The following is a 58,968-nucleotide window of genomic DNA, read 5'->3' on the forward strand; positions in this document are numbered from 1 at the left end:
TAGCGATTATTCTAGTAAATTTGGTTTTATACTTATAAGCCAGTTTGTGGTGTTGTTGTTTTGTTGCATTATTATTACTGTCACCACATTTGATACTTTGTGTGTATACTACAGTATTGCCATTGGCCCAGTCACAGCCTCTTAGCCGAACCGACCTCACAGGTACAGATAGGTAGCCGTGTTGGTCTGCCATAGTCAAAACAAAAAAAATTCCTTCCAGTAGCACCTTAAAGACCAACTAAGTTAGTTCTTGGTATGAGCTTTCGTGTGCATGCACACTTTTTCAGATACACAGAAGAAGTGTGCATGCACACGAAAGCTCATACCAAGAACTAACTTAGTTGGTCTTTAAGGTGCTACTGGAAGGAATTTTTTTTGTTTCGACCTCACAGGGTTGTGGTGTGAGGAGGGTGAAACGGGTGAAAAGACTCTCCTGGAGCTCCTCGGAAGCAAAAGGCGGCACATAAGCGCCATAAATAAACAAGAGGCACGTGCCCTAACACAGAACCACACCAGCGGCCTTCGCGCCTCAGCCCGGGGCCTTGCCTTTGAGGCGGCCGCCCGTCGTCGCGTAAAGGCGGCGGCGAAAGCGCGCGGAAAGCGCCATGGCCTGTTAGGGAGGCCTGCGCGTGTATCTGTGGGCAGGTTCACGCTAGGCCCTTGACACGTGTGTGTGTGTGTTCGTGTGAGGGAACAAGGCCTTGCTTCGTTTATCTCCCCTCCCAGGCCTCGCGAGGGGAGGCCCGGCCTCTCCTCTCCCCTCAGCCGAGGCCACGGCGCTCGGCGGCCGAGGACAAAAGCGCGAGCCATGATCAAGCGAGGCGGGCCGCCTCTGATCATTAAGCGGGGAGCCTTTTGATGGCCGCCGGCCCCCGCCCGGGCTCACAAAGGGCCTATTCAGCGCGGCGGCCGCCTCCTCCTCCTCCTCCTCGGCGGCGCGCAGCGGGGCTGAACCAGGGCCCGGCCGGGCTCCCCTAATGAAGCCGCCGCGCTGGCCCTCGTGCGCCTCCCCTTCTCACCGCCCCAATGGCAGGACCCTCGCCTGGCACCGCTGCCGGCCCTAATGAATGAATTCTCTCGCGTTTATTTATTTATTATCATTTATTCTTTCGGTGTGTTCCCCCCCCCCAAAAAAAAACATGAGCGTCGTCTGTGCGGGTCCCCCCCCCACCCCCGAGGGCACCGCATATAGGCGCGCAAGGGCGGCCTCGGCGGCAGCCGCTCCGCTCGCCCCGAGGGGAAAGGGAGGCTCCTTCTCCCTCCTCTTCCCTCCTTCGCACCCCAGGCCACGCCGGAGGCGATGGGTCCCCTGGTGCTGCTGCTGCTGGTGGATCGGGCCCTGGCCGCCCCCCTGGGCAAGGAGCTCTGCCCGATGCCCCCCGGCGCCTTGCGAGGTAAGAGCAGCGTCCGCCTGGGAGAGGGACGACCTGGATTTAGTCATCATTTTTTAATTTCTAAATATAGACATAGCCATGTCAATATGTATCTTTATTTTAATGGCTCAATGAGCAACTGGTTTTTATTACACGTCCTGCTTGGGCAGGCAGTGTAGCGCAGTGGTTAGCGCGGCAGAGGTTTCAGGAGCACGTTTACTGAAGGGAAGGGCTGCAGCTCAAGGGTAGCAGCTTTGGCTGCTGTAGTCCCCAAATAGGTTTTGGGGTGTCCTCACCCCCATCTAAAAACCCCGGAGAGCTGCTGCCGGTCAGTGGAAGCAACACTGAGCCAGGTGGGCCAGTGATGTGATTCAGTGCAGGGCAGATTGTTTCCCTTGTTCCTGTAGACACCGTAGGGCTCAGGCAGAGCCCGTTTTCCAACTCCAGGCTCTTTTAACTGGTTGTTTCAGAGATTTGAACCTGGGGCCTTCTGCATGCAGAGCAGCTGCTTAGCCGTTGAACTGGACACTGTTGTTACCCCACATCCCCTATGACTTCTCTGGGGTTTTTTTAACAGAGGTACTGCAAGTTAAAGGGACGCGGGTGGCGCTGTGGGTTAAACCACAGAGCCTAGGACTTGCCGATCAGAAGGTCGGCGGTTCAAATCCCCGCGACGGGGCAAGCTCCAGTTGCTCGGTCCCAGCTCCTGCCAACCTAGCAGTTCGAAAGCACGTCAAAGTGCAAGTAGATAAATAGGTACCGCTCCGGGGGGAAGGTAAACGGTGTTTCCTTGCGCTGCTCTGGTTCTTAGTCATGCCAGCCACATGACCCGGAAGCTGTACACCGGCTCCCTCGGCCAATAAAGCAAGATGAGCACCGCAACCCCAGAGTTGGTCACGACTGGACCTAACGGTCGGGGGTCCCTTTACCTTTACCTTTTACTGCAGGTAAAAAATCAACAGGTGCTGTTCATTCTCGATACAGAGATGCAATAAGGCCGGTAACTTCCTCTTCCAGGTTCTTTTAACCCGGGACCTTCTGCATGCCAAACAGGTGGATCTACCACTGAGCTGTGGCCATATTTCATAGACTGCTATAGAGTGCTTCACGTTGGCTGTTTCCATAATCTGAATGACAACCTTGTAAAGCAGACTAGCAGTATTTCTCTCCCACCCACCCACCCCCGTGTTAGCAAATGGGGAGAGGAAGGCTGGGCTTGAATGCATAATGGCTTGCCCAAGGCTGCCTTGGGGAGTCCATGGCTGACTGAGGGGGGATTTGAACCTGGGACTCCCTGCCCCGACATCAGGTCTTTAAGTCACTAGCTCTCTGGCTTGATACCAGGCTAGTAAATTATCTCTTTCAGCTTCTGCCTTCTGGAAGAAGGTACAGGGTTATAAAGGCCAGGACTAGCCGCCTGAGAAACAGTTTCTACGCAAATGCAATTCTGGTTCTAAACGCAGCATAAGGGGTCTCTATAGTATAGTGCATTTTAAAATGGGGTTTCAGAGTTTTTAGGGTTTTTTGAATGTTTTATGTAGTTTTGTAGTAGTTTTTCAATTTCATTGTTCTACATGGGATAATGACAATAAAGTATATCCTATCGTATATCGTAAAAGCGGGGAGCGGAAGGAGAACGGACACTTCTGGCATACTGTAGCCTTGTTTGCATGCAGAAGGTCCCGAGTTTAGTCCCAGCGTCGTCAGGTAACCTGGGAAAGAGGAGACTGAGAGGAGATATGACAGCAATATTCAAACATCTTAAGGGGTTTCTCATGGAGGAGGGAGCAAGCTTGTTTTCTCCTGCTCCACAAGGTAGGACTCGAACCCATGGCTTCAAGTTACAAGAAAGGAGATTCTGACTAAACATTGGGGGGAAAACTTTCTGACAGTAAGAGCTGTATACATAGGGACAGACTCTCTCGGAAAGTGGTGGATTCTCCTTCCTTGGATGTTTATAAGCAGAGGTTGGATGGCCAACTGTCAGGGATGCTTTGGCTGAGATTCCTGCATTGCAGGGGGTTGGACTAGATGACTCTCGGGGTCCCTTCCAGCTGTACGATTCTGGGGAATGCCCTTGCCCGAAATCCTGGAGAGTTGCAGCCAGTCAGTGGGGACAACATTGTGCTAGGTGAAGCATTGGTTTGACTCCGAATGAGGCAGCTTCATGTGCTCCTATCCTGTCTGCACTCATGGCCTCTCTCCCTTTGGAGAAAGATCAGCAGCAGGGCATTGCTCAGTCCTTGGCATCTCCAGTTGGGCTGGGAGAGAGGCGTCTGCCTGAAACAGCTGTTGCCAGTCAGTACAGAGCTGGATTAATGTCCTGACTTTATATGGCAGCTTCCTATGTCTTCGTCTTTCTCCATGTTTTCAGTCCTCTTCTATGCATGGTAGATCCATGTGCCTACACACTTCTAGAGCATGGGAAGCTGCCTTCTCCTGAGTCAGACCAATGACCCATTTAGCTCAGTATTTCCTGCACTGACTGGAGCGGCTCTCCCTGGTTTCATACTGGACGTTTCCCCCCAGCTGCTAGGGATTGAACCTGGGACCTTCTGCATGGAGAGCAGGTGCTCAACCCCCCCCCCCCATGAACTATGGCCCAGCCACCTGCTGCCTTTAGTTCTAGGTTGACCTTCTCCATCTTCACCTGTTCCATGTATGTATGCTGGCATGCACCCTGCTCTCGGTTTTACGATCGTCACTGCAAAGTGAATGCAGACACAATTTGGCAGAGGGCGCTGGGATTATTTGATACCAGATGCCCTCAGCCAAACACTTCTGGGAAATCCTTCGCCTTTGTAACAGAGATCAAGCCAACTTGGGGGCGGGGGGGGGGGGGATAAGAAAAATTGAATGCAGCCAGGCCAAACGGGGAAGTTGGCTGGAGCCATTGGTATGCCTGTCCAACAACTGACTGCCCTAACCGCCACTTTCCCAACGCCTGTCGTTTTCGCTCCAAGGTATTGCCAGGGCCAGTTTGCTCTGTTTTTTTAAACCGTTGGCAATTCTTACTCCTACGCAACATCCATATATACTTTTGCCAGTGCCACATCAATGTTTGTTTTGCACTTGCAAGGAATCGGTCCTTCACAGTGGAACTCCCTGCCCATTGATATTAGGCAGGCACCTTCATGGTAGTGTTTTTAGTGCCTGCTAAAGACTTTTGGTGTTTAGGGAAGCCTACCCAGACACGTAATTTCATTTGATTATACATACATATATTTCTAATAACTGCTGATTTTGCTTACGTTTTGATACATTCTAAATAACTTATTTTGAACACCAAGTATTATTTTTTAACAAAACATTTTATATTTTATATAAACCACTTAGGAATGATTAAGCGGTATATAAATCCCATTAAATAATTAAAATATTTACAGTTTAGCACATAGTTAAACTATGGAACTCCTACAAGAGGCAGTTATGGCCACCAACATATATGGCTTCAGAAGAGGATTAGACAAATTCATAGAGCCATGATGACGGCTGTGATCTGCCTCCACAATCGGAGGCAGCAATGCTTCTGAATCCCAGTGGCTGGAAACCTCAGGAGGGGAGAGTTGCTCTTGCGCTCTAATCCTGCTTGAGGGATTTCCACAGGCATCTGGCTGGCCACTTTGAGAACAGGATGCTGGCCTATGTGGGCCATTGGCCTGTTCCAGCAAGGTTCTTCTTATGTCCTCAGTGATAGCAGACAGAGTGTTTTTAATGGTGACAAAAGGACTGCACACATGAGCCTGCGTAGAGTGGGATTGTGCCTGTTTTGCTCCCCTGCTTTCCAACTTCTGAAATAGCTTGCATGTGCACAGGTTAGTAAAACAGAGACCTCAATTGCACAGATAGAGACTACTATGTGGACTATTGTATTTACACCAGCTTTTTCAGAAGTTGTGCAGAAATTGTGGAGGCAGAGACAGCAGGCCCCAACCTCTTTCTCTTCACTTGTGCCGGTTCATAACACCTGCAGGTTCTTCTTTCCGTTTGGACCCTCCACGATCTGGAAAGACTCTGAGTACTTTTTTGAATTCCAATCTTACCAGTTCCGCAAAGCAGGGCTGCCGATTTCCCCACCGACTTTGTGGCCGTGCCTTTAAGCTGCAGCTTGATGTTTGCAGGTGGTAAAAGTGTGGGTCTCCTCCACGCCCCGCCAGGTGCCCCCTACTCATCCCCGCCACTCATACCTGCTCATCAAGCTGCTTGTAAAGACACAGCTGCAAACGCTGGCAGAGAAGTTGGCAACCCTGCCACAAAAAAGGTTGTGTTCCCTAAACAAGAGCCTGCCGGTTCCTGTGAGTGAGAGGGTACATTTGCAGTGGGTGGTGAGCAGGCTGGAGTAGGGGAGCTTCATCTTTCCCACACTTACTCCTTCTCTTCTATAAATGCAACCCATAAGACGTTTTTTCTTTGCAGCGGGCTGCCTCCCAGTCCCTGAAATGGCTGTGGTGGGCATTTGCAGGGGAGAAGCGGCTGGCAGGGGAAGGAGTAGGCACCCGCTTCCACTGCTGATCCCTCCCCCTCGCCAAAAAGCCCCCCCTTTCCACTGCTTGACATTAGCCTCTCTATGTCTTGCCCCTTTGCAGCTCTGTCCAACCGTGGGACGCTGGTGCTGGAAGCCGCCATGAAGAGTGCCCTGCTGTCCCTGGAAGGGGCGCTGTCGGAGCATGCGCGACGCCTGCAGGAATGTGAGGAGTGTGTGCTCTGCCTCTTTGGGAACTGTGGCAATCGGACCAGGGAATGTGTCCGTAAGTGTTTCCCCTGTTCCCCTCTTGGGGGGGGGCATTGCTGGGTCCCCACATGACTTTTACTAGAACCCCAACATCTATGAACCACAGAGCCAGGTGCAAAAGAATTATAGGCAGAATAGAAGGAGGAAAACCAGGGTGCCTCTGAGCATGCACTGAGCTTACAGCCCTGTTGCGCAAAAGTCCGTTCCTGCCTTGGCCAGCTTCCTTAATTTCAGCTGCCTATCTCGGCGGCTGGGCTAGGCAGGCCTTAGCCCCATCTACTGAAAATCAGCCTGAGATCTCTCAGTGCATCCTGAGCCTTCATCCAGAGAGCCTTTTTGTTTCCATCAGCTGTGCAGGGGCATGAGCACCAGAAAGGGGAGGAAGCAATGGAGGGATAGGGAAACTCAGGCCTCGGGGGCCAATGTGACTCTCCAGGACTCTGTATCTGGCCCTCGGAATGCTCCCTAAGCCATGTCCTCTCCTTAGGCTGCCCAGAGCGGGAATGCGGCCCTCATGTGGAAAAAGGTTCCCTGCTCCTGAAAAGCAAGTGTTGCATGGTGGTTAGAGCATTGGAATATGACCTAGGAGACCCGGGTTCAAATTCCCACACAGCCATGAAGCTCACTGATCTTGGAGTCAGTCACCATCTCCCAGTCTAAACTACTTCACAGGGTTGTTGTGAGGGTGAAATGGGGAGGAGGAGGAGGACCATTTACATGCCACTTTGATACCCTTGGAAGAAAAATGTGGCACATGAATGAAATAAATGAACGAACAAACAAACAAACAAACAAACAAACAAATAAATACATAGAGAAGGGGCAGATATGTCAAATGAAAAAGCAAGCCCCCAAGCCACCTTTTGATCATTGGTTGATGCTGTTCGACATCCAATAAGACGCGTGTGTTGGGGAGGGGAGGGAGAGGAGATTTTGGTTTTTCTCAGAGCATCCAAAGGACCTTGGGGTGACCTGGGAGTGGGCTTCTAGGTCTTCCTCTCTCCGCAGCCTCGGAGTTGCCCCTGGGCTCCCTGCCCAGCTGTGAAGCCGTCCTGCAAGCCCAGGCCATCCCAGAGCAGCCTGCCCAGAACTGGGCCCTCAGCAAAGCGTGTGCTCCATACCGACGCCTCTGCTCAGGCCAGGAAATGTCCCCCGACAGCTGCATACGCCTCATGGTCAGCCATTGCCAGCTCCGCCTGCAGGAATGCCGTGAGTGACATGCCGGGGGGAGGCCAAGGCAGGGAGGGGGGTGCTCCTTGTGCTTCTCTGGCCTTGCTCTGCACCTAGCGCTGTGTGATGGAGGCCTCACTGTGGCTGGTGATGGTGGATGGGCAATAATAAGTCAGGGGCCACCACCCAATTCAACCTCTCCTACTCTCCTGCCCACCCAGTGCTTTGGACCACAACCCCAACCAGCCCCAGCCAGCAATGGATGCCCTCCAGAGGTTTTGGACCACAACTCCCATCCGTGCCGGCTGGGACCGATGGGAATTGTAGTCCCAAGCATTCGGGGGCACCAGGTTGGGGGAAGGCTGGCGTTGTGCTCCGCACACCCTATTGCGCTCTTTAGAGCCCTGGTGGAAGAGAAGCCCTTGGTTTCCCAGTTGGGTTTCCTAATCGTCATTTGAGTCTCCGGCTTCCAAGAGAACCAGCCACCTACTTGAAGGGCTGCTGGAGAACAGGCCTCTGTTTGAAGGCCTGAGTTTGGTTTAAAGGAGACCTACAGCATAGGGGCCTTGACATCCACAGTAAACACCTCGGCAGCAGACTAAGCAGCCACATGTGGGCCGCTTGGTCCCACTGCAACAAGATCAGGTCCATTTCTGTCCAAGTTGCAGGAATTGTTTTGAAACTGTCATCCGTACGTGTAACTGGCGGATGTGATTCATATGCCACTCTGTGTCTTCTTTTGCAGTGATGTGTCCTTTGCCCCCTCCCTGCCCAGCCATCCCTGAGCCAAGATCCTAGCTATGGATCGATGGCCACCAAACCAGAGGACATTAAAAGAGGATTAGGCTAATTCATGGAGGAGAGCGTTATGGATGCCTACTTCCATAATGATTATGCTCTCCCTCTGCAGTCGGAGGAGGCAATGCTTCTGAGCACCAGTTGCTGGAAACCACAGGAGGGGAAGGTGCTCTCGTGCTTGAATCTTGCTTCTGGGTATCCTATAATGCATCCAGTTGGCCACTGTGAGAACAGGATGCTGGACTTTGATGGGCCATTGGCCTGTTCCAGCAACCTTTTCTTATGTTTTTATATAGACAACTAGGGACGCGGGTGGCACTGTGGGTTAAATCACAGAGCCTAGGTCTTGCTGATCAGAAGGTCGGCGGTTCGAATCCCCGCAACAGGGGGAGCTCCCGTTGCTTGGTCCCTGCTCCTGCCAACCTAGCAGTTTGAAAGCACATCAGAGTACAAGTAGATAAATAGGTACCACTCTGGCGGGAAGGTAAACGGTGTTTCCATGTGCTGCTCTGGTTTGCCAGAAGCAGCTTAGTCATGCTGGCCACATGACCCGGAAGCTGTACGCCGGCTCCCTAGGCCAATAAAGTGAGATGAGCGCCGCAACCCCAGAGTCGGCCACGACTGGACCTAATGGTCAGGGGTCCCCTTACCTTTACCTATATAGACAACTGAAGGCAGCCCTGTGTCAGGAAGTTTTTAATGTTTGATGTTTCGCTGTATTTTTATATTATGTTGGAAGCCACCCAACATAATATAATATATTGTTACGATGGCCCATCTAATCCCCTCTCCCTCGTCCCCCCTTGCAGGGCTGGAAAGCGACATGGACTATTTGAACACAGTAGCAGACCAGTCCGATCCAGGTGAGGATGCCACCACTGGTGCAGTCACAGAAAACGCCACCTTCCCAGAAGTGGGGTGGAGCAGGGCTCGAAAGTCACCCCTGGAGGCTCTGGCCCAGCTACTCCTCTCCCAGGCGGGTGCTCCTTCACGTGCATCACTGTTTCTCAATTCCCTTTGACAGCCTCAGCGCCACAGGGCTCCGGGGGCCCCATGCACCAGCATCTGTTTTCCAATGCTTCCTGCAAGGGGAAAGGTCAGCGTTGGGCGCTGACAGGGCCACTGGGCCGAGCACTGCTCTCCGGGGACAAAACACTCGCCTTGTTAATTGGGATGAAGCTTGACAGCTACATGAGCACACAGACCACTGCTTCCCCCTCCCAAAGCAGCCACTGCTGTGCTCTGTGTGTTTGCTGCCCATAGGTTTTGGGGGAAAGGAGAGGTTTCCACTGTCTGGGTCCTGGCAGTCAGGGGTGGGATCCAACCAAGTCATACTTTTAGGGTTGTTGATTTGGCAGGGGGATTTCATCCACTTCTCATTCAAAGGTGAACGTGCCAAATCCACACTTTCCTAAACAGTACATGAACGGATACGCAGTCCTTCAAAATTCACCCTTCTTCAGATTTGGCAGTCTGATATCTACAGGCAGGCAGTGTGTGCAGAAATGCACATGCCAGGGTAAAGTGTGCATAAAAATGCATATGTTTCTGTATGTAGCATACAGAAATACATTATGCTAGGGGAAAGCAAAGCAGAAAACTGCAATTGGTCTGCATTGCACAATGCAAATGGAGTTGCACAATTTTGTAGCATGCAATTGATGATGTGTTCCCCAGTTTATTCAGCATTTTCTAGATCATGAGTATGCAGGGAGAGCCATGTAGGGCACTATGCGGAAAATCTTATCTGCAGTGCAATGGCTTCTGAGATTTTCGTCAGACGCACAGTTCCAGGTACCATAATATCTCTTAGCTTTCTTTTTTAAAAAATAATAATAATTTGAAAGTAGAGATTACCAGGTAGCCAGAATTGGTGCCCAGTTACCCATTCTGTACTTTTTCAGTGCTTCTGTGAAATCTTAGAACCTGGCTTCCTATTCCCATTTCAGAGTTGGGGGTGTGGAGAGACGGCAGTTTGCCCCCAAATGAGTTCATTGTGGCAGAACTGAGACTTGGTCGTGAATCTTCCAGGCCCAGCTATTGGACTATGATCATGAGTCCTGACAGCTGCCCCACAATGTCCCCTAACTTCTCCTTTTTGTTTCAATTGCCAGGGCTGTGCGGGCACCGCGGGGTGCCAGCTCCCAACGCAACGATGGCAAAGGCAAAGATTGTGGGAGGCAGCAAAGCCTGGCCTGGCGCGTGGCCTTGGCTGGTGTCTGTTCGGCTCAACGGAGAGCTGATGTGCGGTGGGGTGCTAGTGGGGGATGCTTGGGTCCTCACGGCAGCCCACTGCTTCACGGGGTAAGGCTGCGCTCTGGGAAAAGGCTCCGTGTCTTGCATTCACACATGCATGTCTTCATTTCAGAAATGTACTGCTACTCAGTGAAATTCATGAAACAGTGTGCAGTTTTTTAAAAAAAGACTGCTGTGGCATTGGAACCAGTGTGAGGAATCTCAGGTCCTGGTGCCAAATGTGCCCCACCAGGCCGCTACCACTGACCCTCAGGGCTCTCCCAAGGCCACACCCTCACCAGCCAGACTTCATGCTATCATTGAGTGCATTGGCCTGGCAGGTAATGCCTCTTGATTGCTTGAATGGAGATTAGAGAGGAGTGTGTGAGCATGTGTAGAAACTAGCCTGTCTCAAGAAACAATGGCGTGTGCCTCCAGGGGTGGAGTCAAAACTGCTGCATTAGCAGCACCAAAGTGTGTGCAAGCCTGGGCAGTGTGTAGGAAGGTCTTGGGCTGCCCAGACGACAAGCCCTCCCCCCCCCCAGCCTTGCTGATAAGATCCAAAGGAAAGCAGAGCAATACCTTTGGCACCAGTTTCGCTGCAGGAGTTGCTGGAAGGAAGCATACAAGGCGCCCACCCAACTGTCTTAGGGTCTCTACTCCGGATTTGTGTAGGGTTTACTCCTCAGCCTTTTCTTCTCCCAAAGATATCCCACATGGCAGTGGAGGTTTAGGATCAAAAGGGAAAATTTGCATGAATTGCTCCACCCACATTTGTCTCTGTCCCCGCCCACCATGGCCCCTGTAAGGTTGTCCAGAAGGGAATGTGGCCCTCTGTCCGGAAAGGGTTACCCACCCCTGACTTAAACCAAGGATGGTGTGCCTGTGGCCCTTCAGATGCTGTTGGATTCCAATCATTCCTTGCCAATTGTGCCACTGGAAGCTATAATCCAGCATTGTCTGGCCTCTGAATAGCAGTTGCTATGTATCACATGGGGGGAGAGGGCTGTCCTACTGAGAACCTGCTTCAAGCCTCCAATAGTCATCTGGTTGGCTGCCATGAGAACAGGATGCTGGGCTAGACATTGACCTCATCCAGCAGGGTTCTTTTAATGTTCGTATTGAGCAGCTTCCTCCAGTCTTTGCTGCCCCCTGGCGTCGGGAAAACCAGTTGGCTCCAGTTAAAGTGAAAATTGGGTCTGGCCGACATCCATTGAGCACACTTAGTGGGCATGGAAGGCTCACAGCAACCAAAAACCAGGGGAGAAGGGAGGGCATGGCTGGCACCCTGAACAGAAGCACTCTGCACTGTGTTGTTGTTGTTATACTGTTTCCCCTTATGATAATAATTTGAAACTACAAGAGCCTTGACTGCTTTGTAGAAGCCAAAGAATAAGCGAGCTAACAGGTCAAAGTGGCTTATCTTGGTGCTGTGACCAAAAAGGCTCTGCTACTCCTGGCAACCTGCCAACCAGAAGGTGGGGAGACTTTGGGAAGATCCTCCTCCAAGGACCAGGTCACACAAGGAAATTTGAGTAGGAGAATGTGGTCTAAAGTCCTTCCCAGCTCCATAATTGATATAACCCTGCCCAAACTGTTTAAGCCAGCCGCCAAATCCAGCAGCTGATTGGCATCTGTTAGCCGGTGCAAATAATTGTAGATGCGACGCTTTGTTTGCTTCCTATGAGCACTTGAGTAAATCGCATGGCTTGGGTAGCTTTAAAAGAGAATCGGACAAATGCATGAAGGATAAGGCTATCAGTGACTACCAAACCTGATGGCTACTTTCTCCCTCCACAGTCGGAGACAGTAATGGTTCTGAACGTGAGTTTCTGGTGCAGGTGGGGAGAGGGCTCATGCGCTTGAATCCTGCTTGTGGGCTTCCCATAGGCATTTGTGAGAACAGGATGCTGGACTGGGTGGGCTACTGGCCTGTGTTCTTACGTACTCTCCTGCCTTTCTACCTGCAGAAGCAGAAACGAACTGGCCTGGTCAGTGGTCCTGGGCGATTACGACCTGACAAAGCCGGATGAAGGGGAGCGGGTTGTTCCGGTCAGCCACATCCTTTCCCATCCCAAGGTGAGCTGGGGTCGCCAGTGTGGTGTAGTGGTTAAGAGCGGTAGTCTCGTAATCTGGTGAACCGGGTTCGCTTCCCTGCTCCTCCACATGCAGCTGCTGGGTGACCTTGGGCTAGTCACACTTCTCTGAAGTCTCTCAGCCCCACTCACCTCCCAGAGTGTTTGTTGTGGGGGAGGAAGGGAAAGGAGAATGTTAGCCGCTTTGAGACTCCTTCGGGTAGTGATAAAGCGGGAGATCAAATCCAAACTCCTCTTCTTCTTCCTGTTCCACCCACAGTGATCCCATTCTTAGGCCCTTTCTCTTTTCCTCCACTCCCAACTTCTCCTTTCTCTGCCCGCAGTTCAACCCCAAGACCTTCCACAACGATGTGGCTCTGTTGGAACTGAGCAGCCCCGTGACCCTGTCGGCCTGGGTGACTCCAGTGTGCCTTCCTGAGCGACCCATGGAACTGGGCACAGGGATGCCATGCTATATCATTGGCTGGGGATCGCTCTATGAAGGTAGTGTGAGGAAGGGCAACCCAGGAGCATGTGGGGGGGTGGGGGCTAGGGTTGGGAGAGAAACTTGGTTTAGTTCTCTTCTTCTTCTTCTTCTTCTTCTTCTTCTTCTTCTTCTTCTTCTTTCATTATTCATACCCCACCCATCTGGCTAGGTTTCCCCAGCATATATCAAAACATAATAAAACATCAAACATTAAAAACTTCCCAATACAGGGCTGCCTTCGGATGTCTTCTAGAAGTTATGCAGTTCTTTATCTCCTTGACATCTGAAAGGAGGGCATTCCACAGGGAGGGTGCCACCACTTAGAAGGCCCTCTGCCTGGTTCCCTGTAACTCTGCTTCTCACAGTGAGGGAACCAGCAGAAGACCCTCGGAGGAGGGGGTGGAGGAGGAGGATGGGGGTGAAGATACTCCTTCAGGTATACTGGGCCGAGGCCGTTTAGGGCTTTAAAGGTCAGCACCAACACCTTGAATTGTGCTCAGAAACACACTGGAAGCCAATGAAGAGCCTTTAGGACTGGTGTTATATGGTCCCAGTGCCCATATAACTGACTGAACAAACTGAATTTGCCCTTTCCAAAGCAATGCATCAACCGAAACACAGCCACCCTTTGAAATTTGCATTTCTCTGAATTTTGCGATGCCATTTTCCAGCCATATACAAAAATGCACTTTACTAGGCTAAAGTGTGCCTGCGAATGCATATATTGGTGAAAACACATTGCAGAAATGTGCTAATAGTTGAGAAACTTGTGTTGCAAAAATTTGCGCACAAAAATGTGTATTTGGGATATCTCAGTTGTTAGAGCAGGAGACTCTTAATCTCAAGGTCATGGCCTCAAGCCCCACATTGGGCAAAAGATTCCTGCGTTGATGACCCTCTTGGTCCCTTCCAGCTCTACAATTCTATAAATTAGAACTAAAATGCTAAGGAATTTTCATGAGAACTCCTACCAAATCTGGAGCTGGGCCCTAGAAAAAAAGCAATGCCTGGGGCCACTGGCAGGGTTGGCCTCTCCCTTGTGGCTTCATCCAGCTGCCACATGGGAAGGGCTTCCATCGCCATGCCAAGGTGGGCAATTTTGTGGGGAGGTGGTGGTGGGAATTGGGGCCCCTCCATAATGTCATATGCTTGCCCCATAGATGGTCCAGGAGCTGATGTAGTCATGGAAGCCCAGGTTCCCATCCTGGCTCAAGACATCTGCCGTGGTGCGCTGGGGCGCCAGCTCTTCACCAGCGCCATGTTCTGCGCTGGGATCCTCTCCGGGGGTGTTGACTCCTGTCAGGTAAGGGGGCTCCTGGAGGAGGGGGCGGTGAGGGACAGTGGAGCAGTGCCAGGGGGGTAGCCTTCTGGCATTTCCAGCACACTGCTGGCGCAGAAATTGGCATCAGGGCTTGGCAGGGATGGGCATCTGCTGAGAGCCCACGATTCCACTAAGGACCTCCATAGTCCTGCTTCTCTTCACGGTTGCATCCTGCTTGTTCACCTGCCTCTCACTCAGGCCCAGAGCGGGAAAGCAAGGAAATAACAGCAGTGGTGAGGAGAGAGCGATGGGGAGAAGCTGCCACTGACTCCATGCTCAGCTGACTGGCTCTGTCCGGCAGCAGTGCTGAGGCAGAGGAGGAGGAGCTGGCAGCAATGGCAGGAAGCGGTCAGAGTCATGGAGGGGAGAGAAAACGCCATATCCTACAGCGGCCAGCTGGACTGGCAATTGTGCCATGATGCCCACATAACTAGCATAAGAAGACCCTGCTAGGTCATGTAGTCCCACCTCCTGTTCTCACAGTGGCCAATCAGATTTCTCCAGGAAGCCCACAGGAAAGAGCCCTCCCTCCCTGTTTCCCATAAGAAGATCCAAAGAGCCTTCCTGTTGCATTTAGTCCAAGATCTTGTTCTCAGAGTGGCCAAACAGATGCCCGTGAGAAGCCCGCAAGCAGGATTCAAGCACAAAAACCATCTCCCCTCCTGCAGTTTCCAGCAGCTGCAATTGAGAAGCATCCCTGCCTCCAAAACCACAGGAGGGGGAGAGTTGCTCTTGTGCTCGAATCCTGCTTGTGTGTTTCTCCACAGGCATCTGGTTGGCCACTGTGAGAACAGGATGCTGCTGAGGTGTGTGGTCGTCATGGCACCAGACCTGCCAGTCCAGCTGGCCACTGTAGGCTACAGAGTTCTGCGCTGAATGGCCCTGAATGGTCTTTTCCAGCAAGGGCAGGGGGGCAGGATTCCTTGACTTGCACATTTCCCTGTTTTGGACCCACAACTGTTTCTCCTTCCAGGGTGACTCTGGGGGACCACTCACTTGCTGGGACCCTTTGTCAGAGCGGTATGTGCTATACGGGATCACCTCCTGGGGCGACGGCTGTGGTGAGCGTGGGAAGCCTGGGGTGTACACCCGAGTCGCCGCCTTCACAGAGTGGGTGCACCAGCAGATGGAGAGTGAGTGTTAATGTTGGCATTGTCGCTCCCAACTCCTCCACGGGGGGCAGAACAAATTGGAGGTTGACTGGGGCCAGTCACACCTTTGCAGTTCAGGGGACGTGATGGAGGAGGTACCCAGACGGGGAAGAGTTGCTGTAGCCCGAATTAGCCACATCTCTGAACCGTACCTCCAAAATACAGTTGCGAGATGTGAGGCACTCAGTGGGCCTCATGATTGGTCTGGCGTTGATGAATTTCACTTCAGGCACCTTCTGTCCCTGAACTATGCCAGCCTGCCAATATAGGAACAACTATTTAGAAATTGGTGTCTGGGTTTTGATTTTTCCTCTTCCCTCCCTGTACATTTCCCCTTGTGTGTCGTGTTTCCTTAAATTGTAAGCCTGCAGGTAGGGACTGTCTTGTTTTGATGGTATTTAAGCTGCTCTGGGAGCCTTTTTGGCTAAGGAGTGAAGTAAAAATGCTCTAAACGAAACAAGCAAATGAATAACTCCAAAACTGAGGGTGGGTGCAGTGTTTGCTCTGGCACCTCTTTGTGCTTCACAAGCCAGGAACATCCATATGTTGTTGGACTGCAGCTTCCATCATCCCCTGACCTTTGACCACACTGGGTGGAGCTGATGGGAGTTGGAGTTCCGTGACACCTGGAGTGAGCTGCGCTGCCTACCCCTGCTTGATGCCTTTCAGGTCACCCTGCTGGGAAATCCATGTTCCTTCCGACCCTTGGTCAGGCCCCTCCCTCTCTCAGTGCTGACAACAATTCCCCTTTGCTAATCCTCTGCACAGAGTCGCCCTCCAGCCGGGAGCCCACCTGCTTCGAGCTGCTGGCATTGGCTCAGATGCCACCCGATAGGCAGCGAGTGGAGCTCTCACACCTGTGTGCCTTCTACACCCAGCCCTGCTCCCCCTCTGCTAGTCCAGCGGCTTGTGCCCATGCTGCAGATGAGAAGTGCAAGGCCAAGAGGCAGCAATGCGGTGAGTGGCATGGCAAGGGCTGGCTGGGAGCAGGTTTAGCATGAGAACCCAGGCTATTGCAGCTTGTAAAGAATCATTTGCCTTGTTGCCTGCAGCGATCACAATTCTCTCCAGGGGATCAGGCAGGGACATTAAAGAAAACACAACCACAGTTCTCTGCTGAACTCTGCTGAAATGAGACAAATGGTCCATACAGGTGTGGCTGGGGAGTCTAGTAAACATTTATGTGGGCAAATAAGTCCACTTGGGTGGGCTTTTCTTCAAGGTGGGGATAATTGGGGTGTGGGGAGAAGGCTCGCCATTACTGCACAAACCAGTATATGGTTGGAGTCTGCTCACATGAACACAGGGATAGCCGTCCACAGCAGGGAAAGTTATCTTCAACATTTCTGTCTCACCTCCCTGTGAAGTTATTCTCAAGGTGACAAATCCAATGAGAAGCGTAGACAACAAATCCAAAATTATAAATGGATTAAAAGAAAGCTAAAATGACACAATAAAAATGGCTATCAGTAGGAACACAATCAATATAAAAACAGCAGCTGTTGGAAACTTGTTTTCAATGGAAGCAACTATAAATGAGTGTTTGTAGGGGGAAGGTCTCAGCTGCCTGATGAGCTGTGATGGGGAGAAGTGAGCCTCCTCTGAGTAGGGGATTTCATGGCCCAGGTGCCACTACGGAAAAGGCTCTGTCCATCCACCCCCATCTTGTTCTTCTGATCTGGGAGGAAGCAGGCATTGTCCTCAGCAGATGATCTTAAAGGTTGGGCATTTTCACATGGATGGAGGCAGTTCTTAAGATAATTTTTTTTCCAGACTGTTCAGGGCTTTTAAAAGAACCAGCACTTTAAACTGAGCTCAGAAACAAACTTGTGATTATGATGGAAAAGGCTGGAAGCCTCTAAACTTCCCAGAGGTTTGATAGTTACCTTCTCCTACGCAGCGTCCATGGAGAAAGGCAGACATCAAGCCTTTGGGGAGTTCAGAGGATCCCACTCCTTCCCTCTATAATTGTGACCTAACACATGACTTGCATATTCTTCACGAGGTCATATCTGTGAGCTGAACTTCACCTAATGCTTTGAGAATTTCACACGGTTGGTTTTGAGCGTTCTATCCCCCAAGGCAGCACTCGTGAGAGATGGGCACATCATGCTTCCTTTGCCTAAAAGTGTGTCCCTGGGAAGCTATGTTTCTTTCCCATATACTCTGGCGCTCCGTTCGATGCCTTGTTTTCCCAGGCTTAAAGCACCCCCAAAGTGAGACAGACTGGATTCTTGGTGTCTTGCTGAGGGATCTCTGCAGCGCCATTGTCCTTCCCAGGCTGGGCGCTGGAGGCTGATTGTTCTGTGTGGCATTCCTGGCTTAATCAGGTCTACGTAAACACTTGTTTTTCTCCAAAGCATTGTTGGTTTTGAGGAGAGGCTTAGATCTGATCCCAGTGTCTTTTACGGAGCCCAGGGCCCTGTTGACAAAGCCGGTTCTCACCTCGGGGACATACTGAGTGAGAGATTGAAAGGTCCATTATGAAGTTCCTGCTGATGTGCAGTTATTTATTTTGTATAAAGCACTTTTACCCTGTTCTTCAGACACAGAAAAGGCTTCTTGAGTGCGTTGCAAAGACTGGTTGTAAGACAACCAGGACGGCTTTAAAAGAGGATTGGATAAATTCACGAGAGATTAGGTTGTTGGTGACTAGTAGCAATGATAGCATCTGCCCCATGATAGCTCAGTTGGTAGGGAATGGGACTCTTAATCTCAGGGTCATGGGTTCAAGCCCCACATTGGACAAAAGATTCCTGCAATGTACGGGGTTGGACTAGATGACCCTCGTTGTTCCCTTCCAACTCTACAATTCTGTGATTCTATGGTTGGCCACTGTGAGACCAGGATGCTAGACAAGATGGGCCTTTGGCCTGATCCAGCAGTGCTGTCCTTACATTCTTCCTAGCATCAGAGCCCTTGTCCTTCCCATTCTCCCTCTCTCTCAAATTCAGCACAGTAATATCCAATCATGTATACTATAAATGAAGAAATAATGAGCACAGCACATACGACATTAAGCAGGCACATTATGAAAATTGACCAATTCTGTATGAAATTCATTAGTTATTTGATTTCCTGCTTGTGATTTTATATAATGTTAATTTTACCATGAATGCCACATTCCATTCTGCTCCCCCCCCCCAAAAAAAAAACCCATTTAGAAACATAAGGGACAGGTTATTAGTTTTTCCAATTGCAGGTTATTTTTTTAAATTTTGCAGCTGATAATAAAATAGTTCCATACCGGATTCTTTTAAAGTAATAGCTTTTCAATCATGTAAAATAACAGTTTTTTGGACTGTAAGGAATTAAGCGTGATCTGTTCAGTGTCTCTTAGAAACGAAAGCGCATACCCCAAAGGGGCGTAATGGAAAAACTCGAGCCCATCTTCGAGGCACGTAGGGACAAATGATAGATGATATGAAAAATGGATTATCACATTTTATGGCTTTTTTTTTAAAGACATAGGTACAGCAGGGAGTGGCCAGTTTCCTGAGTGAAGCACGTTGGAAGGGGCTTTTAATCCCCACCTTGGTTGTGGTCTCAGTGAAAATCACACGCCTGTCAAGCAGCTAGTAGCTCTGAGAGGGAAGCATCAGATCATAGAATTGCAGAGTTGGAAGGGACTCCCAGGGTCATCTAGTCCAACCCCCTGCAATTTAGGAGTCGCAGCTAAAGAATTCCTAACAGATGGCTATTCAACCTCTGTGTTGTTGGTTGTTGGCATCCACCTGTCTCAGGAGTGCTCCTTTGTGGGTCAAACTGTTGGAGAGTTACAGCGCCTGCTGTGGCTGTAGAGAATGATACGGGAGAGACAAGTTTTCTTGCAGCTGGAGCAGATGAAGGTGTCCGGTTATGCTGATGTGGGTGCACCATGCGTTCTTCCCAGCAGTCATTCCTCCTTTGGTCACTGCTGTGGATGCACCCCCTGACAGACTCTCTCCAGGCACTGTGGTTGTCTGCAAGGGATTCCCACATAGCGGGGTTGAAGTTGCCAGCCTTTGTGTCCTGTTTGCAGACATCTCTGTAATGCAGAGTTGGTCTGCCAACTAGCCTGGGACCTGAACCCAGCTCCTCATAGAGTACGTCCTTGGGTATCCTGCCATTTTCCTTGACCTCTCCAATGAACCGATTGGGACCCATGATGGCAGCATTGGAGGCTTTCATTGGAGTCTTGCTCTTAGGGTCTTACAGGCAAATTAATTGAGGAGAAGGCTGCCAATGGCAACTAGCCATGACAAACATTTCTCCCTCCACTGTTCACTGTTGGAGACAGTATACAGTGGTACCCGGGTTACATATGCTTCAGGTTACATACGCTTCAGCTTACAGACTCCGCTAACTGAGAAATAGTACCTCGGGTTAAGAACTTTGCTACCGCATGAGAACAGAAATCGTGCTTCAGCGGCGCAGCAGCAGCAGGAGGCCCCATTAGCTAAAGTCGTGCTTCAGGTTCAGAACAGTTTCAGGTTAAAAACGGACCTCCGGAACGAATTAAGTACTTAACCCGAGGTTCCACTGTACCTCTTGAATACCAGTTGCTGAGAATCAGAAGTGGGGAGAGTTGTTGTGGGACTCAGGTCTTGCTTTGGGGCTTTTGAGAATAGAATATGGGACCAGATGAACCTTTCGCCTGATCCAGCTGCAGGGCTCTCCTTCTTGTGTTGCTCTTATAGCACTCTTAACTTGTTTTCCCCAGAGCTGCGTTCGTACGCTCAGACCTTGTTGGAGTTCCTGCGTCGGGCGGAGGAGTTTTTCCGCACTCAGATTGACTTCTCGTTCTTCACACACTCCCTCCCCCAATTCATGGAGCAAGTCTACCACCACCTCTTCCCTCCTCGAGCACGACAGGATTCCAGAGGTACTCCTTGGCCCATGTCTTGGGATCAAGACAGAATTTATATAAGGGATCTTGTAGCTCGGGTTTCACTGGTCTGTTGCACTCCAGAGGTTTGGACTACACAAACTATCAGCGCTGGCTGGAGCTGATGGGAACTGTGGTCCAAAACCTTTGGAGGGCTAGTGTTGAGGAAATAATGTAAAGGTAAAAAAAAGGGTAGGGACATGGATGGCGCTGTGGGTTAAACCACAGAATCTAGGGCTTGCCAATCAGAAGGTTGGCGGTTCGAATCCCCGTGATGGGGTGAGCTGTTGCTCGGTCCCTGCTCCTGCCAACCTAGCAGTTCGAAAGCACATAAAAGTGCAAGTAGACAAATAGGTACTACTCTAGCGGGAAGGCAAATGGCATTTCCGTGGGCTGCTCTGGTTTGCCAGATGCAGCTTAGTCATGCTGGCCACATGACCCGGAAGCTGTACACCCGCTCCCTTGGCATTTAAAGCGAGATGAGCGCCACCACCCCAGAGTCATCCGCGACTGGACCTAATGGTCAGGGGTCCCTTTACCTTTACCTTTTTAAAAAAAGGTAAAGGACCCCTGGACAGTTAAGTCCAGTAAAAGTTGACTATGGGGTTGCGGCGCTCATCTCACTTTCAGGCCAAGGGAGCTGGTGTTTGTCCACAGACAGCTTTGCGGGTCATGTGGCCAGCGTGACTAAATCGCTTCTGGCGCCATAATGGAAACCAGAGCGCACGGAAACACTGTTTATCTTCCTGCCACAACGGTATCTATTTTATCTACTTGTACTTATCTGCTTGCACTGGCGTGCTTTCGAACTGCTAGGTTGGCAGGAGCTGGGACTGAGCAACAGGAGCTCACTCCGTTGCAGGGATTTGAACTACTGACCTTCTGATCAGCAAGCCCAAGAGGCACAGTGGTTTAGACCACAGTGCTACCCTCCTCCCTACTGTTGAGGAAATATTGGAGTTCTGGCACACAGTTTCTCCCATTTCATCTCCTTGCCAACTTCCATGTTATACAAAATCCCAGACAAAAATGTTTTGCTACATTGCAGAAACCAAGCTGCGATGTCCATTGAAGTTCTAGGTCTTTAACAGCATGCATTTTTGTATGGCCAAATAAATCTATAGTTTCACCCCATCGTCTCTCTGTTCCAGGAAATGCAGCCCCTGCTGAATTTCTGCCTTTATATCCCTGTTCAAAGCATATAGACTGACTTTGTCAGGAGAAAATTTGCAACGCATCCTCTGCAGCAAATGGTCCTAGACCTGAGGAATGCCTGTTGCCCCATTTCCACTGCTGTTCATCAACGGAGTTTCATCCTCATACTCACCTTGGTCCTAATGGCTTGTGAGAGCCCAGAGCTATCTCCACCTGCAGCTGAAAACTACAGGAACACAGTTCCTGGCCCTATTTCTACCCAGGGACAGAGAGTACCATCAGAACACATTATGACTGTCTTACGGCTAAAGTCCCTAACCGTGCCGCAGCCACCATAGGTGGGGAAGGGGCACTTCTCCCCTACCCCAGACTGACACCCGCATTACCCCCAAGAGCAGGTTGCAGAGCCAGAGGCGGTTGTTGCCACAGGAGGTGGGCGAGAGAGCCTGCAGCCAGATGCCAGGAAAATGCAAAAACGAGAAGCCCAGACTTCGCCCAGGAGGTAAGGTGACACCTCCGTGTTTCTGTTCTGCTGGTGCCTTGCTTGTAGGCATAGTGGCATGGTGCTGGGTGGGAAGTGTGTGTGTGTGTGTGTGTGTGTGAGAGAGAGAGAGAGAGAGAGAGAGAGCGCGCGCACCATTAGAGCAGCCAGGAAGGGAAGCATACAGGAAGAGGATTCAGGGGAGTTACTGAGTTCTTCTCTGGCCTGGATTTTAACTTTTGGGGACCATTATGCTCGCTGGGGAGAGCATTACAAATATCCAGGATACATTTTTTGAGGAGTAGGGAAATATAAAATTCACCAATATTAATCAAGGAACAATGCTATAACTGCTGACCTTCCGACCAGCAAGCCCAAGAGGTTCAGTGGTTTAGACCACAGCGCCACCTGCTCCCTCATTTACCTTACTATAACCACAGAGAAAGATAAAGAGAGAGGCGGGAGAAAATAGTTATTTACTTCACAGTCCTGTAAAAGAAATTGTTTAAAATCTCAAAGTGTTGGGGTTCTAGAGCTAATTGCAGTAAACGGGCATAGCAATTGTACTTTCGTATTGGCAAAGGGCGGTGAATGCAAGCAGAAACTCAGGTGAATCGTGCCCACCGGCCCACCTCTAATTCCATGTGTTTATGCAAACTCACATGCCGAGCCTACTATACATGTGCACACTGTCTGTGCATAGACTAAGTCCATGTGTGATCTGCTCCCTAGATAATATCCAGACTGACAAAGGGTTTGGATCAACCCAGAAGCTTACTTGCAACTTCTTCTTTTTTGCCCCAATAAAGGTGTTAAGCTGCTGTTCCTTTAGATTCTTACCATACTGTTCCTTTGATGTTAGAAAACCTTTCATTTCAAAGAGAGGTTGCATTGATAGGCATAGGAGAGGGGTCAGGGAAGAGATCTTCAAAGCCAGGAGGTGAACCTGGCCAGACTTCCGAAATGTGCAGCCTCCTTCATTTTTACTCAGTGACGGTTCACGGAAACACACAATTAGCTACAGAGAGAGGCAAAGAAGTAGGCTTCTGTAGGCAAGGGCTGTTCCGAACGCTCATCCTAGGGACCCCTCCAGGCAAGCTGTTTATTGAGAATCCATTGGTTTGCTTGCACACAATTTGATGTGTTTAGAACCCAACACTCAGAGACACACCTGGGATAGGAAGTACAAGCTGCATGGCAGGCTTGTGGGTGGGTGGCTCAGGAGCAGAGGTGCTGGGATAGAGATGGTCTGAGCACCCTTTTCCTTACTGAGTCTCTCTTTGCAGGCCTCCTCGGTCCACCCTCCCCTCCTTTGCCTCGTTGTTCCAGGGCACGGGGCCCAGTTTGGGCGACTGGGTGCAGGAGCTGAATGCCCTGGCCGAGGGCTCGAGAACCACAGCCGGCGGGGAGGAGCAGCTGTTCCTGCAGGTATGTGAATGGGTGGGGAGGGGAAGAGAGAGGCAAGATTGGAGCTGCACTCTGGCTGCAAAGGCAGACAGGAAGCCATAGAAAGAGGAGAGAGATATGGATCACAGTCAGCTTCGTGGTGTTACTCTCATTAGGCAGCAGGCCCGGCCTACCATAAAGGAAAGACAAGCAGTTGCTTCAGGTGGGAGCTGCTGGGTGTCAGCAACAACATCCCACCACTATTCCTCCTGAGATCACCCACCCTGTCACCCACCCCATAAATCAGTGGTTCTCAGAGTGGGGGTACGGCAGGGTGATGGGATTGCCTGGGGGGTGCGAAGAGGCAAGGGGGATGGGGGCACGGGAGGTGTAAATGACTATCAAAGTTTGAAAAGCTAGTATCACTCAATCAGGTCATCCATTCTGTTGAATTAATCAAACCAAATAGTTTTAACTGGGGTTTGATTGAATGTGCAATTAATTGTTACTGTTTTGAATTTTATTGTATTGTTATCTTCCTTAGTGGGTCATGCAAACTTCTACTCTTTACAGTGGTACCTCGGGTTGCAGACACTTCAGGTTACAGACTCCGCTAACCCAGAAATAGTACCTCAGGTTAAGAACTTTGCTTCAGGATGAGAACAGAAACTGTGCAGCGGCAGCAGTGGGAGGCCCCATTAGCTAAAGTGGTAGCTCAGGTTAAGAACAGTTTCAGGTTAAGAACGGACCTCTAGAACGAATTAAGTTCTTAACCCGAGGTACCACTGTAGAATGATTTTTATAGGGTAGGAGGCACTTGAGATGAGTTTATGAAAGATTGGGAACCACTGCCCTAAGCTAACTGCCAGGGCTTGAAGTAAGAGCCGACTGCCAGCCAGCCAGTGAACAGTCACTTTCTGTTTTTGCAACAGGAGTGGGAGGAAGCCGCCTCGTCCTTTTCCCTGGGCAGCAAAGTATCTTGGCTTTTCTCCCAGGGGACCCACGGTTCATTTGCAGCTTTCTGCTCCTCCCCCAATATAAGTGAGAAGCACTTTGGTGCCATTAATGCAGCGGTTTGACTTCACCCCTAGAGGCATACTCCATTGTCCCCCGTGACAGACAGATGCCAGCAACAATAAAGCACTGGGGGAAGCTGCATTTAGGGCACTGACACAAATCGCCCCTGTGGTGGCATCCAGATGGTTTTTGTGCAGCGTTTTACGTGTTGATGAAAGATGAAAGAATATCGATCAGTGGTGCGGTGAAGCACCCCTTGTAGCTAAGCTGAGGAACAGGCAGGTTACATCACATTAGCAAGCATGGCTAAAGGCTAAACCAACCCTTTTATTTTGGGAGGAAATAAATCCCCCAGTCCCTTCCCAATGAAAAAGCATGCAAGCTTTGCAGCCCAGCAGAACTCTTCACCAGGATGGATATTCAGCAAAGCAAGGGAGTTAAAAATCTGGCTAGGGCTGCTGGGAGTTCAAAACATCCAGAGGACACCCAGTCTCTTTGTTCTCGAGGTCCTCCCATTATGCTCTTTCCAGTCATTCCTTGGCAGTTCTGGTTTGGAACTGGTCAGCCACTTAACTTGCCAAGCCACTTGCCAGCCCCAAACAGACCTATCGGCTCGCTCTGAGCTATCCCTCTGCCTTCTTTCCAAACACAGCAGGCAGATGGGGAGGTGAAGGAGCTGCAGGAACAAGGGTGGATCTTCCTTCAGCAGCTGCGAAGAGAACTGGGCCTTCAGGATGCTTCCCCCGAAGCTGGGACAGGGGAGGAAGACACAATTGCAGTCACCACCACTCCCCAAGGTCTTGCCTTGAATGGTATGGAATGGGCCATGGGGCAGGACCAGAAATGGGAAGGTGGGTGGGTGGCTTTGGGGCCCTTGGAGGATGGTGTACCAGAGCAGTCAATCCCTAGAATGAATCAAGAAGCTTACATTGCAGGAGTGGAGGGAGGCCAGGTCTTTACTTCCCTGCAGGCCAACGTTGGCAGGTGGGCAGCGCCACCAGCCCGTCAATCTTCCGGTGTTATGATGGCCTGTGTTCGGGAAGGGTCTGCACCACTAGCGCATTCCTGCAGCGCCCAGCGGGATGGAACTCTCTGCTCACCAGCACATGGGCACCGTTTGGCCTGGAATGGCCCTGCTTTGTACTATCCAAGAGTCAGGGCTGCATACAACTTTGCAAGCCCAATTTCAAATGCTGGTTTTAACTCATAATCCCTTTCACAACCGGAGAACCCAGTGTTTTACGGAGCCTTGGATGGCTCCGTCAGAGCAGGAGACTCTTAATCTCAGGGTTATGGGTTCAAGCCCCACATTGGGCAAAAGATCCCTGCATTGCAGGGTTTGGACTAGGTGACCCTCAGGGTCCCTTCCAATTCTGTGATTCAATTAAAACCTCGTGAGCCTGCCTGGGCCCTTCTGCATGCAAGGCACTAAGCTGTGGCCCTTCCGTGAATTGGTCTGGTGATTTGGTGCTTGGTTGTTGTTTTTTAATCAGTTCACATAATAACTGGAGACTTTCATAGTTGGCATCTAACAGTTCACATAATAACTGGAGACTTTCATAGTTGGCATCTAACTAATAAAAGAATAGCAGTGATGATACCTATTCAGAATTCTACCCCGAGGAAACAGTGGAACCGCCATTGGCAGAATTTCTCCACTTCTCCCTATCCGCCCTCTTTCCATTGTTTCCCCTCCCCAGCTATCGCCCCTCCTCTCCCTTCCCCCCCTTCCCCTGTGGTAATTAGGATTAAGGAAAAAAGATCCCCTTGTCCAGCCTTCACCAACCTGGTGCCCTCCAGCTGCTGGCTGATGGGGAAGAAGAGAGACGGGTTATGAGCAAAGCAAGGCAGGCTAGCATTGTTCTGTGCCTTTCCCCGTAGCTTCTCCCCAACTCTTAAACCTTCACTTTCCCGTCTTGCTCTGTGGCAGACTCCCTGGCCAGCGACGCCCACCCCCAGCGGGAAAAGCGCAGCCTTGGGAACGCGGGCCCCATTTGGGGAAAGGATGACACCTTCCCCCAAGGTAGGTTTGTCCCAAGCTTCCTCAAAACAGGAGGGGAGGGGCCTTGGGTAAAGGGGTGGAGCCTAACAGTGTATGGGAGGGAAGTCACCTGGTGGATCTAAGGGCAGAGTATGGAGCAAAGAGGCCACATGTCCTCCTTTGCAGAGGAAAGTCCTCTATTTGATGGGCTGTTGGGAAGCCAGTCCTCTGTTTGAAGGGCTGTCTAGTCTAAGTCCAGTTTAAGAAGGTGAGCAATAGGGGCCTTGAAGTTGCCCATTGGCAGGTAACAGCTGGTTAGCAAACTGATCAGCCGCACAGCTCACCTGATCATAGTCTTCTCTACAGTGAGATATATTCCACAGGCAGCAACCAGTTTGTGCACGGCTTACATTCTGAGGCACCGGACACTCACATGAAATTTCATATAATCGGAACACCCATTGAAAAGGCCTGCAAACACCCCATTCCGCCCATTTTGGTGACATTTTTTGGTCCCTTTCAGGTTCAGTGTGATGCACGTATGCACGGTCTCACACATGCCTAAAACGGTCACTGCCTGTATTTATTTTTAAGTTAGAGCAATTATTTCCAAATGTGCATGTATAAATATAAATCAGCATGGACAAGTATTTCATAAGCTGCAAGGGAGCTATGTGCAGGGTGACCTTGGGGCAGAGGAAGGATCCCCCCCAACTCCCCCTCTGCTTTGCTTTCCCGACGAAAATCGTCCCCACCCGAATCTGCCATTTGCCTTGGGAGGAAAGGTGCATCTCCAGAGCCCAGCAGCCTTCTCTCCAGCAAGAACCTTCTCTTCTGCTCTGAAAGACTTTGCCTGTTCTCTCCCAAATATTCTATCCACCTGCCTCTCCCCACCCTTCAATTCCTGCAGCAGGCTCCAGCTGCCGGGGCATCAATGAATCTGCCCAGCAGGTCCGTTCTGTGCGTGAGATGCACCGCTGGATCCTTCAAGTGCCTGAGAGGGACCTCGCCATGACCTTCCAGGAGGTGAGGAATGAGAGGATCTGTCAATTGTGGTTTCATTCCATTCTCATTTGTGCTCATCTTAAATTCAGATCTCCACATTCCCACATCAGTTTGCTGATCCCCCACAGTGCACGTGAAAATTCATGATTCTTTTTAGTGCAAATTCTGCCTAATATGTACACATTTTTGCAAGACAGTTTTCCCTAATATAATGCTCATAATATAATGGTTGCCTTCCTCTGCACACGTTCCAGCTTGTCAACATCCTTCTTAAATTGTGGCACCTGGAATTAGACACAGGACTCCAGGTATGGTCTGACCAAGGCAGAATAGAGCAGTACTATCATTTCCCTCAATCTGGACACTAGACTTCTGTTGAATACCATCAGCTGCATTTGATGCATTGCTGCATCCTACTCTGGAGGCCCAGCATAGCCACCAGGGCCAGTGGCCATTGATAGCCCTCTACTGCAGCCTTCATGGTCTTCGCCCCCCCCCCACTCGCTTCCTTTATGCTGCTGCTGCTGCCATTGTTTTCTCGCTTTATGCCTCTTTGTCCTTTTCTCCAATCAGATCCTCGTGGACCTGGGCTCCAAGAACTCCAAGGGCCTATACAGGGCACGCGTCCAAGCCACCGTTGGACACAGATCCACCTCCTTCACCGGTCTCGTTGGCCTGGCCAGCGACTCTCTGTACCGCAGCATGCCTGGCCTCATTGCCCTCGCCCTGGAGAGCCTGAAGAGCTAACCTGGCTGCTCCTGGCAGCGGTTGGACTAACGGGACGCCCTGCGAAACCAGAGGACGAAGGCACAGAGATGCCGCACACCCCTCAGTGAGGCCCCTGTCCTCCGGGTACGATGGCCTGGGAGTAAGGAAGTGTGGCGCAGGTCTGCTGGTCTGCCCATGCAGGGATGAGGGGCCTTTCCTAATCCGAGGGCCGCTTTGCCTTGTTGGGAACCTTCTGGGAGCCACATGCCAGCAGAAGGCAAGGACAGGCAGAAGGGAGCAGAGCAACAGACTCTCTACCTTTGTGCATCTGGCTGCATTCCAGCCAGACAAAAACCAGAAATTTACACACACACACACACACACACACACACTCCATCCTTCCTCCAGGAACAAGTACCATTGTCAGTGATAAAAGACACATCCCAGCCAGGTCAAAACATTCAAAGAGGGGCAGGGCTGGGGAGGACTGGGATGGAGAGGAGGCATGGCTTAGGGGGAGGCCTGAAGGCAAGGGAGATGAGCCTGGGGGGGGGCAGCATTCAGCCTCTCCAGGCCTTGGGTTCTTCATTGTACTAGTGTAAGGGCAGCTCAGAGCACAAGCTAGTCTCTCTCCGCACCAAACCACATTCTGTTTTTCTTTTTCCATATGCTTAAACTGGGCACTTTTGTTTTGATGAAAAAGCAGGCATGGGGCCCCAATCCAGAACATGCTCCTGGCCCAGATCAGGCCCTCTCACACCCAATGCCCTGCTGAAAAATCTGCCCCCTTCCAGGCCTCTGTTTACCCCGCAAGGCGCTGCTTGCAGGAAACGAATCCAGAGCGGACAAAATATCAGGTGATGATGACGGCAACCTCAGGACCTGAGACCAGTTGAGGAGCAAGCCTCATTTTGGGGATGGGGGATGGGGGGGCAGTGTCATCTAATTGCGACTTTCTCTTCCAAATAAAAGCAGCAGGAGTAGAATGCGGAGGGACCCCCATTGTCTAAGAAAGTGTCTCTGGGGCTGAGGGTGGCCGAGTAAAAGCCTTGCATTCTGGGAAATATATTTATTTGTACAAAGGCTTGTTTTTGTAAACAAATAAAATTATATTTTGTGGTATATCTTGTGGTGTGTGTTTTTTTTTTAACCTAAAAGTAACCAAAGCTTATCAACTGGAAATATTTCTCCCTCTCCTAAAAGAAAAGAGGAGGATAAGCATCCATATTCTCACCAACCTGGTGAAGGCCAGACGCTTTGGACTGCAACTCCCATCAGCCCCTGCCAGCGAAGCCATCAGACTTCGGGTCCAGCGAGCTCTGTACTGTTTCCACTGGCTGGCAGCAGCTCTCTCTGGAGTTTCATTAATCGCAGAGTTCTAAGATTGAGTTAACTCATCATTAGCAAAAAACAATATCCACAGGCTTGGTTGAGTGTCAGACCTAATGAATGCAGCAGCTCATTCCTGGTGGATTTCCTCCATGAAAATCAGTTGCAGAGACTGAAAGTCCCTTCCTCCACACAGCCATCTAAGTCTCCTCGTCTCCAGGCCTTTCTACTAGCAATCTGAGATCGTGCCTGCATGCAGCCAACCTCTCCTCCACCCTTTTCATTATTTTTTAAAAATATTTATTAGAATTTTCAACACATTTATGACAAAAAAGACAAAAAATGCATGCAAAAAACATACAATCACAAGTATAACTTCATTCCCTTATATTCATAAAACTTATTTCCCGACCTCCTCATACCTCCCCTTTCTGCATTCCAATCTCTAATCAATTCTCTTCAGCAAATCCTTCCCCTAATTTCTATTTAAATTTTGACCTTTCTTTTCTTGTTTGCATATTCATTACAGCTAACAACCACTTAATTTCTGAATCAACATCGTTTTAACATTCAGCAATTTTACAATATTTCTTAAGATAGTCCTTAAATTTCTTCCAATCTTCTTCCGCCGTCTCTTTTCCCTGGTCTCGGATTCTGCCGGTCATCTCTGCCAGTCCCATATAATCTATAACTTTCATCTGCCATTCTTCCATGGTGGGTAGCTTTTCTGTCTTCCAGTACTTTGCAATGAGTATTCTTGCTGCTGTTGTAGCATACATAAAAAGTGTTCTATCCTTCTTTGGCACCAATTGGACGACCATACCCAGGAGAAAGGCCTCTGGTTTCTTCAGAAAGGTATATCTAAATACCTTTTTCATTTCATTATAAATCATTTCCCAGAAAGCCTTAATCCTTGGGCAAGTCCACCAAAGGTGAAAGAATGTACCTTCAGTCTCTTTACATTTCCAACACTTATTATCAGGCAAGTGGTAAATTTTTGCAAGCTTGACTGGGGTCATGTACCACCTATAAATCATTTTCATAATATTTTCTTTTAAGGCATTACATGCCGTAAATTTCATACCGGTGGTCCACAACCGTTCCCAGTCCTCAAACATGATGTTATGACCAATATCTTGTGCCCACTTGATCATAGCTGATTTAACTATTTCATCCTGTGTGTTCCATTCCAGCAGCAAGTTATACATTTTTGACAAATTTTTAGTATCGGGTTCTAACAGTTCTGTCTCCAATTTTGATTTTTCCACCTGGAAGCCAATTTTCCTGTCCATCTTAAAAATCTCCATTATTTGATAATAGTGAAGCCAGTCTCGCACTTTGTCTTTCAATTTCTCATAACTCTGCAATTTCAATTTATCCCCTTCTTGTTCCAAAATTTCCCAATATTTCGGCCATTTAGACTCCATATTAAGTTTTTTCACCGCCTTTGCCTCCATTGGGGACAACCACCTTGGAGTTTTGTTTTCCAGCAAATCTTTATACCTGATCCAGACATTGTACAATGCTTTCCTGACAACGCTTTCCTGACAAATCCTCCACCCTTTTCATGCCTCTTCTGGGTCTGGGAGACGGGTGGGCAGGGGAGCTTGTAGTAGGAGGGGGAGACACACGTGACACTTCATCAGTCAGATTCATCTCTGCTTCCTGGCTTCCTGCTTCTGATTCTGGCTTCTCTCTGCCACAGACTCTCCCAGCTCACTAAGCCCTGTCACCCTTCAGCTTCCGACAGCCTCTCCCCATCTTCTCCCTATGACCACTCATTGTCCCACCACCACTCCCTGGGCCGGCTCTGAGCCACCTTCCCTTGGGGGTTCCACAACTAGTTCCTCCCACCATTCATCTGTGTCCAACCATTCATGACTCCAGCCATAGGAACATCGAAACCTGTCTTAAAGTGAGTTAGACAATTGGTGCATCTAGCTCAGTACAGTCTACACTGACCAGCAGCAGCTCTCCAGGATGCCAGGCAGGGATATCTCCCAACCCAAGACTTACCTGGAGATGTCGGGGATTGAAACTGGGACCACCTGCTTGCAATGCAGACACGCCACCCCCTAGCTGTGGTCATTCCCACACAACGTCGCCACCTTAGCGCTGATCTCTGCTGCCCTGGGCCCCTTCCTCTGCTGACACGTGTTTGATGTGAAACTCAAGAGCAGTCAAGTACAACATTCCTAGAGTGAACATGTTTACACATGGGGAGGAATGTTTGTCCAGCCAGCAGGTAAAATTCCTGTTTCCTTCTGGGCTGGGACAGACCTCCTCTGCATGTGACTAGAGGTGGGCATGGCCTCACCTGTGCAGGTAACGACAAAAGCACAGAGCAGGACAGCCATCTCTCTGTGACTACTTTCGTCAAAGAAGCAACATCTGCTTAGCCAAAGATGCTCTCTTGGCCTCCAGCCAAGAGAGGACAAAGGGACTGTCTTCTTATGAGATAGTTTCCAGGTGTATGTTACTTTTCTAAGATAAGTCTGCCTTCTGGGATCCGATTGTGAACAGAATGTGAGTGAGTAAACTCTTTTTATACTTTTATAGAAGACTGTGTCGTGTCTTATCTTTTATGAGGGAATAAGGGTAAAATACCAGAACAGTTATAGAGGCTTTAGCGAACCTGAGCAAACGCATCCGCTGTGAGTTTAAAAAGGGGGATGTTACTCTGCTAAATTGTGAACTTGTTAACACAAGTTGGAAAGGCTATTATCAAACAATATATCCTCTCCTGCATCCCTGAACATTCCCACAACATGCAGCCCCTGGAAAGTTGCCTGTTGAGAAACGCAACTCCTGACCTAATGGGGGAGGGGATGCAGAGCCTGACTCTCCAGCTGCCCAGGCTTTGCCTTCTTTTTCTGGCTCGGCTCAAAGGCATCAGCTGTGCGATCGCATAACTCAGTGCCCAGAGATCTTGTTTCCACTGGGACAGGAAGCGACTGTCAGGGGAGCTTTGATGGATGAAGTGGACTGGGCAGTGCCCTGGGGAGTGGGGGGCTTGCTTGGCGCGGCAGTCAAGCTCATGCACTTGGAGCCTGCAAAGATGGTAGCGGGGACCCTGCTCCCACCCTAAAAAGCTTCCTTTCAAAGGCAGACGGGCTCTCGCATGCTTAATCCCATATCGGCAGAGCAGCCTAGTTAGCAGACTGTCAGGACTTGGGGCTGCTTTGCAGGAGAGCTACCAGATTTAAGTGGAATTGTCGCACAGAGAGACACATCCAAGCTTCAGGATCTTGGCTGCCCTGAGAGATTTCAGGGTGCGTAAAAATAGGGATGGGAAGAAATTGATCCAGTTCACCTTTAAAGGCGACTTCAGCTCGTTCTCCAAAATACCTGGATCAAAAGGCAGCCATTCTTTGACATTCCCACTTCTCCAAATTGTGATGCAATTCTCGAGCCAAACAATGTGTAGAAGAACACAGATGCTGCTTCTGAATGCCAGTTACTGAGTATCACAAGTGGCGAGAGTGTTGTTGAACTCGGGACCTACCTAGCAGGTTCCACAGAGGCGCATCTGTTTGGCCCCCCTGAGAGCAGATGTTGACCTAGAGGGGGCCTTTGGCTCAATCCAGCTATGGCTCTGCTCTTGCTTGTAAGGATGAGCAAATCTGACCATTTTGGTTGCTCTCAGTTTCTACTTTTGCTTCATTTCAATTCTCCAGTTTTTTGCTGAAATTGGTATTCTTTTAATTTTTTAAAAAACATGATGGAAATTCCTCATTTTAGTGTAAATTTATCCTAATAAACATTTTTGTATGCAATTGTGATTGATTACACTTTTTGCAAAGCAGTTTCCCTTAATGTAAGGCTATGTACCTTTTAATGCACTTGTTGTTGTTTAGTCGTTCAGTCGTGTCCGCCTCTTTGTGACCCCCTGGACCAGAGACCGCCAGGCACTTCTGTCTTCCACTGCCTCCCGCAGTTTGGTCAAACTCATGCTGGTAGCTTCAAGAACACTGTCCCACCATCTCGTCCTCTGTCCTCCCCTTCTCCTTGTGCCCTCCATCTTTCCCAACATCAGGGTCTTTTCCAGGGAGTCTTCTCTTCTCATGAGGTGGCCAAAGTATTGGAGCCTCAGCTTCTGTCCTTCCAGTGAATACTCAGGGCTGATTTCCTTAAGAATGGATAGGTTTCATCTTCTTGCAGTCCATGGGACTCTCAAGAGTCTCCCCCAGCACCAGAATTCAAAAGCATCAATTCTTCGGCGATCAGCCTTCTTGATGGTCCAGCTCTCACTTCTATACATCATGACTGGGAAAACCATAGCTTGAACTATACGGACCTTTGTTGGCAAGGTGATGTCTCTGCATTTTAAGATGCTGTCTAGGTTTGTCATTACTTTTCTCCCAAGAAGCAGGTGTTTTAATGCACACTTTTCCCTAAAATTGTTCGGTTGAAGAACTGCATCGCAAATTTCAGAGCGAGTGCAAATTTCAAACAATAGCAGTGTTTCTGGTGACATTGGTTTGAGGAGTGCAAAACAGGCAGTTTCTCGTTAAAATATGGAAGAAAAAATACCCGCCGTCCCCACTGGGGGCAGAGCCACTGCGAACTTTTTGTTTAAGTTTTGAACTTGCATGCAAATAAGGAATGAAGTTTAATAATCGGCCTCAGCATCATTTGGAGGCACCCATTTAAGAACATAAGAAGGGCCTGCTCGATTAGACCAAACGGGGTCCACCTAGTCCAGCATCCTGTTCTCACAGTGGCCAAACAGATGCCTGTGACAAACCTGCAAATTGAATCCAAACACAAGACCATCACATGCGATAAAAAGAACCTTCTTTCTCTTTACATTTCCAACACTTGTTTGATTTAGATTTATACAGCTTACTTGGTGTTAGATACCAATGATATATCATTTTCTTTTCTTTCTTTTTTTATAATTTTTAAAAGAATTTTATTAGTATTTTCCACACAACAACAACACGAAAGATATCAAAAGATAACAATACACAACACACAAAAAACAACATTCAAAAACTAAAAAAGACAAAACAAAACAAAAAAACAAACAAATCCATATCTTACAAGTTAATATTATAAACACTAAAACAACAACAACAAGACATTGATACAGTGGTGCCCCGCAAGACGAATGCCTCGCAAGACAAATAACTCGCTAGACGAAAGGGTTTTCCATTTTTTGAGTCGTTCCGCAAGACGAATTTCCCTATGGGCTTGCTTCGCAAGACGAAACGTCTTGCGAGTTTGTTTCCTTTTTCTTAAAGCCGCTAAGCCATTAATAGCCACTAAGCCTCTAAGAGCCGTGCTTCGCAAGACGAAAAAAACGCAAGACGAAGAGACTCGCGGAACGGATTAATTTCGTCTTGCGAAGCACCACTGTATATCATTTTGATATAATTTTCTCTTAAACCATAACATGCGGTACATTTTATATCCATACTCCACAATTGTTCTTATGGAAACTGCTCCATTTCTGCCCCCAAAACTGGTCCTGCACCTCCATTCCACCTGACACCCCATAGTTTGGCTACAGCACAAAAACTACACCTTGCATACTGAGGGGTCAGGCTGGGATCGGGGTGCTTTGCCCTTCCGCTGGAGCCCCCCATGTGGGGCAGCTCAAGCCCGGCCAACTCTTTGTCCCTTGTTTACCCAGAGCAAAACATCCCTCTTGGCTCAGAGCAGGGAAGGAAGGGATAGATTTGCTGCCTCTTGTTCCTCAGTCCGGCAGCTATTTTCTCCCTCTGCCTGCCCCTGCCAGCCTTGCAGCTGCCGCCATCCGTCCGCATTCCCAAGTCACGGTCCCAGCTCGGACTTCCGTCCCCTTCGGAAAAAACACACAGGGCTGAGGCATTCGAAGGGGGAGCTGGGCACAGAGACGGCACAGGCGACCCGGGTGCCAACATGGACAGGCGGACACTCGCTCTGCTCTGGGTTTTCATCCTCCCAGGTAAGGATGCAGCTGCCTGCCAGAGCCTGCAGACTTGGGCCTAGTGGGAGAAGCCACAGGAGGTCCGCCCAGCAAGAAGTTGGCTTCCAAAGCTGGGAGACTTGGAGGTGGATATGCAGAACGGTTCACTTCTAGTGAGGAGTCCTGGGGTTCAGGCTATTGGCATCAAGAGGAGGGAGAAGGAAGGACATTTCTGCCCCTTCATGCTATCATCTATCTATCATCGATTGATATCTATCTATCTATCTATCTATCTATCTATCTATCTATCTATCTATCTATATCTATCTATCTATCATCATCTATCTATCATCTGTCTGTCTGTCTGTCAATAAAGATTATCGTATTGTATCGTATTGTAGCTCACAGGGTGACACTGTCTCTCAGCCTATCCTACCTCAAAGGGCTGTTGTGAGGAACTCTTCCTACTGATGTCAGCCAGGCACTGTCACTGCACTCTTTTCGGCACCTGCCAAAAACATTTTCACTTAGACAAGCCAACCCAGGAGGCGTGCTCTGGTCCATGGGGTCATGAAGAGTCGGACACGACTAAACAACTAAACAACAACACCCAGGTGTTCCGAAAGCTGGTGCGAGTTCTAATCTGTTTCTAGCCTACTGTTATTTTAGCAAGTAGATAAATAGGTACCGCTCTGGCGGGAAGGTAAATGGCGTTTCCGTGCGCTGCTCTGGTTCCCCAGAAGCGGCTTAGTCATGCTGGCCACATGACCCGGAAGCTGTACGCCGGCTCCCTTGGCCAGTAAAGCAAGATGAGCGCCGCAACCCCAGAGTCAGCCATGACTGGACCTAATGGTCAGGGGTCTCTTTACCTACCCTTTTAAATCCATTTGGGGGGAGGTATTGCCTTGGGTTTTTTTATTATGCATTTTTGTGTGTTTTTGTTGTATTTGTGTGTGTGTGTGTGTGTGTGTGTGTGTGTGTGTGTGTGAACCACCCTGAGTTCTACAGATGAAGGGCGGTATACACATTTTAATAAATAAAAAAATAAAAATAAATGTCTGAGCTTGCAGGAAGGCTGATGAGCTGGAGCAAAGCTCTGCCACTTCTCTGGCCAGCTCCTGGGATGAACCACTGCAAAATAGGGGTCCATCTGAGCTCCCCCTGCTTCTTTTCTCTTCCCTCCAGCAACCCTGGGCGTGAACATGGAGGAGAAGCTCATCAAGTACCTCTTTAAAGAGAATGGCTACAACAGTAAACTGCGGCCCGTAGAATCCAAGGACGAAAGCGTCACTGTCTCCCTGGCGCTGACCCTCTCCAATCTCGTCTCCCTGGTGAGCCCACCTTCCGGGATCCGTCAGCAACTGCTCACCACTTGTTGTCTTACGTGAAGAGCGTAAGAGCCCCTCTGGATCAGCCCCCAAAAGGCCCATTTGGCCCAGCCTCCTGTTCCCCCACAGGGCCAACTGGATGCCTTTGGGAAGCCCATAGCCCCTCCCCACATCTTGCATTCGGAGGTTGAAGTGAAGGACATGAGGCAGGAGTTGGTAATGCAGGTGAGCTGTGCACAAGCAAGCTGCCAGCTAGCTCTGCGGAGACTCCTTTTATTAGCACAATATGCAAAACCAGTCAGATACATTTTGGACTGTGCCCTTTACATCTTCCAATCACGCAGTCGTGGGGTGGTACAAAGTTATTTTGGCACCTGTTTCCACCGCATCACTTTCCCCTTGAACAATGAATAACGAAGGAGACAAAGGTCACAGGCAGGGCACGGCAGAAAGCTAAGAGAGCAAAGGTTAGATAGAGGGCATGGTGTTCAGACAGCTGTGGCTTGTCTGCGGGTGGAAGTGTGCTCCACATCCGGCGGTCATTCCTTCAGGAGGTACACTGCTGCGGAACATGGACGCTCCATTTCACTGTTGTGGCTAGCAGCCGTTGGTAGACCTCACCTCCAGGATTTGGAAAGGACTAGCTGTCTTTAAAAGAGGGTTAGATGAATCCATAAAGGAGGAGAGGGCCATCGAGGACTGCTAGTCACAAATGGTCCACCTCCGCAGTCAGAGACAGCGATGCTTCTGAATACCAGTCGCTGGAAGCCACAGGAGGTCTGTGCTTGGATCCTGCACGTGGGTTCCCTCAGGCATCTGGCTGGCCAATGTGAGAACAGGATGCTGGACTGGAGAGACCATTGGCTTGATCCAGCAAGGTTCTTATTTTGTCCAAGCTCTGGTTTAAAACCATCTCAGGCAATGGCCATCACTGCAGGGCTACTGTATCTGTGTCCTGTGTTGCAGATCCTGTCCTGCTGGTTAGATCATATAATCCCCAATGCCCGTCCCAATTTTACAATTGCAATCCCCATAAATTTATTGTGTGCATTCTGAAGAACCGTTGCCTTTCGTCTGGGGTAGATGGACCAACGGTTTGCTTTGGTGTGGTGCAATTTCCTGTGTTCCTGTTCCCCTCTCCTTCTCCTTCTAATTGGAGCAGCCTAATTTCAAAGCCTCAGCATCCTCTGTGACAAAAGCGATAGTACCCAGGGCCATCTTTAGTGTATGTGGCGCAGGGGTGCAAAAACTGGCCAGCGCCCCCAATTTTTTGGGGGGGGGGGCAGGCCAAAGTTGTTGAGCCTTTTTTAGGGGGGCAGCTCAGAGTTGTTGAGCTTTTTTGGGGGGGCACGCAACACTCTCCCATGCCGCTGGGTTTGATCCTCCCTTATTGTGTGTTGTTGCAGAAAGAGGCCGACGAAACTCTCACCAGCAATGTCTGGATTGAGCACGTGAGTAGCAGAATGCCCCTGCCAGCTCCTCCAACCCAAATCAAAGCCTGGTCATTGAAGTTTGTGTGTGTGTGTTTTGGTTCTCAAACTTAATCCGTTCCGGAAGTCCATTCCAAAACCAATGCGTTCCAAAACCAAGGTGCGCTTTCCCATACAAAGTATGGGACACTGGCCGCTTGTGGCCCATGGGCCTTAGGTTGCGAACCCCTGACCAAGACATTTGAGAACCAAGGTACTACTGTATATCTTCATTACTTCCAGCTGAGCTAATGTGCTAATTTGAACTCCTGATTCGTGGCGCATTAGGCTTCTGTTTTGAGGGTGTAACTTCATTGTTGATCTCACGCTGTTTGCTGCCGTGAATTTTCTCTATCTCTCTTAATGTTGGCATTATAGAATTTTTTTTGCAGGTAATTAAAATAAAGTAAATCCCCGCAGGAGTGGATGGACTACCGGCTGAAATGGAATGAGACAGAATTTGGCGGCATCAGCGTGCTCCGCCTGCGACCAGACATGCTGTGGCTGCCTCAGATTGTCCTGGAGAACAAGTGAGCACCAGCTAAGTCGCCCTTAGGGTTGCCAAATCAGTGGGACCACCATGCTCCTCTGCTTTCTGAGGCAGCTGGCTCTGCAGAACCTTTGCGGGCGATGTCTCCCTCCAGGCTGGTTCTTTCCTACATGGGCTGCAGGGCAAGGGTGCCATGTCCTGTGTTGGCACCAGAGGCAAAATGGGAAGTGCTGCCCGGCCCTACCGTTGCCGCACAATCTCCACGGTCAGAAGCAACGCCGTTTTCCAGCGAGATCATGCCGAAATCTCACAATATCTTGAACGCCCCACGAGATCTTGCAAGATTTGTGGAATGCTCCCCCTAGGGAGGTTCGGCTTGTGCCATCGTTATATGCTTTTAGGTGGCAACCAGGCCTTTGATTAATAATAATAATAACAGCAATAATTTTGTTATTTGTACCCTGCCCATCTGACTGGGTTGCTCCAGCCACTCTGGGCTGCTTCCAACATATATAAAAACATAATAAAACATGACACATTAAAAAGCTTCCCTATACAAGGCTGCCTTGCATAGCGATTAACATCTGATACCCTTTTAAATGTGTTTGTGAGAGCGGGTGGTCGGAATGGGTGGGATATTCGTTTGTCTTTGTTTTGATTATGCATTTGTATATTAGTATTTTTATGCTGCGGACCTCCCTGAGATCTACGGATGAAGGGGGCGGTATACAGATTTAAGAAGTAATAATAATCGTTCTGGAAATCGGCACCAAAGCAACTTCTCCATTGGTGGGGGGGGGGGCGGTTACCCATGGGGGGAAACACCTCAGGGACTTCCACCAACTGAGATGGCAGCTTCACTTCGCCTCCTGGGTGGGCCAGGTCTGGTTTCAGGGGGAGGACAGAGGCCACGGTTCCACGTGGTGAGCAGAAACGCCTGCGTGGATGGGAGGATCGCCTTAGCTTGGCGCAGGATCCCGCCCAGTGTCTCTGCATCCTCCCTGCTTCCTGGGGGCCTGCCTTGCCGCAGCGGACAGCAAGCAGTTCCCCGGGAAGGAGGATGCCCTTCTCAGCCCTATGGCTCCCTGTCCCTTTGCAGCAACGACGGGACCTTTGAGGCCACCTACGACGCCAACATCCTCCTCTCCTCGAACGGTGGCGTCTACTGGCTGCCGCCCGCCATCTTCCGCAGCGCCTGCCCCATCAATGTCAACTACTTCCCCTTCGACTGGCAGAACTGCACCTTGAAGTTCACGTGAGGAACCTCCAGCCCCCTTGCCGGGCTTCTTCGGCGCATGTGGTTGGGTGGTTGGGTTCCTAGAAACTGCCACATGGCTCATTCAGTAGAGTGTGAGACTCTTCACCATAGGGTCATGGGTTCGAGCCCCGCGCTGGGAGCAAGATTCCTGCATGGCAGGGGGTTGGACTAGATGACCCCCGGGGTACACCTTCCAACTCTACAGTTTTATGATTCTATTATTCTGATTCACACATTTTTTGGCAAACCATTTCCCCTCGTATGATGCATTTTCAGATGGTAATATACGTATTGCTATGCTCGCTTTACCCTGTCAAGTGCACACTCTCTCTGTTTTGGTACACATTGATCACAGAATTGGTTCCCTTTAATACAGGCACGTCCAACTCCCCAGAGACTGTGATCTACTCCCAGTATAAAAGAATCTGGCAGTGATCTACCCATTGTCACTGGAGGGAGGAGGAGCATGGGGGGGGTGGATAGATTGCCCAGAGTTGTTGAGCTTTTTTAGGAGATCCCACGATCTACCAGGATCAGCCAGGGATCTACCGGTAGATTGCGATCTACTGGTTGGACACCCCTGCTCTAATTCAACCCCTTGTATTGCAGGAGCCACAGCTATTGAGGTCTGGGGTGTCGCTGGGCCTGAGGTTCCCATGTGTGTGTGTGTGTGGGGGGGGTGTTTTTAAAGGCTTCAAACAGACCGTCCGTCGGTTTTATGAAGTTTGCTTGGTGGGGCAGAGACGGTTCAAAGGCATCTGTGGAACCTTCTGCCACAGGATTCTCTGCTGACTGGCTTTCCGCCTGCCTTTCCCAGCTCTCTGATGTACAGCGCCAACGAGATTAACCTGGAACTAATGTCAAAGAAAGACGAAGAGACCAATAAGTCGTACGTGGTGCAGTGGATCACCATTGACCCGGAAGGATTCACCGGTAAGTGGGGGGGAGGGGGGAATGTCCTCCTATAGGGGGGTCATCAGCGGTGGGAGGAGGTCTCCCAACCCATGCCCTTTCAAAGTTGTAGGGCAGAAAACCATCGTCCTCAACGGCTGGGGGAAGATTCTCCACCCCATGGGCTGCATTCCGATCTGGGCAACATGCCAAGGGCCACGTGTGGGCGGTGGGCGGGGCTAGAGGCAAACTGGGCGGAGCAACGAGTGCAATTTTCACTTTTGTACAGCAGCAGTGCCGGATTTATGTATAAGCTAAACAAGCTATAGCTTAGGGCCCCGCACTCTTGGGGGTCCCCCAAAAAATTAAAGGGGAAAAAAGGTGGATGTACATTTTCACAAGATAAAAAAACAAATAAAATAAAACCTACATACAGCAACAGTGTTTTGTGTTGTGTAGGCTCCTATGATGTAAGTAATGGGCCCCGCCTGCTAGCCTGCTCCCTAAAATATCACTGGTTTGCTCATTTCTATATATAGGGTGCCTACATTCTGCATGCACTGGTGGCACGGCAACATGTAGCATGCAGCTGTAGACTGCAGGGCAGCACACTTGAACGTAGGTCAAGCTGTTGTACCTGTTATCTAATATTAAAGAGTGCTTGTAGATTGATGATCAGGCAGCATAGACTAAGGGTATGAATCTTATGCCTACTGACTTGTCAGGGCCGCCTCAGGTCCCAGCTCACAAGAGACCAACGCCAAGTCCACTTTATTTACAAAAGTCTTTATTGAAGTACATTGTTTGTTCCACAGCCGAGGCGCGCAGCCCCACGTCTGTTACGCTTAGACCACCGAAGTCCCCTCTGAATCAGTCCCGCCTCCACACCAGTTTAAGAGGCTTCTGCTGGTCCACCTCTTCCTGTCCTTCCTTTTCCGCAGGGTCTTTCTGCCCCCCTGGGTTCCTTCCCTCCTGCTTTCCCCTGACGCTGAGTCCCCAGACGCCTGCTCCCCCCTCCTCTGTGCTTTGGGACCAGGCTCCTCCTCCGGGCTCTCCGCATTTCCGCGCACCTCCACATTTGAACTTGGCGCGCGTTCGCTACCCCTGACCTTCCTCTTGACAGTTATACTACTCTCTGTACTACTCTCCGCCCCTTCCGGCAGGACGTCTTGCCCCGATCTCCTTCCCCTCTCTGCTTCCTGCTCTGCTTCCCCTGTCACTCTGGAATCTCCACCCTCTTCACTCCGTTCCGGCTGGGAAGCCGGCCCCGATCTCCCACTCCCACTCGGGGTTTCCCTGCTGCTCCCCTGCTCCTGACGAGTCCCCCCTGTGGCTCCCCTTGGCCTGACCAGGGGCGCCCCCTTTTGGGAATCCTCTGATTCACTTGAGAGACTCATGGAAGCCCTCAAGTCATTGTCATCCTCCTCCTCCTCGTTCCAGGATCCTTCCCCCTCGCTCTCAGTCTCTCCCTCATCTGTGCCTCTCTCCCTGAACCCCTGACATGACTGATTTCATGTAATACATAATTTATTTATTTTGATCCCATTATGGCTTTAGGTACCTATTAGGTCCATAAATTACCATATAGCATACAGCGTATGCTTGGGTTGCGAACGTGATCCATGCAGGAGGCACGTTCGCAATCCGCAGCACCGCGTCTGTGCATGCGCGGGTTGCCATTCAGCACTTCTGCGCATGTGCAAGCGCCAAAACCCAGAAGTAACCTGTTCTGGTCTTCTGGGTTCAGCGCGGTGTGCAACCCGAAATCGCGCAACCTGAAGCGTCTGTAACCCAAGGTATGACTGTATATTCAACACAAAAAAGCGACAATTTGTTGTTGACAAAGGACAGCTGGACATATAAAGGACTCATCCAACCTAAATCCGGCCCTGTACAGTAGGCTAGTTTCAACAGACCAACATACCTTTCTCTCCTCCAGGCAGGCATTGTCAGGGTTCAAGGACACATCTCATTCAGGGAGAAGCACCCAAGGTGGGCATGAAGGTGGGCCAGGAGAGGGAATGGCAAGGGAGAAGGGTGTGGCATGGGTAAAGTTTCAGGGGCCAGAAAGAGTGGCTTGGAGGGCCTGAGGTTAGACCTTTTGGTTAGAGAATCCTGGGACCTGTAGTTTACCCTCTCACAGAGAATAATAATAATAATAATAATAATAATAATAATAATAATAATAATAATAATTTATTTATACCCTGCCCTTCCTGGGTCAAAAACCGGACTCAGGGCGGCTAACAACCAATTTAAAACACTTAATTGTAAAAGCAGCATAACATACAGTATAAAAACATTAATAATAATAAAATTCAAAGTTCAGAAATCAATTTAGGGGAAATCCATCTAATAAACACTAGATAGTCACCAGGGCTAGATGGCTGAATTAGTCCTACTTGGGCCAGCGAGGAGACCAGGGGACTCTGTGGGGTCCCAGAGCGGGTAATCTTCATAAAAAGGGACGGGGAGGGAAGGAAGGGGAATAAAAGATCAGGCTGAATTCAAATTAAAGGCCAGGCGGAATAGCTCTGTCTTACAGGCACGGCGAAAGGAGGTTTAATCCTGCAGGGCCCTATTCTCATGGGACAGAGCATTCCACCAGGTCGGAGCCATCACTGAAAAGGCCCTGGTGGAGGATAGTCTGGCTTCCTTAGGGCCTGGGACCTCTAAATTATGGTTATTCATGGACCTTAAGGTCCTCTGCAGGGCATACCAGGAGAGGCGGTCCCGTAAACACGAGGGCCCTAAGCCACAATGTGGCAGCACCCTTAATTAAACTACATCTCCCAGCATTCTCTGGGAGAATGCCAAATGTCCACCCTGCCTGCCTCCCTCCTGGTTCATGGGCCTTGTGTGTCTGTCCCCCTCTCCTTGAATGCTCACGACACCCCTGTTAAGAGCTCGGGAGTAATTTTACTTATCAGCGCTCAGGGGAGTCCCCGAGTTTCAAGACAATAAAGCATTAAGACAGTACTTTGCAACCACGGCCCGTCAATACAAAATAATAATTCCTTGCGTTTATGTGGAACTTGCAGAGCGTTCAAAGCGCTTTCTCACAATTACCTTGTTGTGATCCTCACAGCATCTCCATTTGGCAGATCCAGTAATAGCACGGTAATTCACCCTCTTTCGGATCCAATTCGCTGCGTGCCGTCGCTTTGTGTAGCTGGCGGTGGGCAGGGGGAGAAGGGATGGGATGGAGTGGCTGGAGTCCTCAGCAGACGTGCTGCAGCTTTTTTTGTTGCAGGACTCCCATCTGCTAACCTCATTGCAGATGGAGGCTGAGTCAATAACCCCTCAAAAATCAACAGTAGAGAAGAGATGGTTTGATCTTCCGGCTCGGTTCATGTTTGCACTGGCTCGGCCTCTCCTGCCTTGAAAATGTCCCCTTGAGCATATGCATAAAGAGATTATTGTGGACTTTAGGAAATGTAAATTGAATATTCAGCCACTCATTATTGAGGGGAAGTGCGCGGAACAGGTCTCAGTGTTTCGATTTCTGGGAATGGAGTTGAGAGATGACCTAACCTGGGGAGAAAACAGCAAAGACCTGATGAAGAGAGCACAGCAGAGGTTATATTTTCTGAGAATCCTCCGGAAAAATAATCTCTCAAAGGACCTGTTGATGGCATTTTACCATTGTACTCCTGAGAGTGTATTAACTTATGGTCTGTGTGTGTGGTTTGGGAGCTGCACGGTCAGGAGAAAAACAATGCTGTCCAGGGTTGTAAAGACTGCGGAGAGAATAATTGGGTGCACTCTTCCCACCTTGGATCAAATCTACGCTTCCAGGTGCCATAAGAAAGCTGCAGAGATAGCGCAGGATAGTGCGCACCCCGGAAATGATCTCTTTCAGCTTCTGCCTTCTGGAAGAAGGTACAGGGTTATAAAGACTAGGTCTAGCTGCCTGAGAAGCAGTTTCTATCCAAATGCAATTTTGGTTTTAAACGCAGTGTAAGGTAGTCTCTATGGCAGTATATTGTATTTAATTATGGGGTATCAGTGTTTTTAGGGGCTAACCAGGCTGGGATAGCAGGCTTGTTGGCTTTGAATGTCTGATGTAGATTTTTTCAATTTCGTTGTTCTGTATGGAACAATGACAACAAAGATTATCTTATCGGATCGCACATTACTCTGGATGTCAGGACTGGACGCCTGCCCTCACATCCATTCTGAACAGAGGAGCTTCTCTCTGTGGCTGTGTGGCACTGGCTGATGTAGGTACCTTTCTTCACTGGTGGTGGAGATGCCTGTCTCTTTTCCCTAATCTTTTAGATGTGGCGGCCATTTTGTATTATGCTTCGCCTCAACAGCAGTCATATTGTGCTCCTCTACATTTCGACAGCAGCCATATTGTGACTGGCGCCCCCCCGGCACTTTCTCCAGATTCCAAAATGAGCCCGCTGGCGCAAAAAAAGATTGAGGAGAAAGGAGTAGAGAGGTTTTGTCCTTCTTACTTACAGCCTTGTACATAGAAGGGAGACTCACAACCAGACACACAGAGGGAAGACTTCCTCAGAACCACGCAGCCAACCAGAGCATGTGTTACCTCAGTAGAGATTGTGCCACTCCGACTGGCTGCTAAGCAACACCGCCATCTCCCTCATGGCTCGTTGACTTTAACATTAACAGAATTAAACTTTAAGTTGCAAACCGAATTAACGCTGCTGCCGTACTTCCACTGGCTAGGAGCCCTCTCCATTCTGGGTTCCTGTGAACTGCGACATTCTCTCTCTCTCTCTCTCTCTCTCTCTCTCTCTCTCCCCCCCCCCTATCCAGAGAATGGCGAATGGGAGATCATTCACAGGCCGGCCCGCAAAAACACTGACCCATGCGCCCCTCGCGACAGCAACAAGCACCAGGACATCACCTTTTACCTCATCATCAAGCGCAAGCCCCTTTTCTACATCATCAACATCGTCACCCCCTGCATCCTCATCGCCTTCATGATCATCCTGATTTTCTACCTGCCTTCTGACTGTGAGCCAAATCTAACCTTCGAGTCCAACCCTGTATGCAGCCACCCCAGACAGGGATCGAACCTGTAACCTTGGCATTATCAGCACACTACTCTAACCAACTGAGCTATCCCTACTGAAGCATGTGCTAATGAGGGTGGGATGTGTAGCACCAGTTCCGGGCTCAATTTGAAGTTTCGGTTTGATCTATAGAGAATTATGTGGCTCAGGATCCCAATGCCCCCAGAATTGCCTCTTGAACTGACCCAGATCCTGCAATCATCATCTGAGTTTCTCCTCTGTCTTCCTCCTCCATGGGAGGCCCAGAGGGTGGCGATATTCTAGAAGGGCCTTTTTAGCGGTGGCTCCCTGTTTGTGGAATACTTTCCCCAGGCAGCCACACCTGGCACTATCTTTCTCTATCTGCAGGTGTCAGGCAACTTATTCTTTATTTTTACCTTCACCCAACCTTTTGACCCTTAATTTGAAGGCTCTCAGGTATTTGGAGCCTCTTTTAGTGGGGTGGGTTCCACAAGGCCTGTCTTCTACCTGCACAGGTGTGCTTTGAGTTTTCATTGCTCCTGTTGTTGCAGTTGATTTCAGCACTCATACTATTTGTGTGAGTCTCTAAGTCTTGCTTCCTAGAGGAAAGTGGCTAATAAACTCCCTTCTGCTCCTCCTTTCGTGCCTTCCAGGTGGGGAGAAGGTGACCCTGGCCATCTCCATCCTGCTGGCTCAGTCTGTCTTCTTGCTGCTGATCTCCCAGCGTCTCCCAGCCACCTCCTTAGCCATCCCTCTCATTGGCAAGTAAGTCTTGCTCTGCCTGGAACACTATCTTGGAGGACTAGGCTATCAAGGTCTAACAGCCATGATGGCTACGCTCTCCCTCTTGAATCTCCTGATCTTGCAGCTAGCCTTTCCTTGTGTTCTCAGCCTGCTTGTCCCTTTGTGATCCTTATCATTTTGCATTCTCCCCCTTCCTTGTTCGTTCAGATTATTTCTGTCGTTCAGTATGAATTGTGCAGCTGCCTGGAAGGCTCTTGAATGGGGCAGCAGCTGTGCAGGGCGCCATCATTTGAAAACATAAATATTGCGTCAGGAAGGCTGCACAGAGGAAGAATGGTGGGAGCTACTCCCTCCCCTTGATCCTGAATCTTCCCAGGAGCAGGAGGACAGTATAGATTTGGAACAGTGGTTTGCAGAGGGGCATAGTTCCGAAGGCAGAAGCTGGGAAATACTGGATGGGGAACAGCTAGAAGAAGAACAACTGGGAGAGAGAGGGTTAACAGATTCAGTGTCTTTGGGTAGCATTCCTCCACCGCCCTCCCCAAGGTCGAGAAGAGCTCAGAAAGTCTCAGAACAGAAAGCGCAGAGCATACAAGCTCAGATTACAAGACGTAGGAGTGACGTAGATTAATAGGGACGGAGCGGGGAGTAACCTTTAATTGGGAGCACCGCCATTTCTAGGGCGACGTGTTCTTTTGTCTCCACTGGTGATTATTAAAGAATCTAACTGGTAAGATATTCCTTCCCTTTGATCTTATTATTCACTGCCATGGGCGAGGAAGGTGATTCCCCGAAGCCTGACATATTGGCCCCTGTTTCTCTCAAATGCACCTTCTGCCTCTCCCCCCTTCCCTGGGCAGGTACCTGCTTTTCGTCATGCTGCTTGTGACTGCCGTGGGGGTAGCCATCGTCACAGAGCTCAACATCCATTTCCGTACCCCCAGCACCCACATCCTGACCGACTGGACCAAAGAGGTGAGCTGCGAAGGTCGGGTAACAGGGAGGGGGTGGAGATGTGTAAATCCCACATACCATGCGCCCAGGAAATACCACCAGCGTGGCAGTGTAGCATAGTGGTTGGTGTGTCAGAGTAGGACCTCTTGGAGACCGGGGTTCAAATCCCCATTGTTGTTTAGTCGTTTAGTCGTGCCCGACTCTTCGTGACCCCATGGACCAGAGCACGCCAGGCCCTCCTGTCTTCCACTGCCTCCTGCAGTCTGCTCAAACTCATGCTGGTAGCCTCGAGAACACTATCCAACCATCTCATCCTCTGTCGCCCCCTTCTCTTTGTGCCCTCCATCTTTCCCAGCATCAGTGGGAGTCTTCTCTTCTCATGAGGTGGCCAAAGTACTGGAGCCTCAGCTTCACGATCTGTCCTTCCAGACCACCCCCCAAAACATCAAACAAACATCACAGAAGGAGGCGGTCTACAGCAGAGATCCTGCCTGCCAGGATACCCGATAGTGGTCACTGATTGCTTTACCTGGGCAGCCTGGCCATTCTTTTGTGATGGTTAATATTTAGTCCCTGAGCCCAGGTCGCAGGCTCACCCTATTCATACACAGATGCACCCTTAAAACAGGATTTGTAAGCAAAAAGACAATGGGAAGGCAGAGGAATATTTGAGAGAGTCAAAATGGCTTCAGGATTGCTCTCCTGTACTGTTTGAGACACGTGGTTTATATACTTATGCGTGTGTTTGCCTTGGACATTTAAATTATATTTGAGTGCTTAGAATTCTTATGACGCTACCTCCCCCAACCTTTCTGCTTCCCTGTCTCCCCAATGCTGCAGATTTTCCTGGAGACCCTCCCTCGCCTCCTTCGCATGTCCAAACCGGCCGAGAGTGAGCCCGAACACAGGCTGGTGATCCGGCGATGCAGCTCTGTGGGCTACATTGCCAAGGCAGAGGAGTACTTCACCGTGAAGTCCCGCAGCGAGCTGATGTTCGAGAAGCAGTCGGAGAGGCACGGCTTGGCTAGCCGCATCACCCCTGCCAGTGAGCTTGCGGGGGGCAGAGGGTGGTCACTGCTCCCAGGGGGCCAGAAGAGGGCCACCGTCTCAGAGGGCTTGGGGAGAAGACGAGGCAGAACTTACGGAGGGCAGGACAGGCGCATGAGAACATGGGCCCTGCTGGCACAGACCCAAGGGACCACATGCTCTTCTCAACAGGTTTCTGCGGGCCATACAGTGGTACCTCTGGTTGCGAACGGGATCTGTTCCAGAGCCCCGTTCACAACCTGAGCAGAACGCAACCCACGTCTGCGTGTGCGCAGGTCGCGATCCGCTGCTTCTTCGCATACGCGTAACGTCATTTTGAGCTTCTGCGCATGCGCGAGTGGCGAAACCTGGAAGTACTGATAACCCTTTCTGGTACTTCCGGGTCGCCATGGAACACAACCTGAAAAGATTTAACCTGAAGAGTCTTTAACCCGATGTATGACTGTATTTTATTTTTTTCCATCTCATTTTTAATTTGTATACCGCCTTTCTATATCACTATACACAAGGCAGTTTGCAAAGCTGAAGAAACAGCAAAATAGACAGATCACCCATGAAATATACTCAGAGTCGAGAGTGGATTTCATGCTCTTTATTCAACTCATAGTGGTGAGGAGGGGATTAATGTCCCCTCAAAGTATCTGCTTTATATACATTATTTACTCAATGGGCTGCACGTGATTGGCTAATTCTGGAATTCTCCTGTAGGCCAATAGGTTGTGGATTCACTTCTATCTGGAGCTGGATTGGGTGGCTCCTGCCGACCAATCATACTGCTGCATTGTTCTAGGACCAATCAGACTGCTGCATTCTGAATCCTATTGTTCTAGGAGCAATCAGACTGCTAAAGTTTGGATCCTATTCAACTCAGTACATAACACCCCTCCTAATAACAACCTGATCCAATGCACAAAAGTCATAATAAAAACATAACTTTGAAATGAACAACCTATATCGAACAAAGCAATATTCAATTATCCATTGGAATATAATAGTAGAATTAAATATCAGCAGATGATAATTAAACAGTTTACACTTAACAATTATGATAAAGAACTACAAAACTATAATCAATAAAAATAACGTCAAGACACAACGCATAAAATACCACAAAACATGCAAAACCAGGTAAAAGGGTCAAATCGAAAAACAAGGAGGCACAAGTTATAAAATTATTATTTTTTAATATCCCTGGTGGCTGGGGCCAGAGGCAAAAGTGGGTTTTATGGTTGCAAAGGAGGCTGGTTTCTATGCCCACTCCCACTCCCACGCCCCTCTCTGCCCTCAGTCCACGCAGGTAAGAGGCATGGTCAGAGTTCTAGGACATAGTCCAGCCAGGCAAAAACACTCCAGCAGAGGGTGAAGGGGTGTGTGGCCTGGGGAGACTCCCAAGGGCCAGAGGGAGAGGCCTGGACTTCTCCCCCCCCCCCCCGCCCACCAGCATGAGGCTCCTCCACCCTTGGTCTATCTGGCCCGGCATCCTGTTCTCGCAGTGGCCAACCAAATACCTCAAGCAGCACCTGAGTGCTCAGTTAATAATAATAATAATAATAATAATAATAATAATAATAATAATAAAAATAATAAAAATAATAATAATAATAATTTATTATTTATACCCTGTCCATCTGGCTGGGTTTCCCAGCCACTCTGGGCAGCTTTCAACAGAATATTAAAAATACAATAAATCATCAAACATTAAAAGCTTCCCTAAACAGGGCTGCCTTCAGACGTCTTCTAAAAGTCAGATGGTTGTTTATTTCCTTGACAGCTGATGGGAGGGCATTCTATAGGGCGGGTGCCACCACCGAGAAGGCCCTCTGCCTGGTTCCCTGTAACCTCACTTTTTGCAGCGAGGGAACTGTCAGAAGGCCCTCGGCACTTGGCCTCAGTGTCCAGGCAGAACGATGGGGGTGGAGACGCTCCTTCAGGTCTACTGGGCTGAGGCCATTTATGGCTTTAAAGGCCAGCACCAACACTTTGAATTTTGCTCAGAAACATACTGGGAGCCAATGTAGGTCTCCACCACTGAATCACAGTGGAACCTCCATTAGTTGCTTTTTATGAGAACTGGAACGGGCCTGAGAGAGACTTCTGCACCAGGATGTAATGATCCTTAAAAAAGTCTTAACCAACTTACATAAAATATGCATTATAATTACACATCAGGTCAGATGTAAAAAGCAAGGAAAGTTTAAAAGAATTATAAACTGACACACACGTGTATGTCCAGTCAGTAGAACCTCCGCTGTGGTTCACCGTGGCTCAAATTCAAACTGAATTTTTATCTAACACCAGAGCACCATCTCCAAAACACGCTGGCTGCCAGGAAATTCGAATATTGTTTTTATAGACTGTAAATTTAGCTGGTGGATGTAAACGCTTGGGTTGTAAATTTTTTATGCCTGCTTTGCACTGCCGCTGTGGGCTGTGCTTTTTATTATTGCTGTTATCAGAAGAGCAGCTTAGAAATATTGTTCATAAATAGATAAATGTTTGAAAGCCCGGGAACTGACGATGCACTAATCTGCATTCGTGAACACTGCAGGGCTGTTGCAATGGGAAGGGGGGGCGGACAGGAGAGCCTTGCAGGGGCCTAAGCCCCTCTCCTGCAGCCCCCACTTCTTAGCGAAGGGACCTCTGTGGTCGCACACACCCATCTGCTTGTAAATTGTGGAATGTTCATTCCAAAAACGTTATGCAGCCAACTCAGTGGCAACGATTCGCATGGCGACTAATTTATAAGTTAAATACTGCAGAGGGAACACAGAAATCTTGCAAATCAGTGGCAAACCAGACTGCGGCGCCTTCAAAACACCCTCAGCCGCCCCTGGGCAGATTAGAGCCCCTGTAAGCAGAGAAGCAGAGGGGGCCCATCCCATCTTGCCACCTGAGGCGAAACAGGAAGGCGCTGCCCTGCGTGCGAGACGTATTTTTCGCTCCATAAGACGCGCCTGACCATAAGACGCAGGAAGTTTTTAGAGCAGGAAAACAAGAAAAAAATATTCTGAACTAAACAGTGGATGTATGGTTTTTGTGGTTCATGCTGTGGCCACAGACATGTGATCTGATGGTGAATTTGGGGTGACCCAATGCAAAAATCCTGAGGATCCATGGGCTTTTACCTCCCCCCTCCCAGGCAGCCTCGGCTAGCCTCCCTTATCCCTCTTCCGATCCCACCAATCAGCTGCTTCCTTTCAACACCCCCTTCCCTCTTCTTTGCCTTAGTGTCTTTTCCTTAGCTGGAGCAGTTTTTTGCTCCTCCTTTTCTCCTAATTTCTCTCCTTATTGCTTTAGTCTTCCTGTTTCCCCCCTTTGCAAGCTTACTGTCTTTACCTCCCCCTCCCCAGGCAGCCTCCTTTATCTCTAGCGTCCCTTATCTCTCTCCCCGATCGGCAAACGACCAGCGGCTTTGTTTCAACACCAACTTCCCTCTTTCAAAAAGAAAAAAGAAAAAAAGGATGATCTGCTTTTTGCCCCTGGGAAATTCGGCTCCAGGAACCATGCATTCTCTCCGTAAGGCGCACAGACATTTCCCCTTACTTTTTAGGGGGGTGAGTGTGTCTTATGGAGCGGAAAATACACTGCATACACTCTTGACACTCCCACTGAAGCCTCACTTACTAGGGTCACAAGAAGGCAGCTGAGGACTGTCCTCTGTGAAGTGGACTGAATGGCCACCCAAGTCTCGCTGTGGCTCAGGTTTGGTTCCAGTGGGTGGCCAGGGGAGGCCTCTCTGGGGCTGGCAAGGGGCCCTGCACCCCAGCAGCAGCTCCAAAGATCAGAGAGGATATTCTCGACGCATTGCAGGGGGTTGGACTAGATGACCACGGGGGTCCCTTCCAACTCTACAGTTCTAGGATTCCATGAAGCCCCTTTTTGATTATGAGTCCACTGAGGTCATCTTGATTATGGTTGGATGAATCTGCCAGCTGTGCTTAATATGCACATTTCTGCAAAGAAGTTTTCCCTAATAAAATGTGCTTCTGCTTCCCCAAAATGCAGAATGCCGCGGTGAGGCTCCTTACGGGGTCCTTGCCGTGGGATCACATTCATCCAGTGCTTTACCAACTGCACTGGCTCCCGGTGGAGTACAGGGTCAGGTGTAAGGTGCTGGTTTTGACTTTTAAAGCCCTATGTGGCCTAGGACCCACGTACCTATGGGACCGCCTCTCCTGGTATGCCCCGCAGAGGACCTTATGGTCCACAAATGACAACATTTTGGAGGTCCCAGTACGCAAGGTGGTTAGATTGGTCTCAACTAGGGCCAGGGCCTTTTCAGTACTGGCCCCGACGTGGTGGAACGCTCTGTCACAAGAGACTAGGGCCCTGCGGGACTTGACATCTTTCTGCAGGGCCTGCAAGACAGAGCTATTCCGCCTGGCCTTTGGTTTGGACTCAGTCTGACCCTTATGTTTCCCTCCCCTTATGGTCTTGATCTATCGGATACTCTTAAAATGAGGCTGCATTTTAAATTGTATTTTAACCTGTATTTTAAATTGCCCCCCCCCATTTATGTTTTTACTGTGATTTTATTGGTGTTAGCCACCCTGAGCCCGGCTCTGGCCGGGGAGGGCGGGGTATAAATAAAATTTATTATTATTATTATTATTATTATTATTATTATTATTATTATGTATTTGATACTGACTTTATATGCAGCCGACACATTTTTGTGCCCACCGCTTGGCTGGAGAACTGCACAGTGAAGGATGGCTGTACGTTTCAGTTCAGCTCCCCCCAGAAACCGCAAACTGGGTAGCTTCACCCTGAAGTGCAAGCTGAACTGAATTCCTCCTTCCACCCACCTGCCCTCTCGGTGGCTGCCTTCACCCTGCATTTGTGAGGAACACCCCCCCCCCCGTTTCCTGGATGATGTAACCTGCTCACCCCTTCTCTCCTCTCTGTCCGCTAGGGCCAAACCCCCACGGGGTGGAGAGCACACAGGAACAGCTCTACAATGAGATCAAGCCGGCCATCACGGGAGCCAACTTCATCGTGAAGCACACGCGAGACAAGAATGACTACAATGAGGTGGGCTTGGCAGAAGCCTCATGGCTCATCTCTGGTTTACCTTTGGTTCCTCTGAGCCCACAGCTCCTTGCTAGTGCCTTAGATTACAATGGATTCCTCCTCAACAGTCATCGATGCCCCGTCCGCACTACGCATTTAAAGCAGTATCATTCCACTTTAAACGGTCCTGGCTTCCCCCGAAGAATCCTGGGATCTGTAGTTTATTGTTTGGTGCTGAGAGTTGTTAGGGGACGCCTGCTACCCTCATGGAGCTATAGTTCCCAGAGGGAATAATAATAATAATAATAATAATAATAATAATAATAATAATAATAATAATTTATTATTTATTCCCCGCCCATCTGGCCGGGGCTCCCCAGCCACTCTGGGCAGCTTCCAACAAAATATTGAAAAACCCCTCTCCCCAGGGAACTCTAGGAATTGGATGCTCTGCTGGATTTTAACCCTTGCTGGATCCAGGAGATTAGGAGGGACTGAGGTTAAATCTTTGCCAAACATACAACCATTTTAGTAAAGGTAAATGGACCCCTGACCACTAGGTCCAGTCGTGGACGACTCTGGAGTTGCGGCGCTCATCTCGCTTTACTGGCCGAGGGAGCCGGCGTACAGCTTCCAGGTCATGTGGCCAGCATGACTAAGCCGCTTCTGGCGAACCAGAGCAGCGCACGGAAACGCCATTTACCTTCCCGCTGGAGCGGTACCTATTTATCTACTTGCACTTTGAGGTGCTTTCAAACTGCTAGGTCGTCAGGAGCAGGGACCGAGCAACGGGAGCTCACCCCGTTGTGGGGATTCGAACCACCGACCTTCTGATCGGCAATCCTTAGGCTCTGTGGTTTAACCCACAGCGCCACTCGCGTCCCAACAACCATTTTAAATGATGTGAAATCATCTTAAATAGTAATGATTATATTAGAGTGGCCTTGTACCAAGTCGGATCATTATTCCATCTAGCTCAGTGTTGTGCGGCACTGACTGGCAGCTGCTCTCGAGGGTTCCAGGCAAGGACTATGGAATGGCTCTCCTGGAAGGTGCCATTGGGGATGAACCTGGGACCTTGTACATGCCAAGCCTGTACCTGCAATTTCGCAATACGGCAGGCTCGCAACTGGCAACGCATTTAACTGCGTGGCTGCAGCTTTACACATCTGGCAGCTGGTCAGCCAACACCACACAAATTAAGCATATGCAAGGCGGAGGCTTAGAAGCTCTTTTCCTGCTGCAGAAATGACTTCTAAGCTTTCCACGTTGCTTCCCGGGCTCTGGGAAGGTCTGTTTGGCTCTAGGAGGCTCTCTGCCTTCTGGTTTCGTGGGGAGCAAAGCCTGCCTGGCATGCCAGCTTTGAGAAATTAAGGATGGTCACACAGGGACAGTTCTGGGGTTGCTATGACTATGTGCCGTCTTGGCTTTCCACGTGTGCTGGTCCAGGTCCGGTCCAGAATCCAAAGGTTCCGCTGGGAGTCAGTCCGACAGGGTCAAGGCAGGACACGAGGCAGGAAACCAGGCAAGGACAGGTACAGGATCTCAGGCAGGTTCTAGCAAACAGCAATGTTGCTCCCTCAACCTGGGGCGGGGTCCGACAGCCTTTTATCTTTGTCGGGGTAACGGCCAGTCCTGATCCCCCAGTGATTCACCTCCCTGTTTTGTCCAAAGGCAAGCACTCCTCCTGCGAGTACTCAGGTCTCTCCTTCTCTCAGACCTTCGTCTCTGCAGCTCGGGAGACGTCGGTGGGTTACTAGACCCAGGGGCCACCTCAGCCTCCCCTAACCCAACCGGTAGTGGAGCAGCTGTAAGCGATGGCCCAGCTGGAGGCAAGGAGGTCATCCCCGCATCTGGAGCCAGGGCAGGCTCAGGCCCCGGACTCGGCCCAGCTGGTGCTTGTTGCAGGGGAACCTGTGCAGACTGGGGCTCTTCAGAATCAGGCCCCAGACTAGGTTCAGATGCAGCCTGAGGCAAAGGATCCGGTGCGGACTGAGACTCCTCTGGTTCCGAGTCCGAGCCCAAGTCCCAGGCTATTACACCACACAGTCGCCACCCCCTGCCAAAATGTAACCTCTCCTCATTGGGAGCCTACTGTTTGGATTTGATATCCCACTTTATCACTACCCGAAGGAGTCTCAAAGCGGCTAACATTCTCCTTTCCCTTCCTCCCCCACAACAAACACTCTGTGAGGTGAGTGGGGCTGAGAGACTTCAGGGAAGTGTGACTAGCCCAAGGTCACCCAGCAGCTGCATGTGGAGGAGCGGAGACTCGAACCGGTTCACCAGATTACGAGACTACCGCTCTTACTGTATCCTCAACTGAGCCCTGCCCTCCCTTTGCATCCTTCATCTCTGGCTGCGCACACGAACGGAATGACAGGACCAGCCTTTGGCTCATGTGCCGCGGAGGCTGGATGGTAATCTGTCATGGATGCTTTAGTTGAGAGGGGGTTGGACTAGATGACCCTCGGTTTCCCTTCCTGCTCTACAATCCTATTATTCTCTGCTGCGCAGCCCAGCTGTTGAGAGGGCATCCTTGGATACCATCACTTTCTGTGTCAGGCTGTGGTGCAGAATGTACTGTATGCATCGACCGGGAAATGGGAAGGTTTGAGTTGGCCCTTGACCTCTGTACATAGGTTGGGGGGGGGGGAATTTTGTGGTCTTTGGCCCCTTCCGAACCTTGCGATTTCATTGGCAGGAGATAGACAACTGGAACAGCATTGCCCGCACGGTGGACCGCCTTTGCTTCTTCCTGGTCATGCCCGTTCTGAGCCTCGGCACCTTGTGGATCTTCCTGAACGGGTCCTACAACCACCCTCCCCCCTTGCCCTTCGAAGGGGATCCCTACGACTACAATGAAGTGAACAAGAATTACATCTAGAGCTGGAGGGGACCCTTGACCCCCATCTCCCCAGATTCAGAGGGCTGCACCAGGCCCTTGACTCCATTTGAGAGCCGGTCTTCTTCCCTTCCTCTTACCTGTGAGATGGGACGCAGCCCGTACTCACTCACGCTCACCTCCCAAGCCAGCTGGTGTGTTGCATTCTCTTAAATTGTTTCTGCTTTTCTGACTTGTCTATTGCGGTGCAATAAAAGCTGTGTTTCCCAAGCGCTGGCTCCGAAACTACAGGGAGGACATGTTCAGGCATAAGAGTCCTGGATAGCAAGGGGAAAGGTTGACGTAACTTTTCTTAGGCAATGTGTCTCTGTGTGAAGAAAACCACCCTCACTACGTTCCACACAAAAAAATGTATCTCTTTCCATCACTGGTAAATTCTTGCACGTGACAGAGAAATATTATAAGCTGCCTTATGTCGAGTCAGATACCCTTAGCCCATCTAACCTAATGTTGTCTGAACTATGGAAAAGCCAGCCATGCAAAGCTCCTATTGGGCAATGCCTGTGCCTTCACCAACACTACTTCCTGATGCAGTTTTTCAACATCCTGCAGTCCAATACACACTTACCTGGGAGTAAAAGTCTTTCCAGATTAGGGATGGACAAATCTATGTCAGTTTCTATTTTTTCCAATCTTAGATTCAGTTCCCCACATATCAGTTTGCTTTTTTTAAAAGAGTCCTTGTGAAAAATTGTCAGAGTTTAGTGAGTTTAGTATCCAACATATACTCAGTTTTGTATGCAGTTTTGACTAATATAGACATTTTCCAAGACATTTTCAGTAATAAACTGCATTTTTAATGTTATTTTCGCAAATATATGCTTTTTTATGCATGCTTTCCTCTATTATACCAATTTCTGTGCACATTATTGGTCGGAATGCTACATTGCAAAATTTAGAGAAGTACAAAGCTTAAAGGATGGCTGTGTTTCAGTTTGCGTATCGTATCAGGAGGTACAAATTAGGTAGGTCCACATTAGAATGCAAACTGAACTGAATTTATCCCCCATCCCTCTTCCAGACATGAAGCTCATTTTGCAAATGGGTCATTCAGATCTGATATTTATTCTGTGCGCGCATTTGGCAAGTGAGCTTCCACACATTGCTGCTGGGGGTTTTAAGGTAATATTGTTCCTGTTACACCACTTGCCATCCATATCAGGGGGAGGGCTTGATGGAATGTATATGTGGTTTTTGTCCTTCCCTGAGCAGTCAGAGAAACCTCTGTGAAGGCTGCAAACAGGAGCTGAGGGCAAAAACACTCTTCTCACTTATGATCCGCAACAACTGGTTTTCTGAAGCATCCTGCATCTGACAGGGAAGGGAGGACATCGCCCTACAGTATCTTCTCCCATCCTGGTGTGCAGGTATTTCTGCACATGCACCTTTTAATTAAAAAATATTCCCCTGGATATGCACAACAGCAAATACTGCTTACAGGCTTCATTTAACAAAATTTAGACACCATTTGACTGTAACAGACAAAAACAAAAACACTACCAAACCTCCGCAGCCAGTTATTTATTCATTTAAATAACATGTCTCAAAGCGATTTAACAATAATTACAATTGCATATTTAAAGGCAACAATGACTGCAACTGCATATTTAAAAGCAGTTAAAACAATTCCATATAAGACAATCAAAACTACCACATATAAAAGCAATTTCAAATCCAACAGAAGATTCAGACAGGGATGATCGTATTTCACAATGGGCAAAATGGAGGTTTGTGCATTTGGAAGCATTGCATTAAAAATAAGCATACAAAAGGCCCGACACTGTTGGAGGGAGAGAGTTGGAAGAGAGATTCCTACTCTCCTGCAGCAGTTAAGCACAGTGGTGATTGCTCCAAGCACATTAAAACTTGATTAGATTTACACCTGCCCTCATCCACCTTGAAATGAACATTCCTGACAAAAATACTTAGGCTAGAATAAATCACAGCCTCTTCGCTTTGCAAATAAGTGAAGATTTTTACTCTCAGAGTTTCAGAAGTTACAGTGAACATCTGTTTGCAGTAAAATAAAGAAGAAAAATGATCTATACGACTTGAAAATAAAATAACTTGGTTTCCTTGTTTTTTTCCCTACATTTTTTCTAACAATTGTTTTTCCACCTGCTTTTGCACAGACAAAATGCCTTTTTCAGGGCACGATCTTGCAAAACACGTGTTTTGGGGCACCGCACGAGATCGTGGCCCTGGGAAAAGTGTTTTTTTGCGGGACGAGAGAGCGCAGCACCCAAAATGGCTGCTGCGCTCTCACGCAACACTTGGCGGGTATGCCTTCTTTGTTGACATTGCCCATTGTTGCAAATCGCCTTGTCAAATTTTGAAGGAGTGCTATGTGCCAAACCACATTCAGACTGCCCTGCTCCTTGGATTTCCAGGAGGTTGGGGTTTTTTTGTTTTGCAATTACCATCCCCTTTTAAAGCCTTCCAGGTCTGCCGCTACCACGACGACCCCATGCAGGAGCAAATTCCATCAATTCACTCTGCGCTGTGCGCCCCGAATCTTCATCCAAAACGGGTCTCAAAGTTGCCACAAAGCAACCGAAGTGGCTTGCTGAAGCAACCTCTGGACTGAGCCAAGTCATGCCTGGGGGCTTATTTTTAACCCCCAGGCCCTGCCGCCGGCTATTGTGTGGAGAAAGGAGGTTAGGGGGTCAGGCTGCGGTGGGCAAAGGAGACATGGCCTT

General features: G+C 49.5%; 2 protein-coding genes across 6 annotated transcripts; both read left to right on the forward strand.

Moving 5' to 3' along the window:
- Positions 1 to 560: 560 nt before the first annotated feature.
- Positions 561 to 29,064, forward strand: PRSS56 (serine protease 56). Of its 5 annotated transcripts, none has more exons than XM_077929634.1 (17): positions 562 to 1,394; positions 5,960 to 6,121; positions 7,114 to 7,314; positions 8,883 to 8,936; positions 10,188 to 10,377; positions 12,279 to 12,387; positions 12,728 to 12,887; positions 14,031 to 14,173; positions 15,165 to 15,324; positions 16,111 to 16,299; positions 20,045 to 20,206; positions 21,758 to 21,866; positions 23,132 to 23,273; positions 24,901 to 25,060; positions 26,179 to 26,271; positions 27,140 to 27,255; positions 27,808 to 29,064. In XM_077929634.1, the coding sequence occupies exons 1-17, from the start codon at positions 1,301 to 1,303 to the stop codon at positions 27,979 to 27,981; spliced, it is 2,418 nt and encodes an 805-aa protein (XP_077785760.1). In that variant the 5' UTR covers positions 562 to 1,300; the 3' UTR covers positions 27,982 to 29,064. The 5 variants fall into 5 exon arrangements, 4 of the variants coding, with proteins under 4 accessions (XP_077785762.1, XP_077785763.1, XP_077785760.1 ...); XM_077929635.1 differs by having other exon boundaries at positions 27,143 to 27,255; XR_013393094.1 differs by lacking the exon at positions 26,179 to 26,271 and having other exon boundaries at positions 561 to 1,394; positions 21,763 to 21,866; positions 27,808 to 27,945.
- A 6,010-nt stretch (positions 29,065 to 35,074) lies between these two features.
- On the forward strand, positions 35,075 to 57,074 carry CHRND (cholinergic receptor nicotinic delta subunit). The gene is made up of 12 exons (XM_028731788.2): positions 35,075 to 35,203; positions 36,350 to 36,495; positions 37,899 to 37,943; positions 38,382 to 38,491; positions 39,551 to 39,706; positions 40,527 to 40,642; positions 45,386 to 45,586; positions 46,260 to 46,371; positions 47,211 to 47,325; positions 48,145 to 48,349; positions 53,267 to 53,385; positions 56,069 to 57,074. The coding sequence occupies exons 1-12, from the start codon at positions 35,158 to 35,160 to the stop codon at positions 56,249 to 56,251; spliced, it is 1,554 nt and encodes a 517-aa protein (XP_028587621.2). The 5' UTR covers positions 35,075 to 35,157; the 3' UTR covers positions 56,252 to 57,074.
- The last annotated feature ends 1,894 nt before the right edge of the window (positions 57,075 to 58,968 follow it).

Source organism: Podarcis muralis, chromosome 6, assembly GCF_964188315.1.
Source record: "Podarcis muralis chromosome 6, rPodMur119.hap1.1, whole genome shotgun sequence".
In the NCBI taxonomy this organism is placed as follows: Eukaryota; Metazoa; Chordata; class Lepidosauria; order Squamata; family Lacertidae; genus Podarcis; species Podarcis muralis.

Excerpts from the sequence above, each read along its gene's own strand:
- PRSS56 (XM_077929634.1), top strand. The coding sequence starts at position 1,301 with ATGGGTCCCCTGGTGCTGCTGCTGCTGGTGGATCGGGCCCTGGCCGCC. Across the intron at positions 6,122-7,113 it reads TCGGACCAGGGAATGTGTCC|CCTCGGAGTTGCCCCTGGGC; the intron begins GTAAGTGTTTCC and ends CTCTCTCCGCAG. Across the intron at positions 10,378-12,278 it reads GCAGCCCACTGCTTCACGGG|AAGCAGAAACGAACTGGCCT; the intron begins GTAAGGCTGCGC and ends TTCTACCTGCAG.
- CHRND (XM_028731788.2), top strand. The coding sequence starts at position 35,158 with ATGGACAGGCGGACACTCGCTCTGCTCTGGGTTTTCATCCTCCCAG. Across the intron at positions 45,587-46,259 it reads TTTCTACCTGCCTTCTGACT|GTGGGGAGAAGGTGACCCTG; the intron begins GTGAGCCAAATC and ends CGTGCCTTCCAG. Across the intron at positions 48,350-53,266 it reads TAGCCGCATCACCCCTGCCA|GGCCAAACCCCCACGGGGTG; the intron begins GTGAGCTTGCGG and ends TCTGTCCGCTAG.